The 69,487-nt window shown below is 49.6% G+C and overlaps 3 protein-coding genes across 5 annotated transcripts; 2 read left to right on the forward strand and 1 right to left on the reverse strand.

Annotated features, from left to right (window-relative positions):
• Positions 1-7,436: 7,436 nt before the first annotated feature.
• On the forward strand, positions 7,437-21,793 carry DEPDC1 (DEP domain containing 1; the record flags this gene model as incomplete). Of its 3 annotated transcripts, none has more annotated exons than XM_084265972.1 (12): positions 7,437-7,484; positions 8,448-8,713; positions 9,379-9,529; positions 10,854-10,972; positions 11,401-11,531; positions 11,858-11,905; positions 15,021-15,161; positions 15,622-16,494; positions 17,566-17,738; positions 18,861-19,037; positions 19,739-19,924; positions 21,391-21,793. In XM_084265972.1, the coding sequence occupies 12 exons, from the start codon at positions 7,437-7,439 to the stop codon at positions 21,529-21,531; spliced, it is 2,454 nt and encodes an 817-aa protein (XP_084122098.1). In that variant the 3' UTR covers positions 21,532-21,793. The 3 variants fall into 3 exon arrangements, with proteins under 3 accessions (XP_084122098.1, XP_084122099.1, XP_084122100.1); XM_084265973.1 differs by having other exon boundaries at positions 11,861-11,905; XM_084265974.1 differs by lacking the exon at positions 15,622-16,494.
• A 4,329-nt stretch (positions 21,794-26,122) lies between these two features.
• RPE65 (retinoid isomerohydrolase RPE65) lies at positions 26,123-33,775 on the forward strand (the record flags this gene model as incomplete). Its single annotated transcript, XM_084266008.1, has 13 exons — positions 26,123-26,202; positions 26,565-26,711; positions 27,261-27,368; positions 27,451-27,592; positions 28,286-28,433; positions 28,723-28,804; positions 29,697-29,829; positions 29,938-30,077; positions 30,679-30,808; positions 31,536-31,650; positions 31,746-31,840; positions 32,638-32,749; positions 33,624-33,775. Exons 3-13 carry the CDS (start codon positions 27,292-27,294, stop codon positions 33,773-33,775), a joined length of 1,326 nt encoding a protein of 441 aa, XP_084122134.1. The 5' UTR covers positions 26,123-26,202; positions 26,565-26,711; positions 27,261-27,291.
• A 1,089-nt stretch (positions 33,776-34,864) lies between these two features.
• On the reverse strand, positions 34,865-47,737 carry LOC311193526 (methylcrotonoyl-CoA carboxylase beta chain, mitochondrial-like). The gene is made up of 13 exons (XM_084266374.1): positions 47,728-47,737; positions 47,012-47,342; positions 45,201-45,397; positions 44,069-44,247; positions 43,112-43,192; positions 42,101-42,279; positions 41,347-41,539; positions 40,286-40,377; positions 38,850-39,006; positions 38,023-38,145; positions 36,831-36,979; positions 36,446-36,527; positions 34,865-35,047 (listed from the first exon to the last, which is right to left on the reverse strand). Exons 2-13 carry the CDS (start codon positions 47,329-47,331, stop codon positions 34,964-34,966), a joined length of 1,836 nt encoding a protein of 611 aa, XP_084122500.1. The 5' UTR covers positions 47,332-47,342; positions 47,728-47,737; the 3' UTR covers positions 34,865-34,963.
• Positions 47,738-69,487: the final 21,750 nt, after the last annotated feature.

Consider the following 69,487-nt stretch of genomic DNA (forward strand, 5'->3'; position numbering starts at 1 on the left):
AGGGCAAGCCCTGCATGGGGACCACTCCAGGGAACTAGTTTGTCACCACAAGAAACACACAGTCCACATTCCTGCTAGATAATTTAACCTGGTAAAATTCAGTTTAGCATAAATTATCTGATGTGTGCAAAGATACAGCTCGATGAAGCAGATTCTGTAATGTGACTTTATAAATATAGACCAGCTCTTTATGGCTTGAGAAGTTGGCAATGTGGATTTGCAAAAGAGATCAAACACTTAAAGAGGAGTTAGAGACCAAAATGCCTTTGAGGAGCTTCATGTCAAGCCTAACAGCATTACACAGAGTGAGGAGAAAATACCTGTAAACACCCAGAGCTCTGAACTGAGACGGTTGGGAATGTTAGGGTTCCTCAAAGCATTTAAATACTTTGCAAAAGCTTGGTTCCTGGAGCTGACAAACCCAAATGACTCAAGAGATGCAGCAAGACTGAAGCCTGTTTGATGGTAAAATGCTGCAGGGGAAAACAGGACACTACACAGCAAAAAAGGACAAAAATCAGCTTTATGAGTGTGCACATTTGAGATGTCCAGCCATAAATTACAGCAGTAGAATGTGCAACCTCTTCCTCATAGAAACAGCTAAATGACAACACCTAGCCAAGCCTTTACTCCTGTCTCAGCTGAGACACCCAGGAGCATGCAGGGTATGTACCTAGCTTGTGTGTGGACACAGGGGAGTCACAGAGACATCCTCCCCAGGGAGGGAGCAGATCTCCACAGCCACAGGTCCCTGTGTACAGAGAGCAGAGCTAACACCTAAAGACAGGCTCAGGGCTGCAGCAGGCATCCTAAACTTGGGTACTGCTGTGCTGCAGGGAGAGGGGCTGGGTCCCACACCCAGCAGGGATGTGCTGCCGACAGAGAGGAGTGACCAGGCAGCTTTGGTACCCAGCCTCTGCACTGGCAAGAGGCAGAGTCAGCTGAATCCCTTCCCTGAACTACACTTAACATTCACTCCTTAATTAAGTCTTAAGACAAATGACTGGGGGAGAAAGGCATAAGTTAATTAACATAGCACAATGTAGTATATTAAAAAATAAAACATTTGACAGGCTAATAAATAATATATGAAAGACAGAGCAAAAGGGGCTCCAATTTGGGATTGGGTCATAAATACCTCAAACCTCACACTACCCACATCACTTGTGTTTGGAGCCAGGACCTCACCTATCAACACGTGCAAAGGCTTTATGTACAACTAGAGCCTCAGATACACAGTTAGTAGCAGTACTTAATCTCAGGTACAGCAGCTGAAACAGCTCCTACTATGGCATTTTTGGGTTTTACATCCAACATCCTTGAGTCCTATTAAAAATAAAGCAGGCTTTCATTAAAGCTGCAGCCTTCATCTCAGACTCTTGTGAGCACCAGTTGTTAATTATACATTAAACACTCCTGCAAGACTTTGAAACTGTACTTGAAACTAACCCAAATAAACTCAGCTCCAAGCCCAGCCTTTCTGAAAATGCAAAGATCACAGGACCTTGCACACATTTCAATTGCTTGCACATAGCTAAGGTTACATTAGCTTCCCTTACAGAAGGGCTCTGGGAGTACATCACCCTATAGCAGGGTAATGCTCAGCTCACAACTACTCCTGCTATAGCTACTCTGCTGTTACACACAGCCTCCCATCCACTTGGTAACAACAACTAGGTGGCTGTTAATTGTTACTTCTACACTAACAGCATTCCAAACACACCCTCTTAAAGTTTTTTCAGCTCAAAACTAAGAGCTCTTTGCAGCCCAGGAGATATTTACATTCTCAAAGCAATAACATAAACACAAGTTAAACTCCTACAAGGTTAAGGGAGTGCATACTCATAAAAACTAATGTTATTAAAGACTTCACAGCTTACTCCTTATGACTTCTGTAAAACATTAAAACACCTTTGTAAGCCACTGTAAAAGAGCTCCTTAGAACTAGAAAAAGAGCTAAGAGCAGTAAGAGAATCAATACCTCCCTACCTGGCATCACAAAGGTGATCCTCTCCACAACCAGGAGAACTCCCAACCAGCACCTCAAGGTGATGGTATGCTTTATAACCTGTGTACTGCTTCAGTTAACCAGCACACCCCTCAGCTGGGAGAAGAGCTGCAGGGATCCAAACTGAACTTAGCAAAGGATGAGGAGGAAGGGCAGAGTCCTGAGCAGCTCAGGGGGCTCTCGTTAGCTCATTAAGAAGGGAGGAGGTAGGTAAATGCATTGGATGATGCAAAGCTTCAGTGAGATAAAAGTGGCCAGCAGAACAGGATGGTGATCTCTTGTTATTTAGGGGAGGGAGAATGCTGCTTAGGCTGCTTGAGTTTAGGGGCTGATAGTACACAGAATTCCTCAGCCTTTGTGGCAGAGAGGAAAGGATTGAAATCCTGAGACACTGAGGGGTGTTCAAGGTGCAACAACAGCAGGATTTATCTTACTTGGGGTTGTTTCTCCACAGCTGCACAAAATTTCACCTCCAAGGGGCTTTTTGAGCAAGTTACTGACTATACACAGGGTAAAAGTTCAGCAGGTGGAAAAAAAGACACAGTTTCTATAGAAAATGCTCAGGAATGTTGCTTTTTGCAGACTGTAGAATAAGTATAACGCTTTCCTGTACTGACTTGAGGAATAAAAGACTCAAACTGCCTCATCAAGAATCTTTTACCAAAGACTTAAGTGGTCTTATGTCTTAAACTGAGGCCTAAAGCCAAGTCAAAGATAAAGGACAATTGTCAATCAAGATATGTTAATATAGAGGCAACAGTTAAGGGCTGTGTAGGATGAGCAACAGTAACTTAGGAAGGTACTGTGTTTTGCTCAGTAAGCTCAGGAATGTGCTTTTCTTCCCCAAGGAGAAGCAGGAGCCTGCCATACATGCCATGTGTGTTGTGTTATGTACTGTTAGGAAGCAAGTGCTATGGTTAGAGCATGTAAACCTTGGAAGTACCTAATTCACAGGTAAACCAGGGAGGGATTTCAGACAGGAATAGGGTATAAAATGCTGCAAACTCTGACCACAGGTGTGCCTGCTTTGCCACACCTGCTCTTGCAAGAAGGTATTGCTGCTCCACTAGTAGAATCATAGAATGGGCTGGGCTGGAGGGAACCCCAAGGGTCCCAGAGCTCCAACCCCCTACCACAGGCAGGGACACCAACCTCCAGGCCTGGAGCTACACAAGGTTGCCCAGGGCCCCAGCCAACCTGGCCTTGAACGTTCACAGTTCATCTGCTGTGAGTCCTATCTTAGGACCACTGGCATTCCCAACAGTTCCAAGCTGAGATTCTTTCCTCTCAAGTTCTCATGTGCATATTTTCACAACAGCCTTGACAGGCATTCTCCTCTACTCTGCTTCCCACACCAACCCTTCCCAAAGGTGTCTGTGCTGCCACTATAAAAGTACAGTCGTTCCCTCTCCAGAAAGCAGCAAATCAGGTGAAATGTTGTTATCTGAAGGCTGGTAAATTCCACAGAATTGCTTTTTTAAGAAAAAAAGAAATGAAATATTCTAATGAAACGATGGCAGCTGCTGCAGTTTGTTTTCAATGTGGATTTTTCCCAAGGCACATCCTGCCTGCATGGGATGCTTTGTCTACAAAATGCTGCTCTTATAAAGCCTGTACAACAAGCTAAAAATTAAATGAAATAAACCCCAGCCCTCGCTATTTAATATCCTCAAAGAATGATACATAATGTTCTTGGGGGAAAAAAATAAATGCTTAAATGTTTCATCCAGGAATGTAAATGTCTGAGTTGTTCTTATCTCAATGACACAATGAGAACTTTGCATGAAGGCCTCGTGTGTCTCTCAACTGTTAAGAGGCAGTTTTACGCTGCTTGTTTGGCTTCACTAACTACCAGGTGATTTGTTTTGCCTGTTGTAAGCAGAGGAGCTGCCCCCATGAAATCAGAATTTAAACAGGAGTGGGTGAAAGAGCAGCAGCAGGGCTTTGACACAGTGTGCTTCAGCAATCCTCCCAGCGCTCCAGAGACGCTGCACGGGCCCAGGTCTTGGCTTCCCTACAGACTGTGCTTACAGCAGCAGATTCATCACCACTGCTCCTGATTGTCCCAGGAGCAGCACTGTCACGGCTGCTATTACCAGCAGACATGCTTTACCTTGCCAGAGATGGAAAACAACACTCTGCTGTGGGAAAAAGAAAGTCATAAACACAGGGGCCAGGGAAAGGTCCTGTGGGGTCGAACGTTGGGGCTGTTTGGGGCCATGGGGCTGGTACCTGGGCTGTTTGGGACACAGGACACTGAATCTTCTCTCACTGGATGCTCAGAGAGGTCAGTCCATGAGGGGCTACCCTGCCAAGTCCTGCTGAGCCTTCAGGTCTCTGGGCACTGCAACGCTTCCAAAAGGTAGAACACCCCATTTCACAGAGTCACAGAGCTGTAGGGGTTGGAAGGGACCTCCAGAGCCCCAACCCCCTGCCAAAGCAGGGTCCCTAGGACAGGTCAGGGCTGGAATCTCTCCAGAGAAGGAGACTCCACACCCCCTGGGCAGCCTGTCCCAGGGCTCCCTCACCCTCACTGGGAAGAAGTTCTTCCCCAGACTGGGGGGGAACTCCCTGTGCTCCAACCTGCATCCTCCTCACAAACCAAGTGGAATATGTATTTTTAAATGGAAATCTATTTGTATTCCTTGATGGCAAACACAGGGAGCTCATGTTATCACTAGCAGTCTCCACAATCTATTCCCTTAAGGTATTAAAATCACTTCCTATTTGAACTTAAGAGCAAGGATGTTAATTCAGCCTCACTGAGCTTCAGGAGATCAATATTAGGTGCCTCCAATTAGCTTTGTTCTCATGTCAAAAGCCAGCCAAACGAAGAGCTACAGCATACACAGCACACACTTCTGTGTAGTAACTCACACCATGAAAACTGGTCCAGGGGGACAGGCATAACCATGCTATTTTAAATGGACTCCATTCATCTCTCTTTATTTTGCATCCTGCTGTCACTAGTAGGAGACACCAACATCAAACAATCACAAAGGGGGAAGCAGAAAATAACACTTTACTCCTTCCACTACCTTCCTCCATGCAGGACTTCTTACACAAACAGTTACACTGGCACCCTCCTGCTGCTGGGCTGGATTCTATCCAGGCACACACAAGGTGTTCTCCAAGGAGAAAAAAGGCACGTACTGAAAGATAAGGAAACCTCATTGTAAAGCCACAAAAACGGCTCTAAGAATATTTTTAGCAACCTGAAATCATTATAAAAGCCTGCTTGTATTCCCAGCTGATTACATCTCTTCACGACTGTATAGTGATAAAAATATGTAACTCTGTGTAGTCATTTTACTTTAAGTAGGGAAATCTAACAAGCAAGACTGAAATGGAACTGGGCAAGCAGAAAGCACTCCTGGGTTTGTCCCCTAGAAAATCAATGAACAGACTCTAGGCTACCAGGGTGTGCCACTGCTTGCACTAGTATGAAGGGGCTGCAGTGTTTCCCCAACTTCCCACTGTTAGTGGGTTTGCCAGACACGTCCCTAAAATGTCTTTGCTGGATGTAAGACAGGAAGTGTTAGAAAATTGATTAGATCCTCTACAGGCAGTAGATTGAATGCAAATACATCAGTGGTTTTTTAAATGACCAGAGAGAGGGAGCGATCCACAGTGAAACAGTTGTAGTCATCACTTTCTGCAGGCTCCACTCGTGGAGGTTTCCCTGAGACAATCAGCACGCTGATGGGTGCTCTCGAGCAGGTTTAGAGCCTGGGTCGCTGGAGGAAATCAATACCACTTTCTATATTGGCAACCACTCGTCAGACAACCTCGTTAGGAAGGAACAGGAGGTGAGTTCTTGAAATACCCACGTGATGAAGAGATCCTGGGGTTTTTGAATCTAGTGGGAAAAGTCCCCATCTCTCTTCTCAGCAGATGCACAATGGGAAATAACACAGCTTCCCTGAATTTGGGGTTGTCACACTGGCTCCCAGTCATCATCTGCCGGCTTAGAAGCAGGTGCTGCAGCTCAAGGGTGTGATGGGAATGAGCTGGCTCCTGCAACTAATTTCTGAAGCACATAAAAGCTCAACAGCCCCACCCCTCCTCCCCTTAGTAGGGTGTGCAGTTGGGAAGTGGGTGCTTTTGGGTGTTTCTTGGTTCTTTGGCTTTCTGTTTCCCTTCTTGGGCTGCAGCTTTGGGTCTTACTGCTTAAATCCCCTTGTTCTGCTGGTGTGTTTTCTCACAGGGGTAATGTTTTTATCCCTTCTCATAAAAGTGTCTGAGGTACATATGTCTCTTTATTGGCTGTAAAGGAAGTTGATGTGAGGAGCTGAATGTGTCTGAGCAATGGATAGCTATACAAGGTGAGATAAAGCACTCAGGGGGTTACTTGTATCTCCAAGGCTGCAAGCATGTTTGGTCTAGAGGCCCCGAGAAAGAGCATGTGTTTAAAAAACCCTAAACACTCTGGAAGTTGTGTTGTTGCCACATTTGTTAGGTTATTTGTTGGCGTTAGGGGAAGGGTCTGCAGTGCACCTGTGCCTGTAGGAAGCCCCCAGGATGAGGCAGGGCAGTTGAAAGATTGCAATTTCTTCTGCAAGAAAGTGTCTGGAGAAGGGCAACCAGGCTGGGGAAGGGGCTGGAGGGCAAATCCTCTGAGGAGCAGCTGAGGGAGCTGGGGGTGCTGAGCCTGGAGAAGAGGAGGCTGAGGGGAGACCTTCTCCCCACCTCCCTGCCCTGCCAGGAGGGTGCAGAGAGGTGGGAGATGGTCTCTGCAGCCAGGGGACAGGAGATGGGACAAGGGGCAATGGGCTCAAGCTGCCCCAGGGCAGGGTCAGCTCAGCTGGGAGGGCAAAGTTCTTCCCTGGCAGAGTTGTGGGGCTGTGGCACAGGCTGCCCAGGGAGGGGGCTGAGTCCCCAGCCCTGGGGGTGTTGAAAAGAGGGGAGATGAGGTGCTCAGGGGTAGGGTTAGCAGAGGGCGGGTCTGGCTGGGGTGAGCTGCCTGCCAGCCACACCTGTCCCCGGCACAGAGCCCTGCGGCCCGAGCCGGCCTTTCTCCCTCGTCTTAAATGGCCACGGCGAGTCTGTCAGGCCCGAGCTTCCCGGGACTGTCCCGCGGCTGCTCTAGGCGCCGGCAGCGGCTTCTACCGCCCCGCGCCCGCAGGGAAGGCGGCTCCCTCGGCTCTCAACCGCTGCCACAGCCGCGCAGGCCGCGGCACCGGGCGCCTCCGCCTGAGGGGGCTGCGGCAGCCGCTCCCTGTCCCGCCGGGAAGGCGCCGGCCGCGGCACCCCCGGGCCGGGCCCGGCCCAGCCCCGGCGCCGCCCGCTCCCTCAGGCCGCCGCCCGCGGCGCGTCAGGCGGCGCGTGCCCGCCCGCCTGGCCCAATCCGCTTGCGCGGCGGATTCAAACGGCGGCGCGGCCGTTGGGCTGGGGCTGCCCCGCGGCCCGAGCGGCTGCGCCAGGCGCCATGGAGCGGCGGCCGGCCGGGCCGGGGCCCTACCGCGCCACGCAGCTGGTGAGTGAGGGAGGGAGGGAGGGAGGGGGGCGGCGGGACGGGGCGAGCGGGTTGGGGGTAGCGAGGGCGGCTGCTGCCGCGGCGGTGCCTGGGCTTCCCCTCAGCCCGGGGCCCTCTGACGGGTACCAGCCCTCCGGGCCCCGCGGCCAGGCGCGCTTCGGCTGTGCCCGGCGCAGCCTGTGGGCTCCGAGGCGGCGGCGGTCGCCGCTGCCCCAGCGACACGCGTGGAAGGCGGGTGCCGTGGCTCTGCCCCCCCCGCCGCCGCTGTCACGCAAGGCCCGGCGCCCCGCGGCCCTCGCCGGGACAGGCCCGCGGCCCGGCCCGGGCAGCGCCTCGCCCCGCGGTGACGGGGTGGCGGCCCGGCTCGGGGGGAGCAAGAGGACGCTTCCCGAGCGGCGCTGGTGCCCCCTGGCAGCCGGGTTCGCGTCGTGCCCCAGCTGGGCACGCCTGGCTGGGCTGGGCTGGTGGCCGTGCTGGGGGTGTGCTGTGGGGTCAGTGGGACTCGCACCTTGCTTTCAGCTACGGAAGGATGAGATAAAAACATCAGCGAAGAGCTTGTGTCTTTTCAAGTCTGGACTTTAACGTTTCTGTGTTTAATGCTACTGGGTGTTTCAACACAAGGCCGGGTTGGGTGGGGCCTTGAGCAGGCTGGGCTGGTGAGGGTGCCCCTGCCCATGGCAGGGGGGTGGGATTTGACATCTTTGGGGTCTCTTCCAGCCTTGACTGTTCCATGATTCCATCACAAATCATCTGTGATCCATCCCAAGGATCATAGTGGCCCAACCCCCCAGCCACAGGAAGGGCCACAGGCCTGGATCTACACAGGCTATCAATATTTCTGCATAGCTATCAATATTTCTTAGCATTATCCTTATGGTTTCACACTATAACATTGCTGATACTTACAGCAGCCAGCTCCAGGCTATAATCCTACCCTCCTTTGCTGTTCTGTTTCCCCTGCAGTGGAATGAAGTTACGAAATACTTCCGAGCAGGCATGCCCCTGAGGAAACACAGGCAGCACTTCAGAAGGCATGGGAACTGTTTCACTGCATCAGAAGCTGCAGACTGGCTCCACAAAGTACTGAGGGACAACAGTAACTTTGGTCCTGAGGTCACTCGCCAGCAGACGGTTCAGCTGTTAAGGAAGTTTCTCAAGAACCACGTAATTGAAGATATCAAAGGGAGATGGGGATCTGAAAACTTAGAAGACAATGGTGTGCTGTACAGGTACTGAAATGAAAACCAGTTAACAGAGCTCTTCATGTTGAGAGCTTTATTTAAAAATCTTAATGCTTGGATTCCCCAAAATGTCTTGCTTTGGGTTGAGCAGTTGCCCCAAAAAATGAGTTATTAGCACCATTTTACTCCACTCACTGTTCTGCTTGACTCTGAATTGCAGCATAGAGCATACACCCTGTATGCTGAGGGCTGTTCCTGTGCTTTTGTTTCTCAAAGCCTCTCACTGGCTTGCGTGCTGTGCTCAAGCACTTTGGGGGGAAGGCAAGGAGAATTTACAGTGGGAGCTGCATGCTGTGCTGCCAGTCCTGGGGTTGCTTCCCTTGGGTGTTTTACAGACAGCCTGAGTGGGAAACAGTCTTTCCAGAGTTCTTAAATTCAGTGTATTGATGGCCCTCACTTCTCTGATTCTGCTCTTAGTACTGCATGAATATCTGAATATCATCAGCTTGAGCTTGCAATCAAGTAGCCCAAAGCTAATTTATAGTATGATAATGTTATTTAGGCTTCTAAAGAGACTATTTAAGCATTTTTCTTCTCATTTACCTCTGTCTTTTCAGAATCTTATGGACTCACACTGATAGGCTATGGTTTTGGCTAAGTGACTTTATTTTGAATCTATTGTAAATGTATTTATCCTCTCCTATGCCTTACAGATTTCCTTCAACATCTCCAGTTAAACCTCTACCAAGCTCATGCCCACCAAAAGAGAACTTGGAGAGCTTCTCTAGAGACAAAGAAAGATTTTTTAAACTGCCACATTTATCCAGGAGGACTTTTAAAAAGCATGAGTCACTACACTCTCTGGTAATAATTTACATTTCTTACATAATCATAGTTTTTTCTGAGTTCTTTTTACAAAAGAAATGAAGCTAGAAGCAATGATGTTTTAGTGACACTGTTGTGTCATCTTCCCTTCTAGCTTAAGAAATAGATTGGTATGTCATAGGCAGTGAAATAGAGTGTTTGTAATCAGCTTAACAGAAAGATATTTACATTTTTAATGCAGTGTTCTGGTGTGTGCTGTTCCTTTTCTTCCATGTACAAAAGAAATTGTAGTAAATAACCTATAAATGTTCAAACTGTATATGTGTGAAATCATAGCTGTAACTAACCTGGTGGCAGCAAGTGCAAGGGATTATGTATTTGACAGAAGAAATGAAGTATGCCCTTAAAACTACAGGAAGCTGCTTCTTGTGAACTCATGGATAACAGTTTGTGGGGAGGATAAATGGGGGGTTAGTGTGTTATTAATGCAGCCATGTTAATCAGAGAGGTTGCTTGGCACAGACACAGGCACCCTCCCCTGTTGCAGAATGGGTCTAGTTTCACACCAGTGTGATGGGGGGTGACACAGGAGTTTTAGCTGTGTGTGTCTGTCTAAGCAGTTGAGCATCCTGGACCATCAGTATTGGAGGTTTTTCGCTTCCCTGTTGATTGCTTTGTCTCCTCCAGTGAAGAGTTATCCCTGCTCCAGTATTTTAAGGATTGGGAGGGCTTGAAGGTGGACTTCTAGAAATGATCTGGACAATATGTCCTCCTTGAAACTTAATCTCCTTTTTGTCCAGGAAAACACAAGGCACAAATGATGTAGTGTCATCCTTACTCCCTGAAAAAGATGGAATGCAAGTGTTTGGCCTGTTGTGTGTGTGCATCCTTCCTGAATTTAGATTGGGATCCTAAAGGAGAACACTTCATCTGCTAATACATTTGGATTTGATGTGTTTCTACTTTTTAAATTGCTGCCTTCTGACTGCATCAGGTTCTGTTTGTAGCATCCTCTCTTGCTTTGTAGTTGGGCATGCTTACATTCTGGGACTGTCATGGTTCATCCCTGCACCATGGTTTGGATTTCATGTTCTGCAGAATGCCCTATACATCTGACAACAAGGTTTACTTCATTTTGACTTATCTTTGAGTTATTCTTACTGAAAGAGTTGTCATGGCCTGGAACTGGCTGCCCAGGGAGGGGGCTGAGTCCCCAGCCCTGGGGGTGTTTAACAGAGGGGAGATGAGGTGCTCAGGGAGCTGGGTCAGCACAGGACAGGGACAGTTGGACTTGATGAGCTCAAAGAGCTTTTCCAACCTGGGGATTCTTGTTAATCTTGCAGTATAAACCACTCATTTTCAGGAAAACTTAGAAAAAAGAAAACCTGATGGTGTGGAAGGAAATGAGGAAGGCACACTGCATGGGAAGGAAATAAGCCAGGAATATGTGCAAGAAACCTGGAGAAATGTCATTCTAATGCAGTGAGTAATGCAGCATAAAAAGCACGTTTTCAGATATGTGCCCTGTGTGTGTAATGGCTTGATCAAGCTTTTGCCTTGCAGATTTTTAGGTACTTTGAATATGTTTTAAGCTGAATATTCTTACTAACTATTGCTTATGTCTGCTTTCTAATAGATTCAGTAACAATGGGTCCATTGCATTTAAGAAACTTACTGAAATTTATAGTTGCTGGTGTTGAAGTGTATTTTAAGTACCAAAGATGCTCTTTGGTACAGATTTTTAGTGTTTGTCCCAGGAAAAAGTGTGTCCTCAAATTGTCTGTCTTTAAGTGAGTGTCTACTAAACTAGCTTATCCAGTAACTGTAGTTTGAACAGACATGGGAAGAACTTGGTTTTGTTCCTTAGTAGCACACCTTTCAGACAACATCTGCTCTCTTACTCCCTCCAGCCTGCAAACCATTTTAGGCCTCCCCTCTTTGGATGAAGTTTTGCAGCCAGCACAGATAGTTCCTGAGTATGTCATCTACAACATGACTAACACGAGCAGACACGGCGTTGTTATTCTGCAGAACAAATCAGGTAAGGTCTTGGGGTCTTTTTTTCCTCCCTGCTTTTGCTTAAAGATTCTACATGGCATCATTACAACAAACAAATGGCAATGAATCTGTTTTCATAGCCTTTGAGACATTTTCCCCACACCACAGTGCAGTTCTGTATATTTTCCAGGTGGTTTTGTAGGTGTATCACACTCACTTTTTAATTTCATGTGTAGCAATATTTAAAACTAGCTTTAAATTTGATCTTTGGTATTTGAAGTGGTATTTAATATGTGTGTGCAATTACCTGAATTAGTTATTAACTCTTTGGGCATATGTATAACTGATGTGCCTGCTTGTTTATTTTAGAAGACCTCCCTCACTGGGTGTTGTCAGCTATGAAGTGCCTCGCATACTGTAAGTCCCTGAACAGCCTATTTTGAGAGTTAAAAGTGAAATATGCTTGTGTGTTAAGATTGGTTTTGATGTTTTATTTTGGAAATTCAAGTCATCTGTGTGCCTTGATGCAATGACAGCAATCCATAATGAAGTATTGCATGGAAACCTGACCCACCAGTTAGCATGATGATGCATTTCAGGCAATCGAGATATCAGTCCTCTAGTAATCTAGTTATCCTGCTTTTAGTCTGTATCCCTGGATTCTGCATATGGATTTTTGGCAATGTGAAAAGATTAATTTAATGGAAGAGGGTCTTCAGTGTTCCTCAATCTGTCAAACATAGTAGAGAATGAATTTCTTACAGAGAAAAGCTCTGCAAGCTTTTGGTGTCAGCACACAGTCCAAGGCCAGGAAAGAGCAAAGGACTGCTTTGTTATCAAAGTAATCCTATAAACAGAGTCAGGCAGGGAGAAGACTTGAATGGCTGAGCAAAACCTTTGAGGGGTTTCTTCTGAGGCAGTTTTTCAGGAGTAAAGGGCCCTTCCTTTTCCAATTAACTGGCTTTGAGCTGGACTGGAATGGATCCTATGTTTCATGTTGAACTGGGAAGGCCAATTCACAGGAAACAGGTTAGGAATTTGTTTTAGAAGAAACTAAACAAAATTTTGCAGAGGGATTGAGAAAGAAGTATGCCCATTGTCTACCAAATCTGTCATAACAAGAGGAGGAGATCCTGGATCATGGAGTATGGTTCCTCTGGTCATTCCTCCTCTGCTTTCCCACCTTTTTATTCAAACTCTCATTAAAAAAAAGCTTACACTTAAAACCCAGGAAGTGCACCTCTTACAGCTACAGTTCAGCTGTGGAAAACAAAGGCCCTCAGGGTCTTACTGCATAGTAGATGCAGGGGATTTTTGGAGTCAGACACTTTAGCTGTTAAATGTGTTTTGTGGCAGAACTGAACTTCCATTGCCTGCAGGACAAGAGCCAGTCTGCACTCATCCAGAGCCTTGGTGTTAATGTACAGAACACCAAGCAGCACAACTGTGGTTACAGCTTGGAGAAAACTCAGAGCTTCTGTTTTTGTGCATTGGCTTAAAAGTGAAATTTAGAAAGAAGTGATGTTAAATCTTGAACTTGGAAAAGAAGAATGGGTTACCTGAGGCATCAGTGTTAATGTGGCACTTGAGCAGCTGCCTTGAAACCAGGAAAGTATTTACTGTGCAGTAACACAATTAACACAGGTTTTCACACATTGTGGGGGGAAAGAAGTACTTTGGCAGTGAACCTCATGAAGTTCAGTGTCTAATGGCTCAGTCTGATGTAGATTCTCTTGCTAATAAAGGAGTGTTGTTGTTTCTTGGTGTGTGCTATAGCAGACCTGAGTGGCACTAACAGATTTTCTCCTTTACAGTGCCCTTGATTCTGATGAAACTTCACAGAATCTAGCTGGCTTTGAGGCTTCCTCTGTCAGATGTGTTTGAAATGGTGTTACAGGCATATAGCTCCTGATTATGTACACTTTGCATCTTTATGAAGCAGGCTTTGGAAAGATTCTGGAGAAGCAGGGGACAACTAGACCAATAATTAGAATAATACACATAGTTCTTTATATGTGTGCTTGCCCTGCAGTTTAACTCCTGCCCCTCTTCCTGGCCATCTCCTTTGTTTGCTGCCCTCAAAGCTGCACTAGCCATGGCACAGTTGGATGGTGTGTGTTTATACACCTGCAGGTCTTTGGCTGCTCAGTGGAGCTGTGGTAGGGGTCCATGCAGGGTTAGTGTGGCTCCAGCAGTCTGCAGCATACACTCTTGTGAAAGTGACTCTGTGTCTTCAATGTGAGCCTTTTTCTTCAACTGCACCCCCAAATCCATAGAGCCCCTTAGAGGAAGAGTGCTCTTAGGAAAACCAGGCAGGGAAGAGCTTAGTGAGTGGCATTGAAGTCGAAAACACAGCTGAGCCCTGGTCTTTGAGCATTGTGTACCTTAATACCCACATGGATCCTGTATTTAGAACTAAGAGCTCTCTGTCAGGTGGCAACTGCAAGCAAGCTTTCTCTCATTTGAGGGAATTACTTCAAGTGAAGAATTCTTCTCTGCCTCTGGTAGCTATGCTGTTACCAAATGGTTAAGTTACTTTGCAGGGTGAAAACTTGTGCTGATGGGAATACTGCTCTGCCCTGTGTTTAGTGTGTGTAATGTGATTGTGGTTATGAAGTTTGATCATATCAACAGTTCAGTTTTCCCTGGTTCCATGTGTAGTTAAAGCTGCCACCTCCTAATTAATTAGAATTAGCTTTTTAAGGTAGCTGATCTCATTTGTAGGAGTTCAGTGGAGTATGAGAACATCAGGATTAAAACATTTATACAATGTCCAGTTTCATTTGTACCAGGACTGCTTTCATTCTCATCTGTTGCAACATGGTTGAGGTTTATTAACCAGATCCCTTGGATTATTGGGCTCTTTGTCTGCTTCTGAAGAAAAGATCCACCCTGGGAGCAGTGGTGAACTGCTTGAATAGAGGAGTTGAAAAGAGAGGTGGTGCCACATGGGGAAAAGACACTGACTGGTCCTGTTTGGCCTGTGGGCTGATTACTGTTGCTGATTTACTTCCTCAATCTACCTGAACCATTACTTGGGAATACTATGAGCTATTTGTTAATATTCTGTGGGCCAAACATGTATGTTTGCTGGTTTCTCTGCACGTTCTTCAAAGCTGGCCATAGCATCAGCTGCTTCACCTGGAAGCTAGAGCTCCCTGTGGGACAACTGGGGTTACTGTGGTCTGGAAATAAGGGGAATGCCAGGATTTGGTGATTATTTTGCTGAGGAACCTATAAAGGGCATAAATGAGGCTTTTCCATTTGTTCCCTTGGTGTGGAACAGCTTGTTGAAGCTGAGCAGGACTCCTCAGTGGCTAATGGGTTCTCTTTATACTACTTCTGCTCACAAGTGGGACACTGCTGAACTAAACAATATATAGATATTTGGCTGACATGATTCTTTTCTTATGAAATATTCCTATGAGAATAAACTTCTGTTCATTTTTTTAAAGAGCATTAATAATGGAATTGTGAAAAGACTTTAATGTTTTAGTACTTTAGTGAATTTTCTTTCTTCCCCTCTTTTTAGGGCCTAGAAATAACGACATGAGCCAACCAACTTACAGTGGCTTTGAACGGGACGTGTTCAGAACAGTTGCTGATTACTTTCTCAATCTGCCTGAGCCATTACTCACTTTTGAGTACTATGAGCTCTTTGTGAATATTTTAGGTATGTATGAACATAGAAATCATCACTGGGAGCTAGAAGTTTGTAGCAGCTGGGGAACAAATCCATAACTGACAGCAGACCGTGATTCCCTAACCTCTGTGGCACCTTGAATCTGAGGAAGATCATCAGTACTACCACTGTGTTGCAGTATTAATTATTGCCTGCAGAAATTGCTGCCTGAGCTAACGATGGCAATAAGTGGTAGCCATAACTTTAGAAGGCATGCTCATTCAGTTTCTTGCTGTTGCAGTGCATTTAACTTGACTTATTCTTGCATGTTGGTTGCAATTACCTTGTTAGGTTGCTTTCAGACTGACCTAAGTTTTTCCCCCTTAGGTTTTACTAACAGTCTCCACTATGAAGTGTCTTCTGTGTGTTGTCTTCTTGTTAGCAGCTTGCTTTCTGAACTGGTTCATTTTCATACCACTTGCACCTTAACTTATATTTCATTTTCTGATAGTTATGTGTGGCTACATCACAATTCCAGATATATGCAGTGGAAAACGTTCTGTCCAGGATGAGAAATGTGACCCACAGCCTTCAAAAATCCTTCACTTGAACTCCTTCAAGTCAACAGAGTGTCTTCTTCTAAGCCTACTTCACAAAGAGCCTGCCAAAAAGAGTAAGGTGTGTGGAGCTTCCAGGAGATCCTCCTCAGAAGAACGAACTATTCAATGTGCAAAGAAATTGCAGCAATATAAACTGACATGCACACAAGGCAGTGCTGGGAACCCAATGGGAGGAAGCTGTCACAACCTTTCCTGTTTCAGGAATGAACAAGGTCCACCTCGAATGCTTAGGGCAAGATGTTACTCTTTGGAGAGAATTGGAGGTGCTGCTTCAAGTGTACATAGTAAAGGAGACTCTGATCCCCTCAGGCAAAGGGATGTGAACACCACCCTAGGGATGAGAAGCAGAAAACAATCACTGCCACAGGAGCAGGAAGCTGCTGCTGTGGTGGAGCCTGGCTTTGGTGACACCTCTCAACACCAGACCCCTGGTATCAAGCAAGGCTCTGCCTCCAGTCCTCAGGACAGAGAGCTGTTCAGTGACAGTCACAGATGGAAGCAAACATGCAGACCTCTGGGTGTGCTGGGCAGGAGGACCTCTAAAAGCTGTGCTAACATTAACATGCCAGTTGCTGAAATCACAGTAAAGCCCAGGGCTCAGCTTTCCAGGCAAGGACAACCCAGTACCTCTGGTGTGGCTGCTTCAGTGGACATCGGGGCTGAGGCCTCCGATATCTCCATCAAAAGGAGACTCTGCAAAAGTACCACAGAACTCTCAGAATACTCTTTCACTCACCCTTCTTGTATGTTGACTGGCACTCAAAGTAAGATGGCTTTCTAAAGCATGTTGTATGGGCTTATTGTGTTGTCCAACTAATCTCTGCTTCCTTAATCTTCAGCGCTGTTGCTCGGGTTTTTGGTGTGTCTGTAATGTGATCAGTGGGTTTAAACAAAACCCAGCACAGCTCTGGCTGCTGCACTGCTCTGCCTAAAGATATCTTTCCATGCCTCTGCTAACAAACAGCCTGTAGTGGCACTGGAGCCTGAGACTCGGGGTGTCAGTAACTCACTGGCCTGTGCAGGTAAGTAGTAAGTAACTCTGAGGCAGACAGTAAGTGAGGCAGGGTGTTTGCACAGACCTGGCTGTTGGAGATGCCTTTTTCTGGTCCTTGAAACATATATTTCTGGAAGAGCTTCCAGGAGTAGGGACAGGGATCTCCTGGAGAGAGTGGAGGACTGCGAAGGTGATTAAAGGCCTGGAGCATCTCCCCTGGGAGGAAAGGCTGAGGGAGCTGGGGCTGTTCAGCCTGCAGAGAAGAAGCCTGAGAGGGGATCTGATCAGTGTTTATCAATAGCTGAAGGGTGGGACACAGGGGGCCATGGGCAGCCTCTGCTCAGTGTCTGTGGGGACAGGACAAGGGGCGATGGGCTCAAGCTGGAGCACAGGGAGTTCCCCCCCAATGTGGGGAAGAACTTCTTCCCAGTGAGGGTGAGGGAGCCCTGGGACAGGCTGCCCAGGGGGTGTGGAGTCTCCTTCTTTGGAGAGATTCCAGCCCCGTCTGGACACCGCCCTGTGTGCCCTGTCCTAGGGACCCTGCTTGGGCAGGGGGTTGGACCCCATGGGCTCTGGGGGGTCCCTTCCAACCCCTGTGATCCTGTGAGTAACATTAGTGACACTCCTTGATTGTATTATGCTCTGTATTGTTCCAGCAGCTTCTCAAATGAAGGAAGCTGTGGATGACCACACAAAAACAGGCTTTGTAACGTTACAGGTGCTTTCTGTGAAATGTAGGTTAGCATCACTGGAAAATAAATCAGGTTTCTTTCCCTGGGATAAAAATACCCTGAAACCTGGTTCAACCCTTAATGACAGCATCTCTACAATGAACTTGTAGATCTCCTTCAGCCTCACTTGGAAAGGATCGCTGTTGAGGCGCTGCAGATCTGCTGCCTGCTGCTTCCACCTCCCAATCGCAGGAAGATGCAGCTGCTGATGCGGATGATCTCGCGGATCAGCCAGAACGTGGAGATGCCGCGACTGCACGACGCGATGGGCACGCGGTCCCTGGTGAGAGCGCGGAGCCGCCCCCGCCTGCACTGAAAACACTGATGTGGCTTTGGGTTACTTTGGGAGAAGGGAAAACTATGAGTGGCTGAGGGAGCTGGGGGTGTTGAGCCTGGAGAAGAGGAGGCTGAGGGGAGCCCTTCTCCCCACCTGCCCTGCCCTGCCAGGAGGGTGCAGAGAGGTGGGCGATGGTCTCTGCAGCCAGGGGACAGGAGATGGGACAAGGGGCAATGGGCTCAAGCTGCCCCAGGGCAGGGTCAGCTCAGCTGGGAGGGCAAAGTTCTTCCCTGGCAGAGTTGTGGGGCTGTGGCACAGGCTGCCCAGGGAGGGGGCTGAGTCCCCAGCCCTGGGGGTGTTTAACAGAGGGGAGATGAGGTGCTCAGGGATCTGGGTCAGCACAGGACAGGGACGGTTGGACTCCATGGGCTTAAAGGGCTTTTCCAACCTGGTGATTCTGTGAAATAATTTAACACAAACAATTCTTTAGTCTGGTTTCTCACCCAGCTGCCATTTTATTCAAAAGCTGTTGGCAAAACCTTTCTTGGCCCAACTGTTTGTGTATGTCAGGTTACCACAAACGGGTCTGAAGTGGGCAACTCTTCCTAACAAGTATAAAGACTCACTTCAAGGTCTGACTATCACTGGAAAGACTAAAGATTTGTTTCAAAAAGATTAGATAAAACAACAAAGTACCTGCCTGTGCTCATGTAAAGAAAGGCTGTGAAAGCTGTAACAGTGTCTTTTAAAGCTTGATCTTGATGCACAGTTGATCTCAGGTAGGTTGGCTCTGCAGGGCTTTTAATCCTCCCTTGCTTCCAGTTGGCCAGCTGAAGATGCACACCTGTCTACAGGGGAAGGCATTTTCTTATTACCTCTTTCAATTCAGAAATGCATGTTTTAAAGTGCTGTTCAATTAAAGTACAAGCCTAATGTTATAAGAAGCTACTTCATTTCAGATGAGGAAAAAGTGATTATAACTGGTGTCTTCCCCCTCACTTGACCAGTGGTGCAGGCAAGAGAGACTGCAGTGGAAGCTGGTATTGGAGAACTCATGGTGCCACTGAGGGGGTTGCCTTCTCTCCAGCCTGCAGCTCCACACACTAATGCTCTGCTGACCACTTTCAGATGATACAGACGTTCTCCCGCTGCGTGCTGTGCTGCGCAGAAGAGGTGGGTCTGGATGAGCTGCTCTCCACACGACTGGTCTCGTTCCTCATGGACCACCAACAAGAAATATTTAAAGTCCCAACCCACCTGCAGGTCGCTGTGCAAGATCACATCCAGTGCATGAGGGTGGCTCAGGTCAGTGGTGGGATACAAGTCGGAGTTCACTGGCTAACTCTCTTACTACAGTGTGCAGAGAAGGGCAACCAGGCTGGGGAAGGGGCTGGGGGGCAAATCCTCTGAGGAGCAGCTGAGGGAGCTGGGGGTGTTGAGCCTGGAGAAGAGGAGGCTGAGGGGAGACCTTCTCCCCACCTCCCCTGCCCTGCCAGGAGGGTGCAGAGAGGTGGGTGATGGTCTCTGCAGCCAGGGGACAGAAGACAACAAGGGGCAATGGCATGAAGCTGTGCCAGGGCAGGGTTAGATTGGATATTAGACAAAAATTATTTACTGAAAGAGTTGTCAGGGCTGGAACAGGCTGCCCAGGGAGGGGCTGAGTCACCTTCCCTGGGTGTGTTCAAAAAAAGGGTAGATGAGGTACTTGGGGATCTGGTTTAGCATAGGATGGGAATGGTTGGACTCAATGATCTTCAAAGGTCTCTTCCAACCTTGTGATTCTGTTTGTTACTTCTGAAGGGATGGAGAAGCTGTGAATAAAACTGCTGTATTTTGAACACCAACTTTCATTAAACTGTTGGTTAATCATAGATACTAACTGTGTTGTAAATTTCCCAGCTTGTGATGTTGCTGTAAGTGTGTGTGGAGGTTTGTTGGGTGCTGTACTGAAACAGTAATGAATCCTTTGGGTACATGCAGACCCCTTCTTCAACTTTTCCTTTCAGTGTGAATATCCCAGGGAAGAGATCTGTGCCATATTGCCAACATATTCATACTGCAAACAAATAACCTCTCAGGAGTTTGAGGAACAGAAGGTTTCTACCTCTCAAGCTGCCATGGCAGAGCTCTTGGAGAACATTATCAAAGATAAAAACCTCTCTGTGAAAGACAAAAAGAAAAAGTTAAAACAGGTAAGGAACTTGGTGGATGTTTGATCTACCTCTGAAGATGCCTGTGACAGGAGACCTCCATCACCAGGCCCTGGTATGGAGCAAGAGTGGGCTGTGTAGGGAGATGCTGGGCTCAGAGTGTGTTTTGATGGTCTGCTCCACCTGGGGTTTACAGGACTCTGCCTAACACAGCCTTTGGCACTGTCTGGCAGCAGTGGTGTTTGGGGAGGGATTTCAAACTGGTATAAGGTTATTTCTAGGCATTGCTCTGCTGTGGTGCACTGGCTATACAGACTTGCCATTACAGAGCTCCAGGTGGGTCTGCAATCAGTAGGTGATAAAAGCAGTGATGGTTTTGCTTGAAGAGGACAAGCCCCATCCATTCACAGCTCTGAAACACCCTTTTCTGTGGGCTTAGCTTTGTGTTTTGTAACATGTATATTGCTTGAGATTATCTGGCACCTCCATAGCCTACTAACATGTTGCCTAATAGTAGAGCTAAGATACAGCAATTCTGGCAGGATTTAATACCAGAGGGGCTTTTTCCTCTTCAGAAAACCTTTTGGCAAGTGTTTCTGACCGAGTGAATAGTATTGTTCTTGTCCTAGAATCTCCTAAGCAAGTCTTGTGACTCCAATTTCAAAAAGCAGCTTTTCAGAGCAAGCACATTTCTTTCCCCTGGTGCTCCTCCCCCAGCATCTGCAGCACTGACTTGTGTGGCAAAAACTGTCAGGTCCTGAACAAAACTCTGTCCTTCCCTGTTACAAGTTCATCAAAACTTCCTGGGTGGAAAGAAGGAGTAGTTAATTATGATGAATCAAAATGTGGAGTAAGCAAGCAGTGAGAAGTGATACAGAGCAGCACTTAGGCAGGTGAAGGGGGGAGGAAGGAAATAACTCCTCTAAGAGGAAAACTTGCAGTTCTTCCCAGTGAGGGTGAGGGAGCCCTGGGACAGGCTGCCCAGGGGGTGTGGAGTCTCCTTCTCTGGAGAGATTCCAGCCCCTGTCCTAGGGACCCTGCTTTGGCAGGGGGTTGGACCCCATGGGCTCTGGGGGGCCCTTCCAGCCCCTGTGATCTGTGATTCCTGTGGTGCCTGGGTGGCAGGGTGTGGTCCTGGGGAAGCCCTTCAAGCAGTAAGTCAGTGGAGGATGCAGTGAGCAGCAGCAGCTGTCCTTGCAGCTGGAGATCCCAGTGGCTAGAGCAGGACAGTGGGCACAGACCTGGCCACAGCAGCTGGAAGCCTTGGGAACAAGGTGCAGTTAGAAGCTCTTGTTTCAGCAGCAGAAGAAGCACCCAGTGATGTTTCTGTTCCACTCTGTGTTTGCCAGTTGTGAACTCACAAGCACAGAGGGTGACAGCAGAGTTCCTTAGGGTGCTGCTAGTCTCACTCCTCTTGCTGATACCCATCCTTGCAAGGTGACCCACGTCCCAGTCCTGGAGCTTTTGGGGGAGCCTGATAATTGCTGTGTTGGTTCTGTGCTCTCTAGTTTCAGAAGGAATACCCTGCCATCTACCAGACCCGCTTTCCCACTACCCCCAGCGAAGCGACGCTCCTTGGGAACAGACCCACCATCAAGCAGCCCATGCTGAGCCTGAGGAAACCACGGCTGCACAGCCTGAGATACTGACTTCACCACCCACTGGCTGCTCCCTGGCCTGGTGGAGGCATGATTTACCAAAGGACACTTGCTGCAGAGTTGGGTGGCAGCTCCCTGTGTGGAAGGAGGAAATGTTTACATGGGTGTCACATTGAAAGGTGCCCAAATCCCTTCTCCTCTTGTGCAGGTGGCTTCTGAATGACTGCCAAGGGAGAAATAAATGTTTATCTGTTTACAGATTAGTACAATACGTTGTGCTCAGTGAAACAAATGTGAAAATAAGCAGGAAACTATTGGTAACCAAAAATTTCTCTATGGTCTTCATATGGGAAGCTAACAATATGCAGATCTCCTAAGGAATTTGTGCCATTTATTGTAGCTTGGTAGGTTTTTACATGTTGAAGTGCCTTCCTTGTATTCTCAACATCCTTGTCTTTCAGCAAAGCCATGTTATTTGAGTTTAGGGTTAATTTAAAAGTTGGTTCTGTTCCTTCCAAGGGAGCCAGAAATTCACCATAAATAAATTATTATCTGACTCTATAAGATACTTCTGCTCATCTCATCTGTAACATGAAGCTTTTGTGTACTTATTTATATTTAAAGTGTTACATCTTCCATGGAAGTGTCAGAAACATCCTGGGTTTGGATTTCTGGGTCCTGGTTTCAACATAACTGAAGTGACAAGAGACAGAATTGGAATACACTGAACTCCCTTCCTTTGTTTCCAGAGTTGGGGGGTTGCTTATGAATTCTGGTGGCACCAAGGTCCCCCAGGAGCGTAGAGATCTGCACAAGTGTTTGAGGGACAGCAATTCAAAGCAAGTGGGGTGTTTTTTCATCCAGGAGATGAATCCCAGCTTCATTGTCAGATGGACACACACCAGGCAGAGGACTGAAATGTCACAAGTGGTGAAGGATGTTTGTGTCCAGCAGAAACAGGTCCTTTTCCCCCCTGTGTTTGTACCCATCAAAGGAAGCCTCAACTCTTGCTCTGTGTCTCAAAGAGGCACTGAGCACTCAAGGGAATTTCAAACAAGATTTAATGGGGGAAAAGGAATCCCTTTTTAACCAGGTAAAAATGGTTTAGTAGAGCAAAAAGATGGGGGAACCTTTTAAGGATGCCCTGAAACATTGTTGTAATAAAGGTATTTGGGGAAGTAGGACTTGTCCCTGAAGTCAGCTGAGATGCCACGCAGGAGCTCTGCTGTGGGACCCAGGGATGGTGTGGCTTCTTGTCTGGACACACTACCAGTAAGTACTGGGGTAAATTCAGTGTCTGCTGAGAATGTGTGGTGTGGGGAGGAGTGCAGGTGCATCTGCCTCTTGCTCTCCACATGACTCATCCCTTTGTCACCTCAGTGCAAGGAGGATTTGGGACTCTGGAGCTGGGACAGCGCCGGTAGCCGCAGCTGTGGGCAGTGAGACAGGGCAGTGCAGGGGTGAGGAAATTCACCTGGATGGAGTAAGTTGATGTGCTGCAGGGCAGGAAAACTGGGTGAGAGTCCTGGAAATTCTCATTAAGAGCCAGTGGGTTTGGTTCATTACAACAATCCTGTGCCAAAGCTATTCCCAGGGTCAGGATCGATGTATGTCCCTCCCTTGGGGATGCGCTGGTGGCACTGGATGTTGGGTCTCACATATCGCTGTTCTTGCTGTGCTTGAGCTTCTCCCTCTGGTCTGGATGCGTGTCCAAGCTGGGGGCTGTCCCTCCTGTGACTGACACTGACAGTCAGGGGCTCCTCTCACTGTGTAGCTCTCACAACAGTCTTCTGTTGCAGGTTTCTTTAAAGCCCCTGATGTTGCAACCAGTACCATGCCCTGTGCTGAAACCCTCCTGGAACAGGGTTGGAACTGGGCTTTGCTGGGAGGAATTTCAGTTGTTTTGGGTGTGACACTGCTCCTGGGTAAGTCTACCCCTCTGCTTGGTTTGGCTGCTCTTGCAGAAGGATGCCAGTTGGGAATCCAGCTCTGTTCTCCCTGTACAGGCTGCTTTTATGGGGCAGTTTCATGGTTTGTGGACTCTGGTATTTTGGAAGCCCTTTTCCTTTGTGTGAGGTTTTGGTTGTCTGTCACCTTGCCTGGTTCTGTCACGTGCCTTGTCTCTTCCACCACTGTGTGCTGTAGGCACAGCCCTTTTTGCTGTTGTCTTGCCTGTTCCTAGGACAGGAAACCATTGTACCTGTGTGTGCAGAGTCTCAACCATTGTCCCAGAACCAGCATCAGAACTGAATTTAAAGCCAATCCCAAGTACTCCTCTCTCCACCCATACTGGGGGGCTGGCATCTCCTGGGGAGGCTCCATGAAGCCTCATGCAAGGCTATACTCTATGTTGTGAGGGTCATGGTGGAAAAGGGTGTGTCTGCATTTGACACCCTGGTGTGTGAGTGCTTCAGTTCTTCCAGGTCCTCCCTGGAAAGCTGAGGCAACCCCCCCAGCTCCATCCTGCTTCTGGTACCTAACTGCACAAATATATACTCACCCATTATACAGCACCAGTCCTGAGTCAGCGTTCCAGGCTGGGGGCAGGGGCAGAAGTGTACCTGCTGCTAGTGGGCTGCACCTGGCCCAACGCCTGCTTTCGGGTCACCCCTCTCCTTGCACAGAGGGGGGCTGTGCCAGTGGAGCCAGGCAGAGCCCAGCCTGCACCCACACCACTGACACCAGGGCAGAACAGCCCGTGGGCAGCTGGGCACTCAGGTGAGAGGTGATGTGTTGGGCCTGTGTAGCCCTGGACTCAGCTGCTCTGCTGAAGCCAGTGCCTGCCTGGACACCCTTCTGCTCATTCCCAGCCCCCTGAGCCTTGTGCAAGCACTTGCTTTATCTGGGGCTTCCAGTTAAGCAACTTAGGAGGCCAGCAGCTCAGGCTTGTTGGGATTTAGCTCTGAGGCCTGCCCTCGTTACTCAGAGCTCCTGATCCCTGTTATTTAACGTTCCCTTCTCAGGCCCTGGCAGAACCCAACAGACAAAGGGACAGGCGTGGGCATCCTGTGTGGATGGCAGATGAGAATCTCAGTTCAACCTCAACTCAAGCTGTGCTCTGCTCCTGAGAGATGCTCCTTGCTGGAAGCCTTCTAGGTGTGTTTTCATTAAGCATCATACCCCAAAAGCTGTGACTCTGTGCAGGGGGCAGTTTGGCCCAAGTGAATTCAGGGTGGCTGTAACCTCCCAGTGTCTTAAGCAATCTCCTTTATGCAGCCACCAACCTGTGACACAAGAGAAAACCAGGAGGGGAGGGGAAGGATGAAAGGATGGCTATAGGCTGGCAGCCAGCATCAAGCTCCATCAGGCACCCCCCAGGCTGGTGGGTGGGGGTTGAGTCCTCCCAGACTTGTCCCAACGTGCTGAAGCTCCCAAAGAGCCTCCCCTGGCAGCTTGGGCTGGGGGAAGGAGCTGGTGGCTGGTGTGTATGGGAGCTGGCAGTGATGATGTTTGACCCTGAGTCATCTTCTCTCTTGGTACTCATGATGGCCAGTCGCTGCTGGGGAAAGTGTGGGTTCCAGTTTGCTGGCAGGTGCAGTGCAGAGCTCCTTCACACTGCATCATAGTGCAGGACACAGCAGTTCCTCACTGCCCCACTCTGTGCCAGAGCTGGGGAGGGGTCCCCACAGCACAGGGTGCCAGGGAGGAGCTGGCTGCCTGTGCCAAACACCCAGAGTATCCCCTGTGTGTCCCCCAGCGTGTCCCCCAGCACACTCCATTCACTCTGTCCTGGGGTTTGGGGTTTTTTTTTTTTTTCTCTGTAATCACTTCTGTTTGGGAAGAATTTAGGTCTCAGGAAAACACTCAAAGCCCTTTTTTGTGTGAACAGCAAGACAAAACCTCCCAAAGCCCGGGGAGGATTTCGGTGGTGAAAGCCGGCTCTGTTCCCGGGGTGTGCGCAGTGGCAGGGGCGGCTTCGAGCCCGGGGCTCCCCTCCTCAGGGCTCAGCGCCCCATAAATACCCGACACACGGTGCTGGCTGTGAGCCTGGCTGCTGGAGGCTCTGGCCCTTCATCAGGGAGACAATGTACAGCCAGTGAGTATTCCCACAGGATTTCCTTTGCAGAAGCCATCGGGGTGCAGTCTGGGCTGGGAGGGGGGCTGGGGGGTGTCTCTGTGGGGGGGTGTCTGGTCCTTTCCCTACAGTGGTGGGATTTCGGTCCAGGGGGAGGGAGCAGCTCAGCCTTGGGTACCAGAGGATGTGCTGTGCTTCAGGGAGGAAGGATGCTGCACCACACAGCCCCTGCCTGCTGTGGCTTCGTTTGCATGGTTAGAATCAAAACCTAACGAGGGATCAGCTCATGTAGTCTTTGCTCCGAGGAAAAAAGGGAAAGCAAAGTGCTTACCAACCCCTCACGAGTGGGGTCTGTGCCCTGGTGCCTCAGGAGAACCTGAATCTGTGGGGTGAAGGGTGTTTGTCTCCCCAACCTGTCCTGTTCCTCCCAGTGCTCAGCAGGTGGCTGCAGCAGCCGCTCAGAGCCCTTTCCCCAAGAAGGCTGGTGCTTGTCCCTCCTCATCTCTCAAGTCACCTGCAAGTCATGGATCATCCAAACCCTAAACCCCCTCCCTTGGCAAGGAAGAGGGGGGAAAGCAGTCCCAACATGGGGCTAAGCCCTGCTCTCCTGGCCCTTTCAGAGTCGAGCATCCTGCTGGAGGCTACAAGAAGCTCTTTGAGACGGTGGAGGAGCTGTCCTCTCCAGTGACCGCCCACGTCACAGGTTGGTGTGGGCTCCCTGACCCTCCTGCCCAGCTTTTGTTCTCCTTGCTTTGAGAAAAGCAAGCTTGGAGGCTTTGTGAGGGCTGGAGCTCCAGGTCAGAGGTGAAGGACTTGACAGGACTGGTGTGTTTTGGGGGAGAGGAGGGCAGGTTGGATGGGGGGATCTTCAGACCTTGCAGCGCTGAGTGCCTTGGTCAACGGCAGGTGAAGAGGACAGTTTGACAGAGCTCATTTAAAACCCAACTTGGATAAATACTTTTTTAAAAAGTAGCTGGAAGTTTTGTTGTCTTTGCTGCCTCAGTAAAAGCTCCTTGGCCCCATCTGCCATGGGCTGTGCTGGTGCCGACACCGCGTCTCCCGCAGGCAGGATCCCCACCTGGCTACGTGGAAGCCTCCTGAGGTGCGGCCCCGGCTTGTTCGAGGTGGGTGCAGAGCCCTTCTACCACCTCTTCGATGGGCAGGCGCTCCTCCACAAGTTTGACTTCAAGGAGGGGCACGTTACCTATCACCGAAGGTACGTGCTGCTTCCCACCCTAACGAAGAACCAGTAACGAAGCGTTCGCCCAGCTGAGCGCCGGGGCCGGGCTCTGCTGCCCAGCATGGGGGAGGCACTGGTTATTTCAGGTCTGTGTGGGTGTTGGATGAGCTGTAACACTGAGATCGCTACAACTGGCTGAAAATAACTGCTGCTTGCTTACAGTTAGTGGAACTGCAACGCTTTGTCCAGGTTATAAAACATCTGGATGGAGGGAGGAGAGGGCTGGGACAGAGTTACATCACTCACTGCAAATGCAGCTGGTTTCAGCTGGAAGCTGCTGAGCTCTCACCCTTCAGATGTTTCCTGCAGAATACTGGGATAAACACCCTATTTCCCATCAGCTTCCACCCTCAGGCAGCCGGCCCTGCCTGGTGCCACGGGGAAGGGGCGGTTATTGGCTCCCACAGGAGGCTGTGGGGACCTGTGGCTCTGGGAGGTCTCATGAGCCTTGTCAGGAGAATATCTGTGTAATAATTCCACAGCCCAGGGCTGGTCTGTGGCTGCAGAGTGCTGCTCACCCCCCAGGTTTGTCAGGACAGATGCCTACGTGAGAGCCATGACTGAGAAAAGGATCGTGATAACCGAGTTCGGCACCTACGCGTACCCAGACCCCTGCAAGAACATCTTCTCCAGGTACCAAGGGGCTGTGGATGCTGCAGTGGGGTCCCACAACACCTCAGCGTCCCCTGACTGCCCCTCTGTTTTCTCTGCCCAGGTTCTTCTCCTACTTCAAAGGGGTGGAGGTCACTGATAACGCCCTTGTCAACGTCTACCCCGTCGGGGAGGATTACTATGCCTGCACCGAGACCAACTTCATAACCAAAATTAACCCTGATACACTGGAGACAATCAAGCAGGTGGGTCCTTGTGCTGAGCTCCTGAACACAGGGGGAGGGATGCTGAACCAAAGCTGGTCACCAACAGCTCCTTACAGCTTGTCGTGAGCTGGGGTTTGCAGCAGAGAGGTGATGCAGGAGCAGCAACAAGGGGTGATGAGAGTAGAGTCAGAATGAGCCTGTAAATATACCTGCTGCTGCTCCTCTCAGTTAATTAGGGGGTGACAGGGTCCACACTCTGTACCCTCATGTCTGGGCTGGGCTTGGTAATCCAGAGCTACGTGTCAGCCTGGCCAGAGGGGACTGGCCAGGTCCAGGGAGGTGATTGTGCCCTTGGACTGGGCACTGGTGAGGCTGCACCTCGAGTGCTGGGTCCAGTTCTGGGCTCCTCACCATCAGAAGGACAGGGAGGTCCTGGAGTGAGTGCAGAGAAGGGCAACCAGGCTGGGGAAGGGACTGGAGGGCCTTTCCTTTTCAAGCCCAGGGTCCCAAACCTCCCCCTGTAACCCAGCTCACCTCACCATCACGCATTGCTGGGCTTTGCCACTCTTCCCCCTGTCCCAAAACCGGGAGGTGATTTGGGCTTAGAGAAGAACCTCACAGGTCTGGGGGGAGGACACGTGGACCTGTGACACCTCACAGAGCTGGTGACTCCCACCTTCTGCTGGGAAAGCTGCTCACTCCCTCCCTCCCTCCCTCCCCCTGGTGCTTCAGGTGGATCTGTGTAAGTACGTGTCTGTCAACGGGGCCACAGCTCATCCCCACGTGGAGAACGACGGGACCGTTTACAACATCGGCAACTGCTTCGGGAAGAACTTCGCGCTGGCCTACAACATCATCCGCATCCCCCCGCTGCAGGCAGGTCTGTCAGCCCCCTCTCAGCACGCTCAGCTGCTCCTGTCCTGGGAAAGCATCTCTTTAATCCCTCAAATGAGCTTGGGTTGGGGTTGGGGGTTTTTTTTCCCCATCACTCTCAGATTTTATTCGCTTTCCTTAAGTAGCAGAAACGTTCCCTCTGAGCCACGTCAGAGGGGTTTCTAAGTCATGAACGCCCTTGGGACTAAAGGCAGAAGCTCTCTGGGTGTGTGCCACAGCCATGGACTAAGTAAGGATGCACCTTCCTCCCTAACCCTCCTGCTGTCCCGTTCCAGACAAGGAAGACCCGATGAACAAGTCAGAGGTGGTGGTGCAGTTCCCCTGCAGCGACAGGTTTAAGCCCTCTTATGTTCACAGGTAACGTGGTGTCTCACCCCAGCCAGAGCCAGGCAGCTACTTGTTCCTTAAGGGGGGGAATTGAGGGGGAAAGAGAGGGAGAAGAAATCCCAAGGAACCCAAACCTGTCTGGTTGGGATAAGGGGAGTTACTGGGACAGCAGAGAGAGGTGGAATAATAACAACAGGACTCGGTAGCAAAATATACTGGTGACACACCATGGGGTTTCTCACCAACCTGCACAGATCAGAGCCGCCCTGACACCACTCTGTCCCCAAAACTAGAGCATCCTGGAGCTGTGCCCTCCCCCACCAGCCCCCTTCATGCTGAGCATCACGTCACTGGCATGGGATACCCCCTCTGGCCAGGTCAGATCACCTGTCCTGGCTGTGCCCCCCCCCTCTCATTAGTGGGGAAATAGGAACAACTTTCCAGTCTTTGATTGCTGGGCAACAGCTGGAAACATCCCAGTGTCACCAGCACTGCTCATCCCAACTCCCAACCATCCACCTGGGAAGGAATTAACTCCATCCTGGCTGAAACCAGGACACATGTCCCAGGGTCGCTGTCTGACAGCACAGGTCAGATGAAGAGAGGGACAGATGTCACTCACACGTGCCAGGCACGTGCTCCCCACACGAACAGGGAGCGTGGATGGAGAGCATCCCCTCTCCTTTCTTGAGCACACAAAGCTGTACAAAGCTGCTCTCTGCAGACATGGCACACAGGGCTTGTTCACAAGTGGAATCAGCAGCTAAACCACGGGGATTTACCAAAGTCAGGGTGCCTGTGCCCCTCTCACTCCAAGTGACGAGCTGCAGGCTGTGTGGGGTGCTTAGGATGAGCCAGTTGGGGGGTGTCGTCTGAAGCAGCCGCAGTGAGCCCGCAGTGCTGCCTGTACCTCTGCAAACAGCTTCGGGCTGACCTCCAACTACATCGTGTTTGTGGAGACACCGGTGAAGATCAACCTCCTCAAGTTCCTCTCCTCCTGGAGCCTGTGGGGAGCCAACTACATGGACTGCTTCGAGTCCAACGAAACCATGGGGGTAAGCGGTGGTTCCTGCCACACTGGGCTGTACTGGGCTGGGAGACCCATGGAATCAGCCTCACCTTTGGGTCTCTGAGCCTCCACCAAGCAGCTGCTTGTTCTTCAGGTGTGGCTTCACGTGGCAGAGAAGAAGAAAGGCAGGCTCCTCAACATCAAATACCGCACCTCAGCCTTCAACCTCTTCCACCACATCAACACCTACGAAGATAACGGGTTTCTCATTGTCGACCTCTGCACCTGGAAGGGGTGAGTATTGCCAGGGGTCCCTGTGGCATCGGGCAGGGGACCCCTGTGAGGTGCTGGGGGCCAGCAGAGCCCCAGCACACCGGTCCCTGCGCTGGCACAGCCCTTCCCCAGGGGAATTGTTGCAGCACCGAGCTCCCTCCTTCCCATCTCAATAGTCACATGAGGTGACAGGTAGAGCCCACAGCACAGAAAGCACCTGCAGGTGCAGGGAGCCTGAAGCTCCTTCTCCAAGACCTCATTTGCCTTTAATAAACGGCAGTGACTCCCAAGGGCTGATGCTATTTCAGCTCCTGGGCTGCAGGATCTGGTTGGGTTTGAACCCTGCTTGTGGAAACACAGAGAAACAGTGATGCCCAACCCTGTGCTGGCTGCAGGGCTGGGACACCAGAGCTGAGCTGAGCTTGGCCGCTGCCCCAGGGCGCTGGGGCTGACCCAGAGCAGCGCCTGGGTGATCCTCACAGGGAAACTGGTGCACACACAGGGCCAAGGAGCTGGACTGGGCTCGCCCCGGTGAATTCTAGGAGTAAATGCAGTCACCCTTGAAGCCCCTCACTTTGCAAATGCCCTCTGTGCTCCTGTCTGTGGTCCCTGTTCTGTGCAGGTTCGAGTTTGTCTACAATTACCTCTACTTGGCCAACCTCCGAGCAAACTGGGAGGAGGTGAAGCGCCAGGCAGAGAAAGCCCCGCAGCCCGAAGCCCGCAGATACGTGCTGCCCCTCAGCATCGACAAGGTACCGGTGCAGCTCCGCGCTGCTGCAGGGCTTGGGAGGCACCGCTGCTGCCCCAGTCCTCTGCTGGGCCTCTGGTGAAGCATCCCAGTGCTCTGCCTGCCTGGCAGAGCGTTAATGGAACTAACATTTTAGTGGGGGAGTGGAGTGTGGGGTCTGCAGAGAGACTTGTTTCCTTCAGCTGGTCCAGGTGATTGTGTTTTCCTTTCCACAAGTCACTGTTCCAACCGGAGACTGTGGGGTGGCAGTTAATGCCCTGGGGTGCCACAGCCAGGAGTGGAGAGGGGTCCCAAGTTAGATCCTCCAGCCCCAATACTGGTGTGAGGCCCATGCAGCTGCCAGCCCAGTGTGAAGCTCACTGCCTTGCAAGCACTGGGGGGGGTTCTTCCAGCATCCCCACTCACGGTCATCACTGGGGTGGGGGACACAGGTCAGCTGAGCTGCAAAGCCCCCAGGTACCCCCGGGCTCATTGCCAATGAGTAAAACATTGAAGCTGGCTGAAACCAAACCTCTGCCTGTCTCAGGGAGGGGGGAGAAACGTTGTACGTGGGTTCCTGGGTGCAGAGAGGGGTGACCCACAGGCTGTAGGCACCCAGGCTGGCTGCTGCTGGCTCAGCAGTGGGAGGAACAGCCGAGCCCCAGCAGCTCTGCAGCAGGAGCCTCCACTGCCCATCACCCTCCACCACACACAGACCCAGCAGCCTGCTCCCCCTCTGTTCCTCACCCCAGGCTGACACGGGGAAGAACTTGGTCACCCTGCCCTACACCACAGCCACAGCAACGCTGCGCAGCGACGAGACCATCTGGCTGGAGCCAGAGGTGATCTTCTCAGGGCCGCGCCACGGTGAGCCCAGCGCGGCGGCAGGGCCAGGCGTGGCCCGTGCTCCGTGCCCAGCTCCCCCTCACTCCTGGGTCACCTCCTGTCCTTTTCTCTCACAGCCTTCGAGTTCCCACAGATCAACTACAAGAAGTACGGTGGGAAGCCTTACACCTACACCTACGGGCTGGGGCTCAACCACTTCGTCCCTGACAGGGTGAGTGTCGGCGAGGAGGGGGAAGCACGGCCCTGCTGAGAAGGACCTGGGGTCATGGGGGATGAGAAACTTCCCCTGAGCAGCAGTGGCTCCTGCAGCTGGGAAGGGCAATGGGATCCTGGGCTCCATCAGCAGAGGGGTGGCAGCAGGGACAGGGAGGGGATTGTCCCTCTCTGCTCTGCCCTCCCCAGCTGGAGTCCTGTGTCCAGAGCTGGGGCCCCAGCACAAGGAAGATGTGGGACTGGTGGAGAGGGGTCAGAGGAGCCACGGAGATGCTCAGAGGGCTGGAGCAGCTCCCCTAGGGAGAGAGGCTGAGGGAGCTGGGCTGGGTCAGCCTGGAGAAGAGAAGGCTGTGGGGGGACCTCACTGCAGCCTCCCAGTCCCTGAAGGGACCCCAGGAACAGGAGGGGAATCAGCTTGTTAAAGGGCAGAGACTGGCAGGACAAGGGGGCTGGAGTGAAGCTGGAGGAGGGAAGGGGGAGAGGAGAGATTGGGGGGAAGTTCTTTGCAGAGAGAGTGGTGAGGGGCTGGAAGGGGCTGCCCAGAGAGGGGGTGGGTGCCCCATCCCTGGGGGTGTTCAAGGCCAGGTTGGCTGGGGCCCTGGGCAACCTTGTGTATCTCCAGGCCTGGAGGTTGGTGTCCCTGCCTGTGGCAGGGGGTTGGAGCTCTGGGACCCTTGGGGTCCCTTCCAACCCATGTCATTCTATGATTCTATGATTCCCTGAGCCTCCAGTTTAAAGGACAAGACAATTTCTGACCTGTGGGGTGCTGGGGGGTTTTCTTCTCCCCCCCTTTAGCTTTGCAAGCTGAATGTTAAAACCAAGGAGACCTGGGTGTGGCAGGAGCCCGACTCGTACCCATCGGAGCCCATTTTCGTCTCCCATCCGGATGCCCTGGAGGAAGATGATGGTAACACTGGTTTTAGTGGTCAGGGGTATTGGGGTGTGGGGAGCTCACCCCTGAGCAGGGCTGCCCATGGGGCTGTGCTGGAGGTGGGCAGGACAGAGCTCCCAGGCAGCCGTGTGCCCTGTTTTAGCACCAGGGAAGGTGGAGGAAAACTGAGACTCGATGAGGGCAAGAAGCCTGATCTGTCGGTGTGGATGATGTGCTGTCCTCCCTTCCTACCCCTTCCCGTTGGGAACTGCAGGATTTAAAGAACCCCAGCTGGTGGATCTTTGTCAAATTTAAACCTTTCTTAAACCAAGCAGGGAGAAGCCCTGGCTCTGCTGAAAGTAAGAACAAGCTCATGGGTCTCTAGTGAGAGTTTCTTGTCTCGGAGCTGAAATGGTTCATCTGGCAGAGCCTGATTTCTTGTCATGTGTTCCTGGTTCAGGGACGTGCTTGTGCAGGGGCTCAAGTCCCATTGCAGTGAAAAGGGTTTCAGCTGCTCCTCAAAAGCCTTCCTTCACTGCAGTGTTTTAGGGGTACAGCTGATCCCTCACTGCCAGGGACTGACACCCCTGCAGAGGCTCAGCCTGAGAGCTCCATCCTCACGTTGTGGACTGAGCAGGAGCCAGCAGTGTGCCCTGGAATCCCTGGGGAAGGGATTGTGCCCCTGGGCTGGGCACTGGTGAGGCTGCAGCTCGAGTGCTGGGTCCAGTTCTGGGCTCCTCACCAGTGCTGCCCATGGAGAGCGCCCAGAACGGGATGTGAAATCGATGAGCTCAGCCTGCTCCGGCCCCCAGCCCCGTGCAGCGAGGATGGGGTTTACTGGTCCCTGTTGTGCCAGCGGCCGCGCAGCCCGTGCCCCAGGGACAGCCTTGTCCTTCCTCTCACCTCCCAGGGGTGGTGCTGAGCATCGTGGTGAGCCCGGGGGCGGGGCCGAAGCCCGCCTACCTCCTCATCCTCAACGCCAAAGACATGAGCGAGGTTGCCAGGGCTGAAGTGGAGGTGAACATCCCGGTGACGTTCCACGGCCTCTTCAAACGAGCGTGACCGCCGCCGCCAGGGCCGCAGAGCTGCCACCTCCTCTTGCCAGCACTCTCCTTCCTTCCCCATCACTTGCTGGCACGGCTTCTTCAGTAAGATTGAGTGTTCCAGGTTGGATGGTGATTCTTTGGGTGTTTTCCAGGCTGGTGGCTGTACATGCTGAGAGCTACAGGGTTAAAACCACCCCGGTTTGGGGTGGGAGGGGGTTTTTCCATAATTAAACTTGGCAGCTGTGGGAGTGACCCATGGAGCAGCACAGTGTGAACACAGTTCCTGTACACTGACACACGATGTAGAACAGTCTCTGTGCTGTTATGTGCTTTGAGAAAAGGTCATTTTTTAGTGTTTTCATAGAATCCCAGCCTGGTCTGGGTTGGGAGGGACCCCAAGGGTCCCAGAGCTCCAACCCCTGCCACAGGCAGGGACACCAACCTCCAGGCCTGGAGCTACACAAGGTTGCCCAGGGCCCCAGCCAACCTGGCCTTGGACACCCCCAGGGATGGGGCACCCACCCCCTCTCTGGGCAGCCCCTTCCAGCCCCTCACCACTCTCTCTGCAAACAACTTCCCCCCAATCTCTCCTCTCCCCCTTCCCTCCTTCAGCATCACTCCATCCCCCTTGTCCTGCCAGTCTCTGCCCTTTTAAAGGTCCTTTTCTGGAGTATACTGGATTTAAACCCCTTCCCAGTCACTTCTTTAGCATCCCCAGAGCAATCAGGGTGGAGCCTTTCCCTAGCTGCTCTGGCACTCTGAAGGGGCAGCCCAGGGGGGTGCAGCAGGCAGCAGTCTATCCTTCACTGAGGCCAAACCCTGCCTGCTCTGCCCTCTGCATTCTCTCCTTCCCCTCTCTTTTCTCAAAGAGCAGTATCTCAAGGGCTGGAGCTCACCCTGAAGTAGGAGTATGTAAAAAAAACCAGTTAAAAAATCAAGCAATTGTTACAGCTTGGGATGAACTTGGGGCCTTTGAGTGCTCCAGGCTCTCTGCTTCACCCTTCCTTTGCACAAGATAAACCTGCAATTAACATAGCAAGAGGCTGTGGGTCAAAGTCCTGAAGTACTGCTAACAGGCTGGAAAACCCAGCACTCCTTTGTCTGCAATGGTTTGAGGTTTTTATTAATGGTATCAAAGAATTAAAAGAAGCATTTACATGAAAGGTTTCTAGTATCCAGGCTGATCATTTGCCAGGGGCCACAGTTACATCCTGAGGATGGGATGCTGCCACGGAGCCAGGAGCTGGTACTGCTGCTGCTCGACAATCTCCAGGCACTGGGCGATGACCTGAGTGCAGACAAAAGGTGGTAGAGAGCAAGCCATGAGTAAGAGTTACTACACACACTGTCACTCCCTGGTGTGTTTGTCCTTACACACCGCACACAGGGTGTTAGGGGGGCTGGATGTCAGGTCACACACCCCTGGGGCAGGGGAAAGGAGGACTGTGCCCGAGTTTGGGTGCTGCAGACAGGCCACTCAACCCCTGCCTGGGCACTGCAGTGAGTAAGGAAGCCCTGGGGGAGCACCAGGAAACTACTCTGCTGTGAAACTCCAGTGAAAACGTGTTATGGGATAATCCCTGTGTGTTACTAGTTCCCCATCCCTCTCAGGAATGAGCAGAACATCCTGCTCTTCCACATCCTGGGTGTCCTGTGACAACAGGGACTGAAAATACAGGGCTGGTTTGGTCTTTAAAGTCAACCCAACCCCCTGCACCCTGCTGCTCCTGGAGCACACACTGGCTTTTAAAAGCAGCACATGAAGGCTCTGAATGGGTGTGAGCTGCCTGCTCAGGCAAAGCTCAACCTAAATCCCATCTGTGAGTGAGAACTGGGATAAAGCAGCAAACCAGTAGCATAAAAAAAACCAGCTACATGGACAGCATCAGTTGTGGGGTGCTGGTCAAAGTCACCCAGGAGTAATGATGACTCTTTTCAGCTGTCACATGTTATCTTTTCATGTATAGACCCTAGAGAGAAGTAGTCTGGGAGCTCTAATGCTAGATAATACTTCTCAGTTCCCATAAACTCCCCAGAAAACGTGTAACATCCACACAGCACCACAAGTATGTACAATATGTAGCAGGATTAATGAGAGCAGCCTGCATTTGTCATCTTAAACAAGCTCCAGAAGTGCAGAGAGCATCTGAAGCGTTGCTAATAAAGGAAAACAAGGAGAACTAATGAGGTAAATTAAACCAACAGAGGGGGTGGCTTTCAGAGAGAATCTGAGGGAGGGGATGTCTGCCAGCTTAAAGAATAAAGAGGGGAGGGGGATTGCAAATGTAAACAGCAAATGACAAGCAGGAAGAGAGAGTAGCAAATAAACATCCTCAGAGGAAAGAATGGAAACTGTGAATGGTAAAGAGCCTGGACTTGAAGAGGGTGAAGATACTCTGATCATGCAAGACCAGGAAAGAAAGGATTTGGGTACAGACTCATAAGGTGGATTAAGGGTTCAAAGAGCAAACTTTCTACTCAAGGGACCAGAGCTGAACAGAAACTTGATGGACAGACTAACAGGGAAGAGAAAATACAGGACTTGCAAAGCTCAGTGAAACAGAACAGGTGAGCTGGCCCTGGGAATCAGAGTGGCTCTGCCCCTCAGCAAGCCACAGGCTTGTGTGTTCTCCTCTGAGGTGTGAGGATGAAGTGTGCTGTGCAGAGCATGCAAGGAGGAACCCACCTTTCTAGTGTTCTGAGGTAGAATCACACCATCATCCCAGAGCCTGGCAGAGGAGTAGAATGCACTGCTTTCTTCCTCTAGCCTGGAGAAGACAGGGGAGGAAACAAAGGGGCCTGAAAGCACCACAGTGCAGTGAAACCAGTACAACAAGCCCAGTACAACAAGAGCCAGGTGAGAGAGGCATGACCAGCCCCAGGATCACTTTGGTGGTGGTGTTGTGTGGCAGAGGCTGTTTCTTTAAGTGAACCATCTGAGTTTCCTTGAGAGGATGCTCCATGGAATGGCATGGGAGTGTTTTTCAGCAGCCTCAGGTTGGCTTTATTTGTGTTAAATTAGCTAATTAAATCCTAGTGTAAGTGTGTGTGTCTACATTTCATGTCCTTACTTTTCCTTCAGCTGCTTTAGCTCTGATTCCTCTCCTGTGCAGCCCTCACCCCCAGCTCCTGGGACTGTGGAGAAGTGGCTGGAATCCACAAGACCAACCCTTGCATTAGGCCAGAGGAACAGGAAGTTTGGACTGAAGGATCTCCCACACTGCAAAACAACCCAACACACAGAACAAGCTCACTGACCACAAAAAGAGGCTGGAGGGTGACACAGTCTTTGAGGAAGAATGGAAGAGGTCACTTTGTAAAGCATTAATAAACCTTGACCATTGAAGCTACAGCTCCTGCATCAGTGCAGACACCCTGTCACAATCCCCACTGCCCTCAGTGCTGCTGTTTCATTACTTCATTCTTGCTCCAAGCATTTGCATGTTTAATTCTGAGCAAATTGCACTGAGGCTCCAGGAGGGACATTTTCAGATGACCTGGGTTTGTAGAACTGGCTCTAGGTGACTGTGGGAGGGCATTGTGCCCCTGGACTGGGCACTGGGGAGGCTGTACCTCGAGTGCTGGGTCCAGTTCTGGGCTCCTCACCATCAGAAGGACAGGGAGGTCCTGGAGCGAGTGCAGAGAAGGGCAACCAGGCTGGGGAAGGGGCTGGAGGGCAAATCCTCTGAGGAGCAGCTGAGGGAGCTGGGGGTGTTGAGCCTGGAGAAGGGGAGGCTGAGGGGAGCCCTTCTCCCCACCTCCCCTGCCCTGCCAGGAGGGTGCAGAGAGGTGGGCGATGGTCTCTGCAGCCAGGGGCCAGGAGATGGGACAAGGGGCAATGGGCTCAAGCTGCCCCAGGGCAGGGTCAGCTCAGCTGGGAGGGCAAAGTTCTTCCCTGGCAGAGTTGTGGGGCTGTGGCACAGGCTGCCCAGGGAGGGGGCTGAGTCCCCAGCCCTGGGGGTGTTGAACAGAGGGGAGATGAGGTGCTCAGGGAGCTGGGTCAGCACAGGACAGGGATGGTTTGACTCCAGGAGCTTAAAGGGCTTTTCCAGCCTGGTGACTCTGGGATTCTTAGATGGAGACAGAATTTTCTGTAACCACAGCCTGTGATGCCTTTCCTACTTTCAGAGTAATTTAAATAACAAATTGAGCTAAATGTCTGTAACAACAACTGGCTGGTTTAACCTGGAGTGGTGTGAGCTCCTGGAGAAGCACACACAGCCCTTCCCACCCCCAGGGGGTCATGCCCCCCATCCCCAGTACCATGGCGTAACTGTCGCTCCCGTAGCAGCCACCCATCACAATGGTTATCTTGGGGACCCCAGCACAAGCAACAGCAGCCATCATGGAGGCCTGGGCCTTCAACCTGTGGGACTGAGCCTCTGCCTGAAAGGAAAGATTTTTAGATCCTTTAAGTCTTTATTCTAGGTTCCCTCCAATACTTCTACTTCCAAAGCAGTTATGTCTTGGTGCATGAGCATTTCTCCCACAACAGGAAGAGGGATCACTAGCTACCACAGCTCACAACACCCTTACAACACACAAACACCTGTGCTGCAGCACAGCCTCAGCTCCCCCAGGCATTGGCAAAGCTCAGACACAACAAGTTACTCATGCCAGGCTCTGGCTTAAGTGCTGGGAGCAATAGGGCTGCAGAAACAGCCCCTGCTCTGAGAATCTAACGCAGGTTTTACTACAAGGCTCTCTGCAGCCCAGGACAAAGCCCACAGTGCTTTCATGCCCTCACTTGTCTAGGAAAGAAGTCTCTCTTTCCCTGCAGAGCACGGGGGGGGTCAGAGGATCCATGGGCTGTATTTCAGTGTAAGAAGAGCTATAAATTCCATGATTTGCAGCTTGCATGCCAGCTGGGCAGCACTGTTTGAGATGAGCACAGAGGCCTGCTTAAAATTAGAATACAGTCAGAGTGCTAACAGAGCCTCAAGAACAAAGAAATCCTGAAGCTTCTTGGTTTAAGCCATCCAGAGTTGTTTATAACAAAATACAGCTTTCCTAGCAACAGTTTTCAACGTGTGACCTTGGACCAAGCAAGAAGCAGGAGCTGCTGGAATTCAGCCCTGAGGGGGCTGTACCTGTGAGAGGCTGGTGGGCTCTGCTGTGTGTGGGGCAGTGTTCTGGAGAAAGAGGATGGGAATGCTCCTCTGGCTGCAGAGCTGGATGAAATGGCTCCCCTTGAGAGAGGCGTCGTGAGACAGCTCCCCGTTGCTCGCCACCACCCCCAGCAAGTGCCTGGGGAACAGAGAGGAGGGGGACACCTTCACTCCTGGGCCTGGGGAAGTCAGACTTGCAGCTCCTCAGGTCCTGCAGGATGGAAACAGGAGCACAGACACAGAGATCTGCCCTTCACAGACACTCAGAAGGTGACAGGATGTACTTGCAGCGTCACTTCACTTCAAGGAGCCTCACAGACCCAACAAACAAGAACTCCTACAGCACTCCCAGTACACAGAGGCATTACCAGGGATTAACACCCAGAGCTGGCACTGGGAGCCACAGCACCAGGTGCCAGGGCTCTGGGCTCTCTAATCTCTGTAACATGCAGCAGAACAGTCAGCCTGAAGTCAGCCACAGAGATGCTCAGAGGGCTGGAGCAGCTCCCCTAGGGAGAAAGGCTGAGGGAGCTGGGCTGGGTCAGCCTGGAGAAGAGAAGGCTGTGGGGGGACCTCACTGCAGCCTCCCAGTCCCTGAAGGGACCCCAGGAACAGGAGGGGAATCAGCTTGTTAAAGGGCAGAGACTGGCAGGACAAGGGGCTGGAGTGAAGCTGGAGGAGGGAAGGGGGAGAGGAGAGATTGGGGGGAAGTTCTTTGCAGAGAGAGTGGTGAGGGGCTGGAAGGGGCTGCCCAGAGAGGGGGTGGGTGCCCCATCCCTGGGGGTGTTCAAGGCCAGGTTGGCTGGGGCCCTGGGCAGCCTTGTGTAGCTCCAGGCCTGGAGGTTGGTGTCCCTGCCTGTGGCAGGGGGTTGGAGCTCTGGGACCCTTGGGGTCCCTCCCAACCCAGACCAGCCTGTGATTCTATGAAGTTTATACCAAAGAGGCTCTAAAATTGGATTCTACTACCTCCTCTTTTATTCAAATACCATTTGACTGGACTGCAGGATGCTTCCTGAATCAGCCTGATCTGAATTACACACGTGTTCATTGCAGGGAGGTTATCCCATCTCCAGGGCAGAGGAGGGATAACAGCTTTCAGCTCAGTTTGGGAAGGAACACTTTGAAGGTGCTGTTTCTTATTTCTTGAGGAATCTGCTGAGATGTGAGACTTAAATGCTCCAACTGTCTGGCTAGTAATTTCTGTGAACAATCAGCTCCCTGCTGCTATTGGCCTGAGACATGGTGAATTCAGAGCTGAGAGGCAGAAGATCAGGCTTTCTAGAAGCATTTGATTACCAGTTTTTCACCAGTTCAGCACTTAATGATCTTGGTATCAGAATACCACAACATCTGATAATGACATGAAAGCTACTCAACTATGTCCATACATTTTGCTAGTGAAAGGTTAACAGCCTTACCCTTCCACGTGGCCAAATCCTGTTACCAATGTTGTTCCATAATCAGCCTTGAATTCCTGGAATCTGCTTCCATCCAGCAGACGGCTCAGAATCTGCAAAGAACCACACAGGCTCTGCTGCAGAGATGGAAGGGGAAACAGGACAGCTCTGCCAAGAGACACAGTCTGTGTTCCAAGACTGGGAGAAGGACATGCAAGAAGTCAACCTGAGTGATGTGAGAAGGCCTTTTTATGTCTTACCCTCTGCTAAACACTCAGTGCACCCAGCACCATAAATTCCTGCCTATGTTTGGTCACCAACTGTCTATTTTGAGCCCAAGTTCAGCTCCAAAATCCTTCCAGTGTTGCAGTTTACCACGTGCATAACAAAGCTGTAAAACCCCAGTGTGCACAGCTGCAGTCTGTGTGCACAGGGAACACTCAGTTGTGTATTGCTCATGTTTTCAGACACAGTTTAAAAGCTGCCCTCAAAGCTTTCCATCCCAAAGGAATTTGCCCCTGGAAAGGAAATGGGATTCGTATCCTCAGAGACTCACTCTCTTCCACAGCACCACAATGAAAGCAGCATGGGCAGCTGGCATGGCTCTGCTTACACATTAGTGTCTGTCCCTGCTTCAAACAAGTTTAGTTTGAGCTCTGTTTGGTTTTTCCAACAGTATTTTAATTAGGTGTTTAAGTTATGAGTGTCTTGGCTGAGAGGAAGGGGGGGAAAGGCAAGGGGAGGGGGAAACCATCCTCCAAAAGGGTGCCTGTTCTCAAGGCAGCCAACAGAGCAAAGACATCCTGACACAGCAGCATCTCAGTGCCTGGAAACAGATGGGGATCAGCTGGCACAGTCTGGAATTATCCCTAACAGGTTCTCAGCTTAAATATTTCCTGCAGTTCCACAGAATCAGTGCCACTCTGCTTTGTTGCAGACTCGAGAGGTTTTGGGAACTGATTAGGTAATAACACAGAAGGATGAGGTACTTGAGGAGTCTCCAAGAGAGAACAGCCTGTTGCCTGTTCACCTGGAGCTAGCAGAGAGAGCAGACAGAAGGAGGGAGGAATCTGCCACCTTACCAGCTTCACAGGAAGAGTACACCTGTAGCCTCGTGGTGCCAGCCCCAAGAGCTCCTCAGGACTATACAGGGGGCTGTCGTGCTCTGCAGCCTCCTCTGGCGGTGGATGATAATTTAACGTTGAGATAACGTTCCGGATGCATTCATAGGCTGCTGCTTCTGAAGGTGCAAAATGGTCACTGCAGCCACTGACTCTAGGAGAGAGACCAGCATTGATTAGCACTGAATTCATGAAATCTGAATTCTGAGAGGAAAAAGCAAACTAAAGGGCTGGAGCAGCTCCCCTAGGGAGAGAAGCTGAGGGAGCTGGGCCTGGAGAAGAGAAGGCTGTGGGGGGACCTCACTGCAGCCTCCCAGTCCCTGAAGGGACCCCAGGAACAGGAGGGGAATCAGCTTGTTCAAGGGCAGAGACTGGCAGGACAAGGGGGCTGGAGTGAAGCTGGGGGAGGGAAGGGGGAGAGGAGAGATTAGGGGGAAGTTCTTTGCAGAGAGAGTGGTGAGGGGCTGGCAGGGGCTGCCCAGAGAAGGGGTGGGTGCCCCATCCCTGGGGGTGTTCAAGGCCAGGTTGTGTCCCAGGGGGTGTGGAGTCTCCTTCTCTGGAGAGATTCCAGCCCCATCTGGACACCACCCTGTGTGCCCTGTCCTAGGGACCCTGCTTTGGCAGGGGGTGGGACCCCATGGGCTCTGGAGGGCCCTTCCCACCCCTGTGACTCTATGACTGTATGATTCTATGAATTCCCTACTGTTTCACATACCTGGAGTGAAGCTTGGCTCCTCCCAGGTCCTCGGGAGAGACGTATTCCCCTGTAGCAGCCTTCACCAGGGGTGGGCCAGCAAGGAACAGCGTCCCGATTTTATCTATAATCACAGTTTCTTCTGCCATGGTTGGGACATAAGCGCCTCCAGCTACACAGGAGCCGCACACCACTGCCACCTGAAGGACACGGAACGAAACAAACCCAGTGCTGGAGAGGGGAGCACGGAAAGGCAAAGCCATGATGTGTGTTTCAGGAATCACAGCTCAGGACACGAGGAACAAGACATCTACATACCAGCGTGAACCACAATGCTGGCTGTCAGGGTTCAATTTTTACCCTGAAATAACCTAGTGATTCGATGCTTTTTCATCATGATCTGTGAGTTCCTTAAGGCTGAACTATTATCACAGAACCCCCAGGGTGGAAAAGCACTTTAAGCTCCTGGAGTCAAACCATCCCTGTCCTGTGCTGACCCAGCTCCCTGAGCACCTCATCTCCCCTCTGTTCAACACCCCCAGGGCTGGGGACTCAGCCCCCTCCCTGGGCAGCCTGTGCCACAGCCCCACAGCTCTGCCAGGGAAGAACTTTGCCCTCCCAGCTGAGCTGACCCTGCCCTGGGGCAGCTTGAGCCCATTGCCCCTTGTCCCATCTCCTGTCCCCTGGCTGCAGAGACCATCACCCACCTCTCTGCACCCTCCTGGCAGGGCAGGGGAGGTGGGGAGAAGGGCTCCCCTCAGCCTCCTCTTCTCCAGGCTCAACACCCCCAGCTCCCTCAGCTGCTCCTTAGAGGATTTGCCCTCCAGCCCCTTCCCCAGCCTGGGTGCCCTGAACACGTGAGATACCATTTGAACCTCCCTGCCCCACAAGCAGAAAAGGTGGCCTTTAGGAATATGAACCTTTTTTTGGCATGTCTGAGGGCTGTTCCTAGACTCTGCACTAGAACAAAGCTTTTGTCAGAGCTCTGTGGATCACATGCACTACTTACTTGCAGTCCAAACGACACTGTACCTGAGGGATTCTCATGGCAGACATTATTGCTTCGTTGTAGAAAACTCTGCCACCGTGCGACTTGTCAGGGAACAGCTCTGACTGGTGTCAGAAAAGAGAAAGGAGTTTCAGTCTTAACTACAAAAGCCAACTCTTCCCCTTCATTCCTTCAGCACCACATTGTAACCCGCTCTGGGCAGGTCACCACTAACAATCCTACCTGAACTTTTCCTCTGCTGTATTTATTCCCCTTACACATTGTGCAGTTACACAGAAACACTCCTGTGTCCCAAAAGCAGAGGTGAGTTCTGTAGCAGTTTGTGAATCCTATCTATTCTACACACTCTGAGGCTGTAGACACAGAGAAGGGATGTTCAAGTTCAAACTCTGTCTGCAAAATTCAGCATTTTCCCCTTTCACTTGTTTTCTGTTATCATTCCTTAACTCAGCTAAAAACCTTTCCTGTGTTTGCTTTCAGCCTGGAGAGGGAACTACAGTCTCTGTGATAACAGGACCTCTGTACATTGGAAACTAACCTGTGCAAGTTCTCCTTTGGCAGTAAGAATTCCAAACCCTGTATTCTTAAGGGCCATGGAGGTTACTGCATTACTGCCACAGGTACTACAATAAAATACAGAGCAGTTGTACAGATTGTGAAGTTGAAACCAGAAACCTCCAAGTACTGCTTCATTAAAGACACAAAAGCCTTTCAGCATGCTGAGGAATACCCATGCTTGGTCAGCCCTTTGATACTCAGCTTTCTCAGCTTTGACTAGATGCTGGACACAAGATTAGCCAAAGTGGTCATTACTCTCATGTAAAATCATCTCCTGGGCTCCAATTTGTGGACAAAACTCAAGTATAACAAGCAATGAGAGTCAGCCAGCCAAGAAAACAACACACACACCTGAGGTTTACTGCTAAACATCAGTATGATGAAAATAAACTATCTCTTCTGTGGAGTGGATCTGCTGTTACCTGTAGTGGTAGGAAGGCTCCCCCACTGTCCACAAGGTACACAGACAACAGCCTGTTCTGCATGGCTATTTCCTGAGCCCTTAGCTGCTTCTTCACCCCAATGGGGTAGATGGTTCCTCCTTTCACAGTGGCATCGTTGGCCATGAAGACACACCAGACCCCGCAGACCTTGCCGATCCCTGGAAGTGGTACCACAGACACTGGTCACAGGTGAAACAGAGGGGCCAAATCGTAGCTGGGGTGCTCTTTCTACATCAGGAAGCTGCAAATTAAGTTGGAAATACCACACAGGGAAGATATCTACAGCCCTTCTCTGGGATATCAAGCTGAAAGCTAATCACATTTTAAAAAAATCTAAATCAGAGGAGACAGGACTTGAAATAAACTTATGTACTCCCAGTGACAATGTCAGAGAAAGAAAACCCACATAGTTTCACTTCCAGCCCTTGAGATAAAGGCAAGGCAATTAAAAATGAACTGTAAAACCCCTGCAAAATATATAACAATGTGTGACAAAAGATAAGATTTCATACTCTCCTAGTTACTTCTTAGACTAGAACTGCTCTTCAAAAGGCAATGGAAAGACTTGTCTGTGACTGGAAGAGATTTCTAGAAGAAATTAAAGAAATCTGTTTCTTTAAAGGTTCCTCCCAGATTCCTCAGCAAAAATCGCAGAGGAATAGTAATACAGCAGTGGCTGAACTCTTCTATGTTGGGAGCTGCTACTGGATAAAGCTGATGTTCATTTTTCCTAGGAAACCACATTCTGCAGATACTGAAGGATCCCCCAAACCTGATTATGTGTAGCCTTTTCTCTTTCCCAGTAAGAATGAACACCTCAACTTCAGTAAGCAACCTTCCTCTGGAAGGTGTGCAATGCATATAGAATACAACTACTGTACTCTGCCTACAATGCCTTGCTCCTCTCTGTACCCAGCATCTCTCAAACTATTTTAAGACTCAGATTGGTTCAAAACCCTTCTTTCTTCTAGGTAGCAGCTCCAACATGGGCTGCTCAAAACATACCCACAACCCAGACCCTGATTCAGACCTAATACAAATCATACTTCAGATAAGAGCAATGAGATAAATGACTTTCCCATTCCATCTAATATTATCTAACAGTGGTTACCAGTGAGGCACCCTGCAGCAGGGACATCACCATAGGGCAAACTGAGGCCTGCCAGTGGAGACAGCTCCAGGAAGGACTCATCATCAAGCAGCAGCTTCAGGCGTTCACGAACGAACAGCTTCTTGTTCCTCTGAGTGTGTCTCAGGATGGCATTGTCTCCCCCTCCTTTACTGGCCACCTCTAGCAGCTCGGAGTATCTGGTTACAAAGACAAAGTTTCAAGTGATGAGGAACCACCTTTACTCACACCTTACCCTTCAGTGGGCTGAATGTGGTGCTTAACTGCATCGGGCCACCTCCCTGTAAATGGTACGAGAAGGAAGATCAATTCACACTGTCAGATTATTGTTTCTTACAAAGTGTAGTAAAAAGCAAAGGTAGGTTATTTAAAGCAAGTGTTTTTGTTTTGTTATTTAAAACTTGTCTAACAAAGAGAAAGAAGAGTGAAATAACACAAATATTCCATCTGTAGTCCATGTTCATAGCTAGCAGACACTGTTAAATCCATACCCACCCCCTGGGTGTTGCCCACATACACCCAACACACCGTGTTTCACAATGTAGGATCCTACTTAATCTCTGCCAGCAGAGCAGGGCTGATCACCAGCCACCAGAGCTGGCTTTGAAGGACACTGCCTTACAACAGTGCTAGCCTGTAAACTTGCAGCTATTAATAAAGCCATCATAATTTGCTAGTCCTAATTCAGCACGGACGTCTACCTCCGTGTTCCAACTACTCCAGGGGAGGATCCAGTCAAGGGCTTCCTCCTTCAGTTCCCCTCAGCAAAAATCAGTAACCAGAATAAATCACCCAATCTAGAAGAGGTGCATACTCCACAGCACAGCAGATATACATTTTTAAGTACTGCAGTGTCACTAGAATCATCATGAGAGGAAGCAATTACCAAGTGTTATTGCTGGGGCAGCACCAAGTACAGACAATGAACTGAATTAACTATAAACAAATGTTGCATCTCAAGTAAGTTTGGGCTTAGACAAACAGGGCTCTTCATTTATTTAAAGTATTTTTTTTTGCCCAAGGAGCATCATCTTTAACTAAAAATAGTTTGACATAACTATTTACACCCCGCTCTGTACGTGTCTCCATTGTGGCTTCCTGAGGGCTGTGGAGATTGAAAAGCCCCAGGAGCAAAAAGCGAAGGATTTGTCACGATGTCACAAATGCCACCACAGGAGGGCACAGTGTGTTCTCCGCAGTTTGGCTTCCAGCTCGTGTATCATCCCTCTGAACAAAGGCCTTGCAGTTTTTTGCCATCTGATCTTTAAGGACAAACAGGGAAAATACGTTTCCGGGCTTTGAGGAGTGGATCCCGCTGGATTGAGGGACTGTCACCCCCTCTTTCAGGAGGGGTCAGTAAGTGTCTGAGTCACCGTTTGTGCCTTCGCATTCAAAAGTGAAAAATAACAACGTATGAAGGTCTAGAAAAACCACCTCTTTGCAAGGTAATGCCACACAGCGTCACACAGCACTACTTTATGTCAGACACAGCCTGCACCCAGGCTGAGATATTTCAGGCTGCATCCAGGCACCTCTCTGAGGAGGCTGAAGTTCTTAAGCGTCGGCCCTTGTAGCAGGGAAGCTGCCTGAGAAAAAAAGCAGCCAGGAAACTAGTTCAAATTCAAAATGGTTAGGTAACACGAACAGCTTGGTTGGTTGGTTGGGTTTTAAGTCTACAGACTTTTAATTAGCATTCCTCCTGTGTTAAAAAAGCCCCTCAAAGCCCCAGTAAGCGACTCTCAGCTCATCTCCCAAGCAGCAACGCTTTATAACGCAACAGAAACAGTCATTACCTTTTAATAACAGCCTCACTGTTCCTTAAATTCTCTTCAAACACAGGTCGGTACACTGACAGGATGCGTCCATCTAACACAGGGTATGTGTTTGGATACCGCCTGTGCCTGGCTTTAGTACTTACTGACCGGCGGGGCAGCATGTCGCCTGTCCTCCCCAAGCCCTGGCTCGGCAGCAGCTCTGCGGGCTGCTTACCAGGGCACAGACCCTTGTGCTGTCTGTCCAACCCGCCGCTCGAGGTGTGCAGCCTGGGGAGCAGCAGGGATGAGGCGCCGGGGGCCAGCCTGCCAGGGGAGCACAGAGCGGCGGCGTTCCACATGACCCCAAGGGCTGGAGGGAGGAGACAAAACGAAACTGCATTTACTGCCAAAAACTCAACTCGGCTGAGGAGGGGAGACAGACCCCGCGCCTCAGGACGGGGCGGGGGGATGGAGGGAGCGCGGCCGGTTCCCGCCCTGCGCTGCGCGGCCTGCCCGCGGCGGGGGAGCGCCCTGAGGCGGCGGGCCGGGGCCCACGGCGGAGGCGGGTTGGGAACGGGGCCGGGCGGCCCCTCAGCGCCCGTTTCGGGGTAGGAAGCGCAGAGCCGTGGGCCCTCCGGGGAGGGGGGTGGTTCTCCGCTCAGCGCCACGACCTGCCCGCCCCACGCTGCTTTCCTTCCCCTCCTTGCCCGCCCCGCGCCCGTCGCGGCCTGTCCCGCGTCCCCGCCGACTCTTACTCGGGCAGCCGCCGCTGAGCCGTCCGGGCCGGGCCCGCCTCTCGGGGCGGCTCCGCAACCCACACGGCGGCCCGCCCCCGGCTGTCCTCTGGCCCCGGGTGTCCTCTGGCCCCGGCTGTCCTCCACCCCGGGTGTCCTCTGCCCCGGGTGCCCGGGCCTTGCTGCGGCAGCGGGGCCAGGCGTGGCCGTAGCCTCCCGCCCGCCGTCCCACACAACCGGAGCGGGGTCGTACAACCCGGTGCTCCCTCCCGCAGGAGGTGTGCTGGTCCCGGGTGACTCCCGGGGCTGCGCTGTCCCAAGTCCCGCAGCCCCGCGGCCCTGCCGAGCAGCTCTCCCGCCCGCCCAGGCCTCCTGCCGCCTCAGCCCCCCGCGCCTCAGGCCGGTGCGCGCTGGGCCGGCCTCTGCACCTTGGAAGGGCAAAACGTTACAGAAATAAACACGAGGAGCAAAGGGAATCGCTGCACTAGGAAATAAGGGCAATTATATATGCGGCGTGTGCGTTTGATCTGTAAATTACACGTCGTTGGGCCTGACTGCAGCCTCAGAAATCCTGTGCTGGTGCTTCGCTTGCCGTGAGGTACAAGGGCGGCCACAGAACGTCTCAGTCTCTGCCAGTGTCCTTTCACACAGCATATTCCACATTGAATATGCTGAGCACTCAGCACACGACATTCCTCTAAGGAATTCCCACCCTAAGCTAAACCATATCCCTGAGTACCTCACCTTAGGGATAAATACCTTATCTTAGGGGTCTGGTTTAGCTTAGGGCGGGAATGGTTGGACTTCGTGATCTTAAAAGGTCTTTTCCAACCTTGTGATTCTGTGAAGAGTTGTAAGCTGTAACTGCTCAAAGCTCCTAAATGCTTTCTAATTAAGTTTATCATTAAAATATTAAAATTAATTTGTTTTTTTTTCCCCATTCCATACCTTATCCTGTCCCTGGGCTGCTATTGTTAGTCGTGGTAGAACCTTCTAGAAATTACTGCTTGGTGCCTTTCAGCGACTTCATTAAAATGCATTCCTACCAGAGAGCTCTTTACCCATACATATTAATAAGGCTTCGTAGTGATAATTAAGCAATGACTAACATGTTGCTGAATGTAAGCGTCCAGCACAGGCTGGAGAAAGTATCTGTGAGGAGATAAGTTGTATACATCATTAAAATAGCTTGACAATAATCATTAAGAGTCACTGAGCTATGCTAATTTAAAATAATCCTTGTTTTTTTTTTCCTTTTAGACTTAAAGCAGGCAGGACTGTCTCTTTGATGCTGTCCTCCCTTCTGTCAAGAGGCTGCACACAGATGGAGCGGTGGGAAGCGATGCCACTGCCCTGGCTGGCTTCAGCTGTCCTGGGAAGTTCCAGAGTGTCCCCTCCCAGTGGCAGGGAGATCAAGGTTTGTACTCAGCCCAGGGAGGAACAGGCAGGGCTCTCTCAAGGGCAACACAGACATTCCAGGGGGTAGAAGAGCATCGTGCTAAGTCGGGGGGAGATATCCACACTTGTAAAGAATCCATTTGAGAAACAGGATCCCAGCTCTGATTTGCACTCTCCTAAAATGCTCATTAATTCTGGACCAGCCAGATCAAGGGAAGAGTTAAAGAGAATGAAACTGCTGAATGAAACCCACAATTTGGACACATGTAGGCACTGATGCAGCCACGCAGAGGTTCCTGATATAGCCTGCATAGGATGTTAGCATCCTGCTAACCATTCAGGCTGCTTTGGAGCATTTGGGGTGCTGGTTGTTGATTATTTCAGCTCACGTCTTCCCTCCTTCCATGGTGTAACCAGACTGCTCTCCTCCCAGCACTTGTAAAGAGCTGAAGATGAGAGGCAGGAGGTGCTTTGCAGCTTTATATAGATCTTTTGCATTTCCTGTGGGATTTCATGTGAAATTTTGTGCTCTCTGTGGTGCAGGTGATAATGGGGAAGGAAAGAGTGGTGACAGGAATTCATGTAAAGCAGAGGAATACATTTGAGGAGGTCTGAACTTCAAAGGGGTGTCTATGGTAGGGAAAATGCTGGGTGTTCAGCCTGATGGAGAAGGAACTGCTGATGCAAATGCTTGAATATGTATTTAAAGTGAGATTTGGGCTTCCCTTTGTTTCTGTTTTCTTTTTAAGTTGACCCATATATCATTTCCCTGGATTCCTAAGATTTTTTTAGTACCCAATTCTGTGAATACATCAGAGTTCCATTATCATCTTCATGCTGCTTATTTCGTTTTCCATAATTAAGTGTCAGACTTTCATGAGATGCATTATCTGTAAGATGCTAGTGCTGCACAGCAATCTCATTTTATGGGATCCTAATTTGCAGATTGTTTTTTAAATACCTTTAGCAGTTAAAGCACTGGCTTAGGTTGTTGCACAGGTTTTCCAGTGGATGGGATCCGTGTTCACAGTCAGAATGTGCTCTACATAACACAGGCTGGTTTTGCTCAGGCTTAAAAGGGGATTAGACATTCCCATGAACGCTGAACGCTCCTTGCTCAGGGTAAAGGGAAAAGAAACACTTAATCTTCATTGCATTTCAGCCTCCACATGTATCTAAGTGAATGTTTATCACACAGAGCAGGCATCCATCACCGGTGTGGGGTACTGGGAGGCAGCCTGGGGTAAATAACTCTAATTAGGAGCCGGCAGATTCTGATTGACTCAGTCCTCAAGCTGAAATGCAGCCTTTCTCCCTTGTCATGGCATGGAGCATCCTTTGTTTAATGAAACACTGAAGGGAAATGGGGTGAGGTAAGAAAAAAATAGCTCTTCAGAGTGGCTGCAGCCTTGTGCAAGTGTTTGAAGTTGTTATTGTCAGTGCTTATTTTAGGGACTTCTCAGCTGAGCGTTTAGAATATATAGAGTCGCCTTTAGGAAGAATGTTAACGTGGTTGCTTGCTTTAACATGAGCTGCAGCTCTGCCAGCAGAGCTGAGACATGCCATTTAAGGGACACTAAAGCTTTTTGTGAAGTTTTGACTGGACTTTATTTAGAAACTTGCTGGAGTGCACCGGATGCTGGGGGAAACCAGAACACACTTTTTGGATTGTCAGACCAAAGGCAGGAAGGTTCCCACAGAGCCCTCCTCCTTATGTAGCTTCTGTTTCTTATTTGGATTTTGTTTTTTAATACCCAAGAGCTTTTAGTGGTGTTCTGACAATTGTGGCTTGGAAATTTGTCTAAACTGAAGCAGGTTTTGTTTGTTTACTTAAAAGTGCTACCAGACTCAGACAGCCCCACAGCATTTTGCAGGGCTTACATCATCCTAAAATAGGTTTGATTGATTCAAAACAAATTTGACCAAAAAGTCACTGTCTTTGCCCCACCCCCCCCAGATACATTTGTATCTACACAAAAGGAGCAGCCTTGGCAGGTATAACTCAGTGTAGTGGCTGGAATTCGATGCAAAACCTTGTGGAGTGTATTTTAGTTGCAGGGTGGTACAAGAACACAAGGAGTTAAATGAACAAGCCTGAAGATGTGAGGCTAAATGCAGGAGGAGTCAGGAGCCAGACCCTCAGAGAAAGTAAGCAGATGTAGGTTCCACTGAGGGTGTATCAGATGAAGGGCTGCTCCCATGCTATTCTTATTTTGGATGGTTTGAGGTCTTATGCATCTCCATGGAGAGCCAGGCATGCCTTCACACACTCTGAAAAGTTGGGGATGACTGGTTGACTCATGGAAGTTTTCTTCACATTTGCTCATTACAGCTATATGAGACAGTAGCTGCATTACAACACCTAAAAATATATGTATTAACACCAAACCCTTCTCCACATTTATGTGTCAGGCAGAGGATCACGGTGGTTCTGAACTCCAGTTTAGCCTTTCTGGACTCTCAGTCTCCAGGAGAAGCACGTGAAGATATCAAGGCAGAAGCATATCAAAGCTGTGAGAGGAGGAAGCTCCTTGGCAGCCCAGGACCCCTGGCTAGGCTGCTCCTGTCACTTCACTGCAGCTCTTTGGAGGACAGAACCAGTAACTGAAGTGCTGTGAGATGTCAGCAGCCCTGTGCAGAAAGCAGAGGTGAGTAAGCTCCAGAGCAATAACTCCCAGGGTGCTCCCAGAGCCCAGAAGGACCAACCTCCTCTAGTCCCAGGAGAGACTGGAGGAGAAAGGAAAAGATCCTTGTATGGAAGTGCCCTTTTCTGCACTGACTGCAGAGGGAGCACTGGGAAGTTGTTCTCCTGGAGCTGAAATTAGCTTTTGAAGGTGCCCACCTCTCTGTTTCTCATGCAGAGAAATGCCATCTGCTGCTGGTGGAATGGCCTGTGGAAAAGTGAGAGACCAGGAGAAGAAAGTAAGTGGTTCTGGCTCTGGATTTCAGCAGCTGAGAGTTTTTTAGGGCTTCACAATTTATCTTTCAAGCAAAAAGACTGTTATGCAGGCCCACATGTGTGCTGGGGATACTTTAGAAAAGGAGTTCCCAAAAGAGCAAAGTCCTGTGCAACTCCAGTCATAGATGGAAGCTCTTCTGCCTCTGAGGCTGCCCCTCTGCTAGAAACACTGGGAGACCAAACTCCTGGGAGAGATTAAAGGTGACAGTCTGGTCTGTGCCACTTGGGTTTGACATTCATCTCTTGCCACAAAGCCTACAGACCCACAAACAATTACATACTAATTCCAATGAAATGCAGCTCATTTGGAGAACAAGGAGTGTGTACTCTCACATTACTGAAAAGTGGGAGTTTCTGATTTGCCTTATTCCTGTAAATTGCACAGAGCTAAAGGAGCAGAATTATGTTCCAGTTAAGGTGTAATCAAATAGTGTGTACAATTCCCCACTGCAGGACCAGAGTCTGTCCTGAATTGCACTGACTCACAGACCAAAGAGAACCAAATCTGACTCTGAGAACCCATCTAAGTGGTGGTGATACCCAAGTCAGATGAAAACCAGATTTGACTGGCATGGGTTGAAATGGCAGAGCTGGAAAATCTAAACCCAGTGAATGGCTTCTGACCCAACAGTTTCACAGTTTCAATATGTACCAACATTATAGAATCACAGGATCCCAGCCTGGTCTGGGTTGGAAGGGACCCCAAGGGTCACAGAGCTCCAACCCTCTGCCACAGGCAGGGACACCAACCTCCAGGCCTGGAGCTACACAAGGTTGCCTAGGGCCCCATTATAAAGATCTGTGGCCTCCTCCATTGTAAAGACCTAACCAAGAGTCTTCTAAAGTTATCCAAAAGCTTTTTGGTGGTTAGAGGAGGTGGAGAATAGTTAGGGGGCTTTGCTGGTGTTTTGTTCTAGGAAAGTGCTGACTGGTGTAGATGTTTGGCCAGGAGTGGTGACACCAAAGCCTTGGCCTGTGCTCAACCATTTAGAGTCCCTTGAACATGGTTTTGTAGGGCCATTTCCAGCTAGTAATTGGTAACTGGATGTGGTTAGGGCAGTTAGATAAACATACAGCAGAAGGGGATGAATCACTGAGTAAATATAAGATGGATGCTGTAGGAGCTGTGTTACGTACAGCACATCTGTGGCAGATGGGATGTATTTCTTTCCTGTTGTCAGGAAAATCTTACTTGAAGGACAAACTGAGTCTAAACTTGCAGTTCCAGATCTGCATCTCCACACTGTCCCAGTGCATGCACTGGCTCTGCACAGACTCCTAACAACTTGTCAGCTTTGAATGTCCCCTGCTTGTTTTTACACATCCCCTTAGAATTTGCTCTTAAGATAGTTTAAGTTCAAGGGCCGGCCTCTGGCCTGAATTTCTAATTAAGAAATTACATTTCTAATCAGAAGCATGACAAAAGCTAATGTGCAATCTCTTGCAAAGATGAGAATCAATTCATTTTTAACATAACTTAATTAAATTTGTGGGCACAGATGATATACAGTAGTAGTGAACTCCTGTTCAAACTCTTTAGAAATTTGGGATTGGGGGATTTGTTTACATTTTAACAGATATAATTCCAAAACTGGTAATTTTTCTTTCATTCCTGTTTGCCATTCCACAGCTGTTTTTTCTTCCTCTGATTTGATTCAAAAGGCCATTTGGTGCCCACTTCAGCACCCATCTTTGCTGAGCTGCCAGAAGTTTCAGTTGCATTTCCCACTTGGCCCATGAACAGTTGTGCCAGGGTGGCACAAGGGATCAGCACCCAGAGGAGGCAGAGGGGTTGTACCTCAAGGCAGTGCTGCCTTTGAAAACTGGCTCCACGTGGACTCCTAACAACTTGTTGGCTTTGAACATACCCCACTTGTTTTTGCATATCCCCTTAGGATTTGATCCACTAATCTGTGGTTGTATCAGAGAGGTTTCCTCTGCTTTGAATGCCAGTGGAGCTGCACCATTAAAAGCCCCAGAAGTACATGGTCTGCATTAATGTAGCAAGACATTTATGCCAGCCAAACAGATTCTAGTTGTTAGTGGAGCAACCTGGCCTTTTCTCTCAGCAGTTTTTGCAGCCATGTAACATAGGAAGGGCTAAAAATACTGCCTGCTATGCCTTGCACACCACATACAGGGGAGAGAATGAGATAGTACCAAAATCCTGAAGAAGAGAGCTTTGATTTTATTTTCTGTCCTCTCTTTTGCACTTTTTCAGGATCCTGGTATGAACACTAAACCTACCCAAGGCCTTTGGTGGGCTGTGATGGGAGGGAAGAGGAACTGAGGCAAAATGGTCAAGGACAATGTCTGTGCTCATCCAAGTAAAGGGTTTATTCACTCCTCTTTACAGTGTTGAGGATTTAACTGTTACAAAGGCCCAGTCAGAAGACAAAGTACATATTTGATTGTGCTGCTGCAGCCAAGTTAAAAGCATGCACACATATACAAGATGTGTGTCTGCATGCATGTGCTGAAATCCCCTTGTGTTTGGACTGGGTGTAATGAAGAGTCTTTGTTCAGAGGAAAGAAAGATCAAAAATTGTATCAGAAGTTGGTTGGTGCATTTTATTGAAGTGGGTGTGTGCAGATAGGTGTGTCCAGCTCAGTTTCCAGCCCCCAGTTCTCAAATGCTTGGCCCCACTCTGGGGTGAGCAGTGAAAGCCATAAAGAATTCCTCAAAAATCTGGAAAAGTTAATGTTTCTTATCATTGATTTAAAAGTAACTCTGTTCCCTCTCTTGAAAAGCTGTGATTTAGCCCCTCAGCAGAGCTGGGTTGTTTGGAAATCATGGAAGATTTCTTGGAGACAAAAAACTCATGTCTGAGCTCTGAACTCTCTGAACTCGTCACAGCAGAGCAGAGTGCGCCAGCGACCTTGGGAGGTGGTGCTCTGAAAAGTCACCAGCATTTCAATCTGCAGCAAGCATCAGGGCAAGAAAACCACAGTCTTTAAGCAACGAGGGACTTGCACATCACATAGCTTGCTCTTCTCCTGTGGGTGACCACCCACCTGCTTATTTACAGTTAAATGGAAACATGATAAAAAACGAAGAGTCACTGCAGATCCTTTTATGTGGCACTTGTATTTTTTAAAGCAAATTCTTCTCTGTCTTCACAGAGAAGGTTTGAATGTTTTGCAGTATTCTCTCACTGCTCTGTTAGAATTTCAGTTCTCAGTAGGTGCTTAGCTTGGTTTGGTGCACAGCAAATTCTGTGCATGCTCCCTGATACTGACTGTGAAACATGGAGAACAACTAACAACACAGGGGAAAGAATGGAGAAGAGAAAATAATGCAAGTCAAACCACCCGTAAAGTCTTGGGGTAGGTTTTAAGAGAAGGATGAGTTCTGCAGCCTCCTGGGCACTGAGCTAGTGGATTACTTGGATCATCTTCTCCCTGGTATCCTTGACTTAATTGAGCTGTAGTGTGAGAAACACGTATTCAACAACTGCAGGCGCCGGCGCTGCAGGGGAGCTCTTCAGCCGGGCAGGAAAGAGAGGACTGCAGGATTCAGAGAGGCTGCTCAGTACAGCCGTTAAACACAGCCATGGATAAAGCCTTCTTGAAACCTCTAAGTCATTGGACAGGTCTTTTGATTCGGAATCCTTTTGAACTGGGGTCACCTGTGGTTCCTTTGCAGCTCTCAGCATTGCTGCTGAATGAAAGAGGCCTTCGAATTTGACCCATTTTGCCTGACAAGGTCCTTTTTCCCAGCATCCGTCCTTCATGACTGCAATTTAATCACTTAAGATGACAAAAAAACCCTGAAACCCACCTAACAGTGGGTTATCAGTTCTGAGGGAGTGTGTTTTGGCTGGTATTGTCAGTAATAAAGTCAAAAAGGCACGCAGGCTTTCAAATGGGAAGCAAGCTGGTACTTCTAAGAAGCTATTCTGGATAACTGAATGAGCGGTGCTGAAGGAAGAGAAGGGAATTTAAATGTTGCCCTTGCCCTTACTTTAATCCAGTATTTATAGCAACGCTGTCAGAGAAAGAGCTGTGCAACTGGGAGTGGAAACAGGCTGCTTCCAGACCTGGCCTTACTCTGTGGCAGTCAGCACATCGCTTAATCCCATCGTCGTGGTTTCCTCGGGTTCTGATGCTGGGGTGAGGCGTAGCTCTGAGCAGGGCTGATACAGAAGAGATGGGTTGTCTGCTGGCAGCTGGCCCTGAGCGCTTCCTGCACCAGTCAGGGCTGGGCACTGAGTGTGTGTAGTCCTCTTCACCCCTCCAGTAAGTCCAGTCCACACCAGTGACCCCAGAGTGGCTGCAAACTTTTCAATGTTCATAGCGAGGACATTAGAGTAAGCCAAGAAACCATGACTGGGATGTGGAATTAGCAGGGTGAATTCTTCCACAAAAACCTCAAAGAGTTTTCCAGCTGTGGAGTTTTTTAGCTTTGAAAATATAACCCAGCTTTTTCATTTTTAGGTCCCAGCAGAACAACAGCAGCGTATTTAACAGCTTCATTAACACCAGGGTAATAATTACCCGCTGGAGGAGCAGCTATTGCATCAGGAATTTTTACACCACAACGGCAGCAGCATCCCAGTTCTTCAGATCTCAGGAGCAGCATTTGCAAAGGTAGGAAGTGAGTGAAAAATCTAACACAATGCCAATGCACTAAGAAAGAGAAAACAGGAGCCTGTGAGCTGGCTGAGCTGCAGAGCAGGCAGCTCCCACTGCGCGGGGCTCGTTACAGCTGCTCACAGAACAGCTTCACCCCTTCACAGAAAGGACTAAGGCAAAAGTGCAAGCTGTGGGCTGGGCTGAGTAACTGATCCAGAGGGAATGGCTTGCCCAACCATTCCTCATTGTACTCGGATCTTAAGTGTAACAGTATTCAAAATGATGTATTTTTCTTTCTTTCCTCACTACAACACGATTGCAAATTATCCACTGTTACTTTTTACAGGGCAAGATTCAGAACAGTGTGTTTCATACTTAAAATTGGCCAAATAACCCAGATTCCAGTTTCTGTTTTCTTTGTGATCATTTATTAGCTGTGTTTATTACAGGTATATGTATAAATTCAACATCTAACTCCTCCCAGTTATCACACTAGATTCCAAAACGTAAGAACAACAAAACTAAAGTAAAAAAGATACTAAAAATCTTGCAGTGTTTGCTGATTTATAAATGACAGGGAGCCTTGTCTATGTGTGAATCACACAGGTGGGAAAAACAGATCATCTCTCACATTTCCTTCCTCTGGACCTTGAAAATAGAAACTGGAGCTGGCTGAAGGGCGCACTGCAAGGAAACACATATCTCTAAAAGGGATTGCTTGGGGAAAGAGAGATGAAGGCTTCCTGTGTCGTTGGGCTCTTCAGCTTAATTATGCTGACACCCAGCAGTTTGTTCAAGTCTCAGGATGGCACAGTGATGTTACTTTGCAGCGGGGCAGTGTGATGAGGGAGAGAACTCAGGTGTAGGTTCTGCACCTGGTTAATCAGATCCCTTCATGACGTTCTGCTGAGATCTGAGTTAGTTTTTGAAGTGTAATGCTTCCAGAGCCTGCCCACCATCCTGCCTGGGCTAGGTCTCATTGTAAAATGGCACTTTAATTTGATATCTAATTATTGTCCAGCCTGGAAAGAAAGAGGAAGCTTGGGCAGAGGGTTTGGGGTGGCTACTGAGGGATACCACTGGACTTGCCACAGAGCCGGACCCCAGCACTTCCCTATCTTCATCCCCAGTCACCAGTGCCAGGCTGGAACCAAGCTGTCTTTGTGCTGCTGAGGCCTTGCCTGAAACATCATTTATGCCTTTTAACTCGCCCAGTCTGCACAGGGCTCAGGTGGGGAATCACAGGATCCCCAGGTTGGAAAAGCCCTTTAAGCCCATCGAGTCCAACCATCCCTGTCCTGAGCTGACCCAGATCCCTGAGCACCTCATCTCCCCTCTGTTCAACACCCCCAGGGCTGGGGACTCAGCCCCCTCCCTGGGCAGCCTGTGCCACAGCCCCACAACTCTGCCAGGGAAGAACTTTGCCCTCCCAGCTGAGCTGACCCTGCCCTGGGGCAGCTTGAGCCCATTGCCCCTTGTCCCATCTCCTGGCCCCTGGCTGCAGAGACCATCGCCCACCTCTCTGCACCCTCCTGGCAGGGCAGGGGAGGTGAGGAGAAGGTCTCCCCTCAGCCTCCTCTTCTCCAGGCTCAACACCCCCAGCTCCCTCAGCTGCTCCTCAGAGGATTTGCCCTCCAGCCCCTTCCCCAGCCTGGTTGCCCTTCTCTGGACTCACTCCAGGACCTCAGTGTCCTGCTGATGGTGAGGGAAGTGGGGGAGCGCTTTAGGAATCGCCTGTACAGCAGCAGCATGTGGCAGGAGTGTGAAGCTCAGCACCCTCTCCCCAGGCCAGGATGGTGGGTAGAGCAGAGGCCGGGGGCTTTCATGCCCTGGCCCATTACATCACTGCAGCACTGCCGGCTGGTTATTTGCTCTCTATATCACTTCCCCCCGGGGGGGCTCAAAGGAATCAGCAAATCTCCCCCAGCAGAGCTACGAATCCCTAGCCCAATTCATTCAGGCGCAGCGGGACAGCCAGGGGATTAATCAGAGGGGGAATGCTGTGAATTCCTGCGCTCTCTTTCTTTCCCGGCGCAGCTGGTGGCGGGGACACTGCCAGATGAAAGCAGGGCTGTCAGCATCCATCAGCCCGGCTCGGCGGCTGCATTCCAGGCCATGGGCTGGCCTCAGCTGGTAGCTCTGGTGCCGCTTCCCTCTGCCAGGTTGGAGGCAGGAGGGATCCGAGTTCACTCTCCGAGCTTTCCATCTGTTTTATTAAACTCTTGAAGACAAAATTAGGGAGGAGATATTTTCCACTGTTAGGCCACAGCATCACAGAAGCTGGGGAAGGGATAATTTATTGACAGCCCATCTCCTTGCCACTTCAGAATTGTTCTCATTCTGATCTTAAACTTCCCCAATGAGGTTTTCCTGATGTAACAGAGAAGCTATTCTTAAGGAGCCTTTTATAGGAGCTTTTTTTTTTCCCCTTAGGGTGTCATTGTTCAGTTACAACTTATTGTTGTAGTTCCCCACAGCAGTAAAATACCCTCTGACAGAGCTGGGTTTTTCCTTTCTTTCTCCACAGAATCCCACTATATGCATTAACCACCCTCTGCCCTCCAGCCCCACAGCACTGTCGGTGTGATCTCCTGCTAGGCAACTGTGCTGTGACCATACACAGGGGTCACTGGGAGGGAGCCCCTGTTTGTTTGAGCTCCTTTATCAGGAGAGTGCCCCACAGCACTGCAAACAGGGATCAAGTGTGAGAAATACCCTGATAAAGCACTGTTAGAGCAGCACAGCACAAAGCAGTGGCCCTTCAGCCTCACTACTAGGTCTCACCATAAAATTAGGCACTCATTAGGTCTGTGGGATGATTGGAAACGTTCCCCTCTGGGTTTCCATCCATGAAGACAGCGATCCCCAGTGACCCCCTGCTGCACCGGCCACCAGCGACCTGCCCAGCAGGATGGTTTTCTGCACAGTAGATGATGGTCTGTGGGAAGTGGAAAGGAAGGGGCAAAGATAGTTTAAGTTCAAGGGCCGGCCTCTGGCCTGAATTTCTAATTAAGAAATTACATTTCTAATCAGAAGCATGGCAAAAGCTAATGTGCAATCTCTTGCAAAGATGAGAATCAATTCATTTTTAACATAACTTAATTAAATTTGTGGGTACAGATGATACACAGTAGTAGTGAACTCCTGTTTAAACTCTTTATTTAGAAATTTGGGACTGGGGGATTTGTTTACATTTTAACAGATATAATTCCAAAACTGGTAATTTTTCTTTCATTCCTGTTTGCCATTCCACAGCTGTTTTTTCTTCCTCTGATTTGATTCAAAAGGCCATTTGGTGCCCACTTCAGCACCCATCTTTGCTGAACTGCCAGGAGTTTCATTTGCATTTCCCACTTGGCCCATGAACAGTTGTGCCAGGGTGGCACAAGGGATCAGCACCCAGAGGAGGCAGAGGGGTTGTACCTCAAGGCAGTGCTGCCTTTGAAAACTGGCTCATGAAACAGCCAGGGGAAGAGGGGAGGTGGGAAAATGAGCACGGTGATGAATATGAATGATGATTCTTAAACCATCATTGCCACTGGAAACCAATAACATTTTAATGTATTTCTACTGTACCCTCAGTGCCCAAACTTTGGTTGTGAAGAGCTGAACGGGCCTGTTTGCTATTCAGCACCTTTCTGTGAGCCTCTGAGTGTATTTATCTTGTACATGTATAAGTACAAATCTCTTACATTAGATACTGTTTTCCTTTCTGACCTAACACTTGTATTCCTACTAGTAAAGACTTGCTGGAGCCTCAGTAGGCATTGTTTAAACACTTCCCATCTAGCTGTGCTGGGGCACTGCAACCTGTCTCACTGAAGAGAAAATAAAGACTAATGATTCTTGGGGGGGGATTATTTTAGAATACTTGATTCTGACAGCGAGAGCAATTTGGGTGCCTTAACTGTGATGCAGACACTTTCCTCCTCTTGTTTGAGTCATACTGTCTTATTTTATCCAAGTTCTTAGAAATAACTCTCTCAAAGGTCAATCTTGGTTGAGTAATTGGGATTTTGGGGGTTTGGTAGGAACCAGCTAGTTCCAAATAATTCACCTGGGCAGCGTGTCATTCGAGGAGGAAAGAAAAAGAGTAACTCCCCTATTTCTCTGCTTCCCTCTGAGATCTCTGCATGTGTCCCCAAGTCTTGGTGTGCAGCCCTGCAGCGAGGCCTGAGCAGAACACGTCTGAGTCCCTTCTGTGCAGGAGACCTGAGCTGGGGGTAATAATTTACTGCAGATACAGCCCGAGGATAAATTGGTACGCCCCCAAGAGTCTGGAAACAGAGGAGCAGTGACTCATTTGTGAGTCATAGAGCCTCCCTGGATTTATCCTGGGATGATGTACTGTATGCACCACTCCTTGATCTGGGCTGTCTCGAAAGGACAACCGAGCCCTCAGCAGCCCCGAATATAATTGTGGAAAAATAAATGTTAGCTAGCAGCAATCGTTCTTTGGCAGCAGCAGACTTGATGATGTTTTTTATAAGATCTTCCCTGTATCAGGATGGTATTTTGATAAGCAATGATGGAAAAAACCACGCAGTTTGGCTGCTCAGCCTGTGATCAGGAGTTGTCAGATCACTGCTCTGCAACCCCTGGCCTGAGGCACGGGAGCTGCTTTGGGGTGTGTTAGGGGTCAGTCAGAGATGCCTATGCTGCTAAAGTGGTGGGCAGCCATGCAGCAGCAGAGACAAGGCTTGTTGTGCTTTTTCTTTCTCCTCAGTTTCTTCTAAAGGTTCTCTCTGCTCTCTGGGTTTGCACTGTTAAGCACTGTTGGATGCCTGAGGCTGCATCCGTCTCCCACCCAGCCTCCATTGCTGTGGGTGGACTCAGGGACCTGGCCCTGTCAGCACGGACTCCTGACTGCAGGGGAGGAAGGGGTTTTAGACCTCTGGCACAAGCCAGGCATCCTATAATCAAAACCATCTGGGCTTATAGGGGTCCTTTTGAGTTGGGTGGAAACCACCTCTTGAGAATTCCAATTGTACCAGAGGCTTTCGCAGTCAAATAAAACTCGTGTCAGGGATTTGTTCCAGCCCTGTGCTCAGCAGTGTGGGAGAGGACAGGAGGAGTGCTATCTGGAAAGCCCTGCAGTATCCTGCAGTCAGGGCTCCAGGGCAATGACAGCAACCTCAGACCCTTGCACAGAGCAGCACACAGGAATCGTGAGGCTGCTTTAAAGTCACAATCCCTCTGCTTTGCCAAAGCACAAGAACAAAGCGGGTGAAGATCCAGAGTTCAGACTCTGACAGAACCTGTTACCGGATGGGATCAGTTTGAATTCCTCCAGACTTTGTCAGGACTGCTTACACCATGTTTCCATCCTAGAGCTGGGGCTGCATCATCTTACCAGGCACCTAAAGCATGCTTTGAACCCTTGTGTTGTAAAGTGTTCTGGCTGAAGGGGCTTAGATCTCCTGCAGTGCTTGGATCTCCTGCAGTGCTTGGATCTCCTGCAGCACTTGCACCTCTTGCAGCACTTGGATCTCTTGCAGTGCTGGCTGCTCCTGGCTGTCCCAGTAGCTGGGGACTTGGACTGCAGAGTGTTTGTTGTCAGTTCTCACAGATTTTTCCTTTTACAGATCACAAGCATACAAAGCCTCTGTGTGTGACTTGATGAGCAATCTAAAAGGAAGAGGTCGTATGCCCTCTTTTTTCCTGCCTTTCCTTTAGTCCAAGCCTTATGGTTCCACTTCCACTCTATTATTCAAAGTATAGTGCTCATTAGAGTTTTTGGTGAGCTGATTTAATTGCCCGTCTGGCATGAAGCTATTAGCTTTGCAAGATAAAAAGTGTGCTTTCTGCTTGGTTAGCAGTTGGAGAGGCCCAACAAGCATCAGAGCCAGCACATGATAAGCTTCAGGAATGCAGGGCTGTGAGGAGGAGGAGGAGTGGTTCCTCCCCCTTTAAGGATCGGAGAGCTATCAGATCAGATCTCCTGGAACTTCACCCTGAACCTCCCACCTTGTTCCAAATTTGAACAGTCAACAGGTCAGGAAGAAGCGAACAGCCTTTCAAACTCAGACACTGGTGCAGGATGAGGGGACCAGCAAGCTAAATACAGCCACAGAAACAGCCGACAGTGAAAATGGGCCAGGAGAGTTCTCACTTCTCTTCTGTCTAGCAGACCTCTTCTGGCTTATTACATATATTTCCTTGTGAAAGTTAATGAATAATGTATTTTGAGTACATGGAATGTCAGGTATTTTGGCAGGGGTCCACCTTAATGACAAGTCCAGTTTAAAGATGAGGAACATCCCCTGTACAAAACACAGTTTCCTCCTTGCTGCTGACCAAGATTGGCATTGATAGCAGTGTCTGCAGATGAAGCCTTCAGTCACAAAATGGTCATAAACATTAAAAATGTATGTCAAGAAATACATTTCCCTTCTTCCTTTTCCTTTGGCACACATCAGGGATGGTCTGCAAGGAGAGGTTTGGGCTGGAGATGAGTGCTGAGGCTGATTTGAGGAGATCTAATGAGCTGTGACACCGTGCTGAACCACACGGTATCGCCAGCACTGAACATAGGTGGGCAGAAACACAAAGTTCATTAGAAACATCGTTACACAAGAAGGCAGATTTATTTGTGTGGCTTTTCTCTCTCTCTCTCAGTCCTGTTTCATGAGCAATTCGTGCTTCCTGCAGCAGGAGCAGCTGTCCTCCTCGCTGCAGATGCGTAGGTGGTTCCAGTCGTCCTCAACGCTGTTAGGCAATCCCAAGCTCTCAGAAACAATACAAGGATGGAACCCAACCTTACAGAGATAAATATATTCAACTCATTTAATTAAGCACAGGTTAGGAAGCTCAGCTGTTTTTTTTTTTTAATTAAGTGAAGCCAAAATACGTTGCTAGCCCTGTAACAGGAGCAGCTTCAGGCAGACCTGCAGACCAGAACGTTATTCCCGGCGTGAGATCAGTACCTGTGAGAGTGTTGCTCCCAATAGTCATGCCATAGTAAAGGTACACAGTGATGGCTTCCTGCTAGCTCAAACAGCCCGTGGCCCTGGTGGTCTGTGAAGTCCCAGCTGGGTTTTATCTTGGAGTACACACCAAACCAGCAAAGCTGCTCGACCCATGGAGAGCAAAACATCCACTGTGTTGTTAGACAGCCATGCTGAAGGGGAATGGCTGGAAGGCCAAAAATCTACATGCCTGTCTGAGTGACGCTGGAGCAACCCAGCCTTGGAGCGTGAGACAGTCTCAGGCTACACCTGGAAACACTTTCCTCTCTGCCTCTTTTTCTATCTCCCTCTCTCTGCAGCATGCCTTTTTTTGCTTGGTTTACAGTACTACAAATGGCTACAGGAGCACAGAGCAAGGATAATTCATCTGCCCAGAGCTGGGGAGAGGAGAGGAGACGCTGCCTGAGCTGCTGCTGCTGCCAAAAGCAATGTCTCTGGAGCTAGGACCAACTAATCAGGTAAAATGCTTTACATCTGCTTATGCCAAGCAGCATCTTTTCCTCTTCTCCATACACTTATGTCTTTGCAAAACACACAAACATTTCGACAGCGCTTATTTCCCAGCACTGAATGAGAAGTGGCTGTTTCCATGCTCCTAAACCTCCTGCACCAGGACTGATTCTCACTGGGGAGCTCCTGGCTGGCCTCACCAGAGCCAGAGAGACACTCAGAGAAGTGAAGTGGTGATGGGGACGGCTGCACTGCTGCGTCTCCACATACCTGCAGCTGAAGTTCCCATCTCCTTATGGCTCTTTTCCCCTTTCTTCTCAGCCTTCTTCCCCCTTTTCCACAGTGGTTGAGGTTTAGAAAGCACCCGGCTCTGAACCTCCTGAAAGTAACAAAAACGCAGAGGTTGGGCAAGTTGAGGATAAATCTAAATTCAGCTGGTGTGTTGCAGCTCAGTGTTTCCTCTGCTGTGTATTAACAACCTACACACTTGGTGTATCTTCTTAAAATTCTGAGCTCCCCACTGACCTACACTAGCAAACACCCTGGCACATACAGATTTTCCCAGTTAGGATGAGTAATCAAGGATCTGAATTAACCAACATCGCGTGATTTGCAGCAGCCAGGAGATAAAATCCCCAAGTCCCTTCTTTTCACCTTCTGAAAAAGCCTTCCTTTTATATTTTTAGAGCTTAGAGGATGGCATGGCCACAGCAAGTGACATCAAAGAGCACTCCCTCCAAAAAGTTTGCTATTTTCTTAATGTTCATGAATATTTCAGGATACTTGTGCTGAGAGGTTTCGGTGCATTCCAGGACAGTGATTTCAGGTTTCTGGTTTGCCTTAAGAGAAAACATGGCTTACTGTGACACATTCTACATGGTTTGCATTGTTCCTTTAGATGGGGATTATCACTGTTACAGAATCAGATCACCTCAAAATATACTTTTTTCCCCTTTTGTAAGAAGGAGTGTATGTTCTTCCAACTTTCTCCCTCTTTTTCCACCCTTGCCACCAGTCCTTCACATAAGATGGGCATCATTTTTGGTTACTGGGAGAGAAGAGTTCTTCCCTCTTTGTTGAGAGAGGGAATTTGGTTGTTGGGAAACTCATTCATTCCCTGTAAGTCATGAGCAACAGCAGAGTGAAGAACAGAGTTTACTTTACTCACCCTCCTTGTTTTCCATTGCTTGAACTTGTAAACACACTTGGATAAAAGTTTGCAGTGACAGGAACATGCAAGATAACCAAATCAGTCTGTTCCAGTTGAAATCTCTGTGGTTGTTACTGGAAAATAACTGCAGTGATTTGCATCAGTGTGTCTTGTAGCACCTGGGAAGAGTTAGCTTAATCACAGCGCAAGTTACATTTAAATATTTAAATATATCTTTTAATTAGTAGCCTTCCTCTGCTTATACTGATGCATTTTTAATGTGCCATAATTCCTGTAAAAATAATACCCTGTTAAAGAAATATGCTTGCTGCCTGCAAGGTGTGTGTTCTCAGAAAGCTGAAGGAGCACTTAAATAATGTATAAAACCCACGTCAGAGTGCAAGAAATGCCTGACAGCAAGCTAAGGAAATCAAGTTAAACCCCCCCAAATGTGAGAGAAGCCAGTGTGAAAAAGCATCTGGGTTGTTCCTTCGTGTAGTGAGAGCAGAGATGTCCAAGACCACTCAGATTGGAGCTCTCACCCATCTCTAACGTAACAGGAGCTCCCAACTGCTGAGCTGGTAACTGGGCAGCTCAGATGCAGTCGTTTCACCAGCTCTGTGTTTGGGAGTGGAAAGGCAGAGGGCTGGCAATGACCCCAGCAACCCATCCTGCTGGGTATGGATGTGAACTGGCCCACAAAGGTTACAGACCACAGGTCATTTATCCCTTAAATTAACCACTTCTTTCGTTAACTACTTTAGACTCTGAGTGAAATGGGGCTGGCAAGGTTGAGCAACCCAAAGCCCTTGGACCATGTTAAGTATTTGTGTCATTTCTCTCAGTTAAATGATGCTAGAAACAGCAATTCACTGCTCCAGGTACCAGGCACTGCCCTGCCCAGGGACACAGGGCTGTAACTCCTAATTACAGGTGGATTAATCTGTGACAGCCGAGGTGGTTATTGCTGCTGGCTGCGCTCCTCTGCCACAGCTCATCTCCTCGCAGGTTTGGGATCTGTCTGTGCTTCTTGGCCAGCTCCATTTACAGCCCAGTCTGGTGATGTCATTAGAAATCAGTGACACTTGACAGAAATAAGCTGGGCTGTGAGCTGGAACAGTGGAGCAGTGGAAGGTTCCTTCACTAGGGCGAGTATCTACAGGGATGGAAACCTCCCAGGAACACAGCCCGCAGCAGCAACTGCTTCAGCCACCCCACCCCTAATCATCTGCTCCTCGGATAAAAGCCCTTGCTTGGGCACAGATGGAAAATGAGATTAACAAGAAAACCATTTTTCTTTCTGATTTTCCCCTGCATAACACACATGCTCCTATTTAAGAGGACATCCCCTCCCCTCCCATCTTGCTGACTCGTAATTCAGTCCCTGGCCTGTGGAGCAGCTTGCCTTGATTACATTGTACTAAATTACTCATCTTGGATATATGCTTCTCTTTTATTTTCTCTGCCAAGAGCAAAAATATGATATTATTTGGCAAGAGGAATGGGTATCTAAAATGTCAAATTACAGCTCATAACTATTACGGGATAGTTTTGGCGATAGCCCTCTGTGAGTGTTCCAAAACAGATGTCTCTTTCTAGGAGACCCTTAAAACGAATGCCTGCTTCATGTTTGGGTTTCAGTGGTATTCTGGGAATGTCTCACATGAGCACTGGCTGGGGGCAGGCATCCCTTCAGTTTAACTTCCCATTTCTGATTTCCCAACGTTTCCAAGCCTTGGGATCACACTATCCAATAACGCTGTGTGTGCACACAGTGCAACCAGTGAGAGGAGCAGGTCCCTTCTCACAGTAACCAGCACAGCCAGCCTACAAAACTGGGTGTTACTCGACACAGCAGAGGAATAAAATGAGGAAACTCTTTGATATCTGCCAACCTCTTCATCTGATGCTGCAAAACTCCTACTGCTGGAACTCAGTGAAGTCCCTCGTGCCTCTCCCATCTTAATTACCTAACACCAGTTTCCACCACCACTGGTGAATGTGTGTTACAGTGCTGCAGCAGGTACTGCCACCACAAAGCCTCAGCCCATCTGCATTGTTCACTTCTCATGGGACTATGAAAAACAGCTTTGGGTTAAATTTAGCTGCATCTGCTAATTCAGTCTCTGGTGCTAAACTTAGAATGGACTGGATCCATGGGAGTATAAAGAGGCAGAGAAATGGTAAGAGGCTCTCACCCCCCTGGAATTCATGCTCTGTGTTCTGAGCGCTGATGGGAGTGACTGAACCATGAAGATTTTGCTGTAGATGAAGGTACAACCCACCTAGCAGAGGGAATTTACTTTTGCCACTCTCCTCATCCTAGATAGCATCCTGGCATTGTTTGTAATGTTAAGGTGTCCAACTCTGCCTGCTTCTGAGATGGTGGACCTGGGGAAAGACAGACTCCCAGGGTGGACGGATGCTCAAAGCCATTCTGATGTTTCAACCATGCCTTGTTTGGGCTGGTATTGGTGCTGTCCATTGCTGGAGTGGGTGAAAACACAGACACTAGGTAGAGAAATGCCTGACTGGAACACTCTTCACCAGGGGAAGCTGTGACATTAGGGCAGATGCCAGAAGTGGCAAGCTGGGCAGGGTTGGAGGTGGACAAGAAGCCCCATGAGAGGTGGAGTGACTGTGGTAAAAGCCACTGCAGAGACTTGATATGAGGCAGGAGACTGAGTCTGAGGGACAGTGGCTGAGGAAAGGCCCAGCTACAGAGCCAGTGGCCAAGGATGGTGGCTGAGGAAAGGCCCAGCTATGAGCCAGTCCTGAGAGCGAGTAACAGCACAGAGCTCCACATCTGTGTTTTCAGGAGGTCTGAAAAGAGCTGAGAAGCAGCAAAATGGTCCATGGGAAAGCTGTGAGAGGCTGAGCCCAGCTTTGGCTGAGGCTGTGTGGTTCACTGCACACTGATGGCACAAACTCACACCTCTCAGGAGTACTGAATTGACCCAGCTGATTTGGCCCAGGCCACCACAGCACATTGTGAGCCCAGCACTGTGGGCTAGCAAAGCCTTCTGAGTGACCCAAGATAAGTGGCTTTCCAAGCAGTGGCTTTTCTAAAATGGATTTTGTAGAGGTGAGAGAGAGCCATGGGGGGTGGGAGAGAAATCTTTCAGGTCTCTGGGTGATTACTCAGTCATTCAAACAGAGGGATTCAAGTCGAGCTGCACTTACTGCCAGACAATCATTACTTAGGGAAGAGGTCTGGATGGAGGAACTTGGAAATTTAGGGATAGGCTAATGATGAATGTACCCCAGGCTTGCTCAGATACCCTGCTGCAGAAACCCTGTCTCTTGATGATTGGATTAAGGGCTGGAAGAGGCGGCTTGGCAGACACAATTAAAAGGCTTTCTGCAGCTTTGCTTTGGAGGGCTCAAGCTTTTTAACCACAGGATAATTGTAAAGACTATAAATAAAACTTGTAAACCTAGTCTTTAGGAAATTATTTTAATGTATTGTTACTGGCCCCTCCTTCAGGATATCACAAGTCTGAGCTTTCCCCCTGACAAGCTAAAATGTGCTCCTGGTCAAATTAGCAGCTTGGTTTTGTCTCACAAAAGGCTCAAAGCTTCATCCTAATGCAAGGCAGGCTTTGTCATCCCATTGAAAGCATATCAGGAGACTTATCTGGGACTGTTCTCTCAATGTTTTAGAAATCCTGGCCCACATGTGGTGAATTACGGTGTTTCTTGCCCAGTTCCTTACTGAGAAGAGCAGGACTTGGTGAGGAAGCAGAGGATGGAGAGACAGCCAAATGGAGACAGCTGCTGTGAGGGACCTAAACTGGGCATTTCCACCCAGCCAGCACTGCTGAGGAGTCTGCAGGTAACAGAGTGGCTGGGAATGGGCATCCTGGGGCTGGGGAGGGCATGTCTGTTCTTCTGTCCTCAGCTGTTTGTGGTGTGTGTTAAGGTTGGAGTCTGGGTGGGTAGGGTAATTCCCTTGTGAAGTTTGTGTTCCTTCCTTTCCTGTCATCAGAGAAACTGCACGAGGAGCCCGTGACTCCTGAGGAGCAGCATGGGATCTCAGACCCAGCAGGCTGCCTGGCATTTAAATGAAAGGGGGCAGGGGGTAGGGAAATAAAATAGAATTAAGCCTAGCTCTGAGCTCCCAGATGCACAAACAGTAGCAAAAGTCAACTTTCCTGGTTCCTAAGAAGCGGGTGAGTGTTTAGCCATGAACTACAAGAGGGCTTGGAAATCACTCCAAATATTTACATTGCAGAGCAAGGCTCTCTTAGCATGAACTGCTGCATCCCAGTCCCAGCCCCA

The sequence above is a fragment of the Gallinula chloropus genome (genome assembly GCF_964237585.1).
Source record: "Gallinula chloropus genome assembly, chromosome: 6".
Classification (NCBI taxonomy): domain Eukaryota; kingdom Metazoa; phylum Chordata; class Aves; order Gruiformes; family Rallidae; genus Gallinula; species Gallinula chloropus.

Bases quoted from the DNA above. Each gene is read 5' to 3' on its own strand.
- LOC311193526 (XM_084266374.1), bottom strand. From the start codon at position 47,331: ATGTGGAACGCCGCCGCTCTGTGCTCCCCTGGCAGGCTGGCCCCCGGC. The intron at 45,398-47,011 runs GTAATGACTGTT...CTTTGTAACCAG, and splicing joins AGTGAGGCTGTTATTAAAAG to ATACTCCGAGCTGCTAGAGG. The intron at 40,378-41,346 runs GTAAGGTGGCAG...GGTTCTTTGCAG, and splicing joins GTACTCTTCCTGTGAAGCTG to ATTCTGAGCCGTCTGCTGGA.